Below are 72,089 nucleotides of genomic sequence, written 5' to 3'. Positions count from 1 at the left end.
AAAAGATTGGGGATGTATAGGGTTGCCCTTCTCACCAGGGAAATTTGACAATGGAAAGCATGTTCATCTTTCCTCCTATGACAAATTCAGACTTTGGTGTCTAAATAGCATTCCCCATACATGCCATCCTAACTCCTAGCTGATGAAATCTCAAATAAAGAATGTAACCTACTTGGAGTAGGCAACATCACCTATCATTTTCCTGGTTTCAAATGTTATATAGTTTATTGAAAGTGGAGGAGCCATGAGTCTTGTTCAATCAGGATATTGATCCAAGGAATTGATCCTTTCTGTTTGTTAATGTTGGCCCTTGTCCTGTTTTCTCTAATGAAACTAATGTGGCTCAAGCTGAAAGTACTGGTGAACAATTTGATAGAAGTAGAAAAGGTTTGCTCACTCTGCCACAAAAATATGAAACCCGCATAGGAGACAGAAGTCGATAGCTCTGTAGGATACCAAAAGCATCAAATATGAGACTGTCTCCAGACACAAAATTAGGTGAGGGTAGTGGTGGTGTATGCAATCTACCTTAGTCTACTCCTCTTGAGTTTACCAGAGTGCAAACAGGACAGCATAATGTAAACCAGCATCCTTTCTGAACTGGAAGCAGCTCAGATTAAAGGAAGAAGCAAAATTTGGCCTGCATCTACACAGGCTTGAGAGGCCAACTTGGGAAGATGGAAGCAATCCCACGAAGCAGGCGCTGCCATGATTAACTCAAACTCTCCTTGACATCACTTAAAAATGCAATATTACATAACCTAGCTTTAATGTTTACTCAACTGTTACAATTATTTGATGAGGCTTTGCAGAAAATACTTCCCTATTATTACATAAAGAAATGAGCCCATGGCAGAGTTGGGATAAAGTGCAGCTCAATTCTGAGTGCAATTATCAGAAATGTGTGATTATGATTCCAGTTTCCTTGGGAGGAACAGCAGCCCATCTTATGGGAAGTTGGAACAGTGACCTTAAACATTAAATCTCCGATTGCTCTAGGAGGTTCACAATGCACATATCTAAAAGACTCCCACAGAAAACCCTCTCATCCTAGAAGGGTGTACAGAATAATTTCCTCTGAGCTCCAAGTGGAAGGTAAATTAGAGAAAACACAGGGGAAGTGGCATATCAGAAATTATCTACTACAAGAACAGTGCAAATTTACAGTTAGAGGAACCAATAAATCACAAAGAGTTCACACCACAGGCTGTTTTTACTCTAACCAGGTAGCTCAACCTCTTTTAATTGTCCTGATCAAAATCCTACTATTGACACTCCTAGAGTGCACTGAAATGAAATGGAAACCAGGAAATTTGCCTTTCAGCCCCCTGGTAGTTAATGGCAAGGAAGTTTAATTTTAGAGGAGCTGTTACACAACCAACAATGCATTAGAGACACAGAAAAAAAACCCAACCTGTTTATATAAGAAGACAGTTACAGAAATGTTCACTGAAAAACTGTCTATAATAATTCAAGACTGGAAACGCACTAACTGTCTCTCAGCTGGCTAAATGCATTGTATGAATATTCAACAGAACATGATATAAGAGTTAAAATACATAAATTTGAGCCGTGTGTTTCAAAAATCTTAATATTGAGCCAAAACAAAAGGAGTTACAGAATAGCACTTCATAAAATGCCACTTAGGTAAAATGCTATATTTTATTTATGGACGTATGCATTTAATAACATTAAAAAGTATGCATGGGGATGATAATACATTTAAGATTGAGCTTATCCTGGAGGAGGCCAGGAGGTAAAATGGGAAGAAAGAAAAAAGGGTACACAGGTGACTTTAAATGTTTCTCCAGTGTTTTATTCCCTCAAAATAACTGAAGGAATTTTGAGGAAAATGTCAAGAAGCAGGTAGGTACTCACTACTATTTTCTGTACTGATCTGCATGTTTGAAATATGCTGCATTACAGACCTAAAGGAAAAAAATAGGCAGCAATACAATAATAGTAGGAAACCCTTAAATCCAATATAAGTCAATGGATAGATCATCCAAACAGAAAATCAATAGGGAAACAATAGCTTTGAATGACACATTAGACTAAATGCACTTAACAGATATTTACAGAACATTCCATCCAAAACTAAAAAAATACACATTGTTCTCAAGGGTACATGGAACGTATTTCAAGATCATATATCTTTATATGATCTTTATAAATTTTAAAGGATTGAAATTATATTAAGCATATTTTCAAACCACAATAGCATGAAACTAAAAATTAATTACACAAGAATAACAAAAAAAATTAACAAATATATGAAGATTAAACAACATGCTACTGAGCAATAATGGGTCAAAGAAGATACCAAAACAAAAATTAAAAAAATACCTTGAGACAAAGAAAATGCAAATGTAACATAACAAAACTTATGAGATGCAGCAAAAGCAGTTCTAAGAGGGAAGTTCATTGCAATACAGACCTTCCTCAAGAAACAAAAATATTCTCAAATAAACAAACTAACTTTACACTTCAAGCAACTAGAAAAAGAACAAAGCCCAAAGTTAGCAAAAGAAAGAAAATAACAAAAATTAAAGCAGAAATAAATAAAATAGAGACTAAAAAGATAGTAGAAAAGATCAATGAAACTAAGAGCTGGTTCTTTGAAAAGATAAACTAAGTTGACAAACCTTTAGCAAAACTCTCCAAGAAAAAAAAAAGAGAAAGAATAAATAAATCAGAATAAATAAAATCAGAAATGAAAGAGATGTTGTAACTGATATCACAGAAATACAAAGAATCATAAGAGACTACTATGAAAATTATATGCCAACAAATTGGACAACCTAGAAAAAATGGTTGAATTCCAGGGAACATACATCCTACCAAGACTGAATTATGGTGAAACAGAAAATCTGAACAGACTGATTACTAGTAAAGAAATTGAATCAGTAATCAAACACCTTCCAGCAAACAAAAGTCCAGGACTAGAGGGATTCACTAGTGAATTCTACCAAGCAGTCTAAAAAGAATACCAATCCTTCTCAAACTCTTCCAAAAAACAAAACAAGAGGGGAGTGCCTGGGTAGCTCAGTCAGTGAAGCACCCAACTCTTGATCGAAGTTCACGTAATAATTTCATGGTTCATGAGTCTAAACCCCACTTCAGGCTCTGTGCTGATGGTGTATATATCTCTCTCTGATGAACAAAGGTACAAAAATCCACAACAAAATATTAGCAAACTGAATTCAACAGCACATTAAAAGGATCACACACCATGATCAAGCAGGATATTGTAAGAATACAAAGGTGGCTCAACACCTGCAAATTAGTCAATGTGATATACCACATTAACAAAATGAAGAAAAAATGATATAATCATCTCAACACATACGTGGATCCTGAGAAACTTAACAGAAGACCATGGGGGAAGGGAAGGGGAAAAAATAGTTACAGAGAGGGAGGGAGGAAAACCATAAGAGACTTAAATACAGAGAACAAACTGAAGGTGGATGCGGGGTGGGGGAGAGGGGGAAATGGGTGATGGGCATTGAGGAGGGCACTCGTTGGGATGAGCACTGGGTGTCGTATGTAAGCCAATTTCACAATAAGTTATATTTTAAAAAAGAAAAGAAAAAGCATTTGGCAATATTCAACATCCATTTATAATTAAAACTCTCAATAAAGCAGGTATAGAGGGAACAGACCTCAACAAAATAAAGGCTATATATGACAAGACCACAGGTAACATCAGAATCAATAGTGAAAAGGTGAATGCATTTCCTCTAAGATCATCAACAAAACAAGGATACCCTCTCTTGTCACTTTAATTTCACATAGTATTGGAAGTCCTACCAATAAGGCAAGAAATTTAAAAGCATCCAAATTGGAAAGAAAGCAACAAAACTGTCACTATTTGCAAATGACATATATAAAACACTTTAAAGACTCTATCAAAAACTGTTCAAACTAGTTCAAAAAAAACTGTTCAAACAAATTCAGTAAAGTTGCAGGATTCAAAATCAATACACAAAAATCTGTTGTGTTCCATACACCAATAATGAACTATCAGAGAAATTAAGAAAACAATCTCTTTATAATTGCATCAAAAATACCTAGGAATAAATTTAACCAAGGAGGTGAAAGACCTGTATATTAAAAACTACAAGACATTAATTACAGAAATTGAAGACAATATGAGCAAATGAAAAGATATTCGATGTTCATGGATTGAAAGAATTAATGTTGCTAAAATGGCCATACTGCCCAAAGCAATATACAAATTCAATGCAATCCTTATCAAAATTCCAATGAGATTTTTCACAGAAATAGAACAAGCAATCCTTGAATTTGTATAGAGCCATCAAAGATTCTGAATAGTCAAAGCAATCTTAAGAAAGAAGAACAAAGCTGGAGGCATCACACTCCCTGATTTCAAACTATATTACAAAACTACAATAATTAAAACAGCATAGCACTGGCATAAAAATAAGCACATAGATCAAAGGAACAGAATAGAAAGACCAGAGATAAATCCATGCATACATAGTCAGTTAATTTACAACAAAGAAGACAAGAATATACAATGCAGAAGAGACAGTCTTTTCAATAAATGGGCCTGGAAAAATTAGACAGCTACACACAAAAGAATGAAACTAGATCACTATCTTATACCAGATACAAAAATTCACTCAAGGTGGATTAAAGACTTGAGCATAAAACCTGAAACCATAAAACTCCTAGAAGAAAACATAGGTAGTAAGCTCCTTGACATAGATCTTGGCAATGAGTTTTTTAATCTAAAACCAGAAACAAAAGCAACAAAAGCAAAAATGAGTAAGTGGGACTACATCAGAGTAAAAAGCTTTTGCACAACCATCAACAAAATGAAAAGGCAACCTACTGAATGGTAGAAGATATTTATGAATCATGTATCTGATAAGGAATTAATATCCAAAACATATAAAGAACTCATACAATTCAACACCAAAAAAAACCCAAACCGTTTTTTAAGTAAAAAAATGGGCAGAAGATATGAATAGATATTGTTCCAAAGAAGACATACAGATGGCCAAAGAGTATATGAAAAGATGCTCTACATCATTAATCATAAGGGGAATACAAATCAAAACCACAGTGAGATATCAGCTCATACCTGTTAGAAAGGCTATTATCAAAAAGACTAGAAATAACAAGTGTTAGCAAGAATATGGAGAAAAAAGAATGCTTGAGCACTGTTGGTGAGAATATAAAGTGGTGTAGTCACTACAAAAAACAGTATGGACTCTCCTCAAAAAAGTAAAAAATATAACTCCCATAAGATCCAGAAGTTTCACTTCTGGATATTTATCCAAAGAAAACAGAAAGACTAACTCAAAAATATATATGAACCCCATCTTCATTGCAGTAATGTTTATATAGCCAAGATATGGAAACATCTAAGTGCCCAATAAAGGATGAATGTATTTATACACACACATACACACACACACAGAATGGAGTATTGCTCAGTCATAAAAAAGAATGAGGTCCTGCCATTTGTGGCAACACTGATGGACTTCAAGGGCATTATGCAAAGTGAAACAAATAAGAGAAAGACAAATACTATATGATCTCTCTTTTATGCAGAATCATTAAACACAATAATTAAATCAATAAACCAAGCACACAGATCCACAGAACAGGTTTTGATGGTTGCCAGAGGTGGGGGTGGGGGTAGGGATGGGGGTAAGGAGTGAGAAAAATGAATGAACTATTCTTTTTGTTTGTTTAAATAAATTGATTTACTTTAAAAAAAACTGCACAATCTATTTCAGAAAATAGCAGAGGAAACAGCATTTCCAAACTTATTTCATGAACCCAGTACTATCCTGATTTCAAAACCAGACTGAAAAAGTACTTAAAAAAGAAAACTACAAATCAATGTGTCTCATGAATTTAGATGCAAAAATAAAAAAATATATATTAGCACTTGAATCTACCAGTGTGTGAAAAGAATTATACACCATTACCAAGTTGGAGTTATTCCAAGGATGCAAGGCTGGTTCAACATTTGAAATCAATCGATGTAATCCATCATGTCAACAAACTAAAGGTAAAAAGTCATATGATGTTATTGATTGATGCAGGAAATACGTTTGACAAAATTCAACGTAAATACACACACACACACACACACACACACACACACACACACCATATGCTGTAAAAAAAAAAAAAAAAATGCCAGGAAATAGTGTGTGTTAGGGGAAGAGAAGATTGCAGTGGAAGATAGCAACATATTTTTTTAATTGGGTTAAGAAACAGAACAAAGTTACCAGAGATGGTCCATGGACACTGCTTCTAGGTTTAGCAATTAGACCTGGTAAAGATGTCACTTTTTTTTTTTTAACATTTATTTATTTTTGAGACAGAGAGAGACAGAGCATGAACGGGGGAGGGGCAGAGAGAGAGGGAGACACAGAATGGGAAACAGGCTCCAGGCTCTGAGCCATCAGCCCAGAGCCCGACGCGGGGCTCGAACTCACGGACCGCGAGATCGTGACCTGGCTGAAATCGGACACTTAACCGACTGAGCCACCCAGGCACCCCAAGATGTCACTTTTAGAAAAATATAATGAAAGAATTGCACTGTCATGATAAAAAGACATTCTTTTTAGTATTATATTATAAAATGCATTGTAAAATAAGAAAACAAGGAACAACCAGAAAATATGTCATAAATGGCATCTTTTTTTAAAGGAAATCAAATCAGGAAGACATGTAAAATTTAGATGTTGCACAGGTAGATTGATCAGAGAGGAAATTCAGATTAGACAGAAATATATCAGCATTACTAGAATATAAATGTGTGAAGTTAGTGAACTCAGAGAAAAAATATATAGGCCACCAAGATCTTTAGGAAACAAAGACATGGAGAGAAAGCAAACAAGTGTGGACATTTTGCATTTTTCAACCAAAAAAATGAGCCGACACACAAAAGTAGGACAGAACTATAGGAGTCTAACCAAATCAAGTTCCAGCTTCCCCAAAGGCTGTATTGTGCCTACATCCCTCCTGCTTGCCTCAGCTGGGCTTCTCCCCTTTTCCATGGCATTTAACTAAGAAACCACCGGAAAGGCAGTGACTCATTATTCAAGGCACAGAAATACTTGTAGTTGGGCCCAGCTTAGAAGAAGTTTAGAGAAGCCACTAGTAGGGATATGCAGCAAAACAAAAGGTCATAGGGAGCTGAGAAGAGGGTCTTGGCTGTGGGTGTAGGTCACCCATTCCATGGCCAGCAATGATGCTGGAAGATCCTCACCCCAGTGAGCAGCTGCACATTGTAATCCAGAACAGAATGGGGGCTTAACATCAGCCTTTCCACAAGAACTCATGCTAGGGCACACAGGTACACTCACACACACATGGCTAGGAGGGGTGATCTGTAGAGAAATGTCAAAACCATTCTAATCCCAGAGGAAGGTCCCCACACCAGTCCTATCACCTTCTTTACCTACTTGGTCCCCATTGTTCTTTTCCCAAGCAGCAGAGGACAGAATGTGAGACAAGAATCACAGATGTTCATCTCAGTTCTGCCACTAACTATGTGACCTTGAGGCCAAGAAAGGCTGAATGGCTGAATGGGGGGCTGGGAGGTCTCTTGCTAGCATTTCTCTGGGTGTGGGGGTGTGGGGGTGCATGTAGGTGGGTGTGTATTTTTTTTCTGGCACAAACTGATGAATAACTAATTGTCTCCTTTTTTAGTCAACTAAACTAACTAAACAAGAACAGGTTTTAATGTTTTTGTTTATTTGCTTGTTTATTGAACTGGCAAAGAATCTTTGGGTGTATTTTGCATTTTTTGCTCTGGTGAACAAATTCCAGGATGCTGCAAAAAATAAGAGACTTTCCTAGAGCATAAATTTCATATTGAATATATTTGGAAAATTTAAAAAGCCTTCCTGAAGATGGCCAAAATATTTTAATTGCATTCATAAAATGTTATCACGTGGCAAGACCACAGTGATTGGAATTGAATGAAACAAAATGTTTGTTCTATTGTTTTAACAAAAGATACACCACTGAGAATTTTTTTAAAAATAGGATATTTGAATCAGGCATCCAGGTAACAAAAAGCTATTCTGTTTTAGCATTTATTTACTATGGTCCTCAAAGCTGACTATACATGCAAATCACCAAGGGAGCTTTCAGGATATTCTGATGCCAGGGCACTGCCCCTGAACAATTAAAGCAGTCCTCTCTAGGGATAGGGACTGGGCATGGGCAAATTTTAAAAACTCCCTAGGTGATTCTAATATGCGGTCAGGGTCGAGAACAACTCATTTAGACACTGCTGTCCCAATTAATATTTAAACAGTCACAGCCCATTGGCTTCACTAATCCAGCTGTATTACCACCGGCATATAAAAGATTATTTTTTAAATACCATATGAAAAGGAGGATCAATCGGCTCTTGAAGTACAAGTTACTCTGTAATCCTACTGATGCACTGTCCGTTCGGGTAGTCCTCTTGTGTTTTAATTCATCACCTGTGTTTCTGTAGAACTGAAAGTGTTAATCCTTTGTCACAGATGCTAGTGCAAACCTTGATATTGAATAATCCACTGAGTTGTGTGTTTAAGATCTTTGCTTCATTAAGTCACCAGATATTCCTGGCAGCAGAAGAGTGGCAAGATGTCAACCTGAGCTTTGCTGAGCCAAAAGAATTAGCTTTTACCGTATTTCTAAAGATGAATGTGCTCTTAGAGCATGTCCATTAGTCCCAATACTCTAATGAATGTGTGGCTTGACAGACACAATAATTGGCATAGTTCAGAGTGTAAGAGAATCACTTTGATAAATCAGAATAAGGTCAACTGAAAGAAGAAACAAGGATTTAGTTTTCACATATTTCTAACCATAGCAACAAGAAAGAATAAGTAGTAAAAAACAAGATTAGGTAGACTGATAATCCATCAATGTGGAACCTCCTCGTCTCATTAACACTAATCAATAGAAAGGTGGCTTTGCTGTAAAACAGTGGCACTTGAGTTCCATAGGACTCACTATGTATCCTAGCAATGTCTGTTTTTCTTTAGAAGTCTGGGAATCTTATCTACTGGAGCTAATCTCTGGAATTTCTGGCCTTATCTCCTGATTACTACCCAACGAGATAGGTCACTTAGAATAGTCTAAGATTTTATTTCCCCATGAGTTTACCATCAACATTTTCCTCTTAAAACATCAGCCCTGACCTTAAATGTAGCAGGGCTTTCTTGGTTGGCTCTGGAAACATTTATAGCACTCAGATATAATTCTTCTGATTAAAATATGTTTTGCTTCTACTCTTCAGTGAAACAATAAAGGGAGATTGCAGAGCAAGCCCTTCTATTCCTCCTAGAAGGACCTGCTGTGAACTATAAAAGAGAAATACAAAAGTAAATTGCTTCAAATGAACATGAGACCTGCTCGCTCATGCTGGGTCATACTAAAAGAGACTTCCCTCTGTCCAGGCAATAACGAAGGGGAGTCTAATTCTTAACCAAGCTTGACATGTGTCTGAGACAAGACGTTAGTCATGCTTGGCTTCATCTACTCAGGAATCTCTTGTTTAATTTAACTCAATGACTTTGGATTATGCAGGAGGAGCTGATTCTAAACCTGACTTAGAAAAAAAGAATCTAAATAGGAATCTGAAACCATTTCTATCTCTTCTGGATTCCAACCTTACTGTTAGGAAGAAAAACAAATCAAGCCAGGAGAATGTGATATCTTTCTTTGACAGAATTACAGATTTAAGGGTTTAAAAAAAGTGGAACCAAGAGGTGCCTAGATGGCTCAGTCTGGTTAAGTGTCCGACTTCGGCTCAGGTCATGATCTCACAATGTGTGAGTTCAGGCCCTGCATTGGGCTATCTGCTACCAGCACAAAGCCTGCTTCGGATCCTCTGTCCTCCTCTCTCTCTGCCCCTCCCCACCTCCCTCTCTCTCTCAAATAAATAAACACTTTTTTAAGTGGAACCAACTGTGATAAGTTATTTGGAATTTTTGAAAGGCATTTTGATATTTGATAACTATCACATGTCCTATTTTTAATAAATTTGAAACATTTGGCTTAAAAACATTTGCAGAGAGAAAATTGATATGTATGCTAATGACAGACAGGGATGGTAGGCAAAACCACTGGGTTATGATTCTGGGCCAGCTAAGATGATACAGGTTATATTTGATCTTCTTTAACTATTCACATTTTTATTTTTCAGTTGGGCAGTTAACATAAATGTTTTATGTGACTACTAAGTTCTCAGCATTACAAGACACACACAGAAGAATTATATGACCACCTCTACTTCAAGGAGCTTGACTTCAGTTTGGGAAGCTCAAAACCCGATTAAGCAAGTCATGAACCATCAGCAGGCAAAGCATATGAGGCCATGTTTGTGGGAATTAGGAATAATGGAGTCCGAAACATTCTCTTCTATATTTCAGCAATTTCCTACTTCACGGAGATCAATGACAACTTGACTTTGCCCTTATCTGAGGACTAGTCCTTATACCTTTGGGAAAATTCTCTCTGTAAATTATTCTTCATTTTATGTCATATGAACCCAATCCAAACCAATTCAATATTCTCTGGTGGCTTTCATAGATTTTTGACCCCAGAGTGAGAAATGTATTTTACATGATGACGCCATACCCACTACAATCATATAACTGATAGGGAATTTTAATGAAACCATTGTAAGTTTTACAACGTATGATGCCCTGTGATACTTTCTATTCTATTCAATTCTATTATATATCCTTTTTTTAAAAGGAAATTGCCAATCATGACCCACTGAATTGATTTTACAATCTACTAATGGGTCATCCTGCTACAGTTTGGATGATATCACTTGAGTCTAGATCTTTACTTTGAATGCATCTGGCGAAATGTATCATGGCTTTAAGGATCGCACATTCCCTAAATAAATTACAGCTGGATTTCCAACAAGGGCTTTAAAAACATGAGTTGGCTTCATAAGTGCCTGTAAGCATGGGTGATAGATAGTTGCCTGAATCAGTCCTGAATCCATATATACCCTCTACTTTTGGCATTAGTGGGTCATAAATTTGTTTTCCCAGCCTTTCCACCTTTTGGGTACTACCTCCAACTTCTAATATTAAAACTGAAGCTTTATTAGTCAAAATATATTTTGATATCTGACTTCCACCACAGTCCCAGTGTTTTTTAGGGTCATGTTTTAAAAATAAGTGCCCTTGGGCGTGAACAATCTCTGCTGGATTCCTTGTCAGGTACCACAAACTCAAGGACAGACCTCTTCAATGTACTTCTCCACAGTAGGAAGATCATTACAACATTTGGCATTTGGATCCTAAAATTACAACTATCTATGATTGAAACTAAAAGGAGCGATAGAAGGGAAAGATAAGATAATCTGTTTTGATGCTGAAGATTGAATACAATATTCAAATTAAACACACAAATTTCTTAATGAAAAAGATACGAAATTGCTTTCAGTTCAAGGGCAGTAGAAATTCATTGTTTTAAAAAACAGAAGCACATTAGAGATATTCCATGTTATAGGAAAGATACATTTATCACTATTTACATAAGGGACACAACCCACTAAATTTGCAGTAGGGCTAGATTTGTTATCATTTGTTTATAGTCTTGCATCCCAGGTGAAAAAATGTAAAGACAGTTATTATTCATTCAATAAATATTTGAGCACTCACCACATAGCTAACACTATCCTAGGCTCTGAGGAAACAGATGAACAAACCAGGCATGGTACAGACCTGTATTTTATTGGGTGAAGGTGGCGAAACCCCAACAATAGATAAAGGCAATGAACATCCAATACCGGTAAGTGTATGTAAAGAATTAGAAGTGATACCAAATACCACTACTGTGTGGGTACTTCAGGTAAACTGTTTGAGAGAGCCTGTCTGTCAACGACACAATGTGACCAATAGCTGAGTGGCCATAAGTGACAGTCCTGGAATGACTGAGGAAAGAACACAGCCCACCAAGGAACAAGCCTGCAGGAGGAATGGAAAGAAAGCTAGTGATTCCGGGATATGGTAGGCAAGAGGGGGAGCATCATGACATGAGGCTAAGGAGGAGGCAGGGACAAAATCATGTTTGAATTTTACTTTAAATATTATGGGAAGTCTTTGTTGTATTTGGGGCAAATTGAACTCAGGCTTCCAAAAGACCATTCTGATTATCATGTGGATAGTGAACTGCAGGGAAACAAGTGGAGGGAGGGAAACCAGTGAGAAAGCTACTTTTGTAGCCAGGAGAGAGATGACATTAGTGTAGACTAGGGTGACAGTGGTGATGGCTTTACTACTTGACGATAATGAATGATATAGCTGGTCTGAGGGTGAAGGTAAAATGGTGCCACATAAAAAGTGATGTCCGCAGCATATCCTCATGTAAATGCATTAGGAATAAAGCAAAAAACAAATATGGGTACAGGAGATACCCCTCTCACTCCTGTGTATATTTTTAAGATACGAATAATTGAAATTCAGGCAGTGTCTTCACATTGAAAGTCTCAGAAACCACCATTGTTCTCAGGACCCTTGTTAAAACTGGGCATCATACATGCTATGACTCAGGATAAGACTCTTTCATGAAAGAAACTTAGTTCCATAAGGAACTCTCTTACCACAATAGAACAAGAGATTAAAATGCCATAAAGTGGGAAAACTGGAAGAAAAATTATGGGGGAAAAAAAGTGAGAGATAGCAAGAAATCAAAAAATGTATCCAAATGCTCTAGTCAAACCTCTCCTCAACCAAGTAGCAAATCAGTCTTATGGCTCCTACAACTCAGGATGTTACTGTGAAAGGACCCCAGAGATGATCCGGCCCTCAAAAATATTTGAGGAATTGAAATGAATTTTACAAAGAAAGAATCTCTGCCTTTATCCTCACTAAGAGCTTTATTAGAGATTTCAATTCCATGCTAATCACAAAATTTGAAGCATTCAAATAATTATCTAATTTCAAAAGTGGTTTGGAATATGTATCTACTATCCATTTCTCTTTATGGATTTATGCTCTGGAAATTTCTGTTTGTGAACTTCCTTTGTTAGTCAATATGTGAAGATATACCTCCTTATTAGGAAGTAAAATACATTCAAAGTTAAATTTTCACAGTTGGAGGGTTTTGCACCTTAGGTTACTTTAGAAACCATTACTTAGATTATGTTTAAGTTTCATTACTGAGTTAAATAAATCATCCCAATTCCCTCCTCTTCTAGACTCATAATTTTATAGTCTAAAACTGTTCTTCCTTAAGGCATATACTTCATTTTGCCCTGATTTTGGCTGGCTGCCTTTTACCTTCATAGTAACAGGAATTAATTTTAATCAGACTTTCTCCTCTACAGGTTTCCATAACATCAACATTGTAGTAATGTAGAGTTTTATTCCAAAAAGAATTGTAGTTAAGTTTCCTTAGGCCATGATGTACATAATTTCCTTAAAATAAGCTTTTATAAAAGGCAAAATATTCTTCTTTTTTTTTCTTTCAGAACTCACTTGATCAAATTGTATAAATACTTTCAGGTCTACCACTGTTGACATACCTATGTATTTCTTGCCAACTTCAGCCTGATTCATTGCTCTTGGCTTGTTCCTAGGAATAATACCAAAACTGTTGAAAAAAGGCTTGTTGTAATACCAAGAGCCAACCTCTGGTTCTTCTCAGTTATGCTGTGATTATCTCAATCAGTATCTCAGGAATTAAACATGTTAGTTTCAGTTCTCTAGTTATGTAATTAGTCTCAGGAAAAAAATTTCCTTACCTGTTCTTTATGATTGGGTCTTCTAAAGGTAAAATTAAATAGGACAAGGATTATCTTATATGTATCATTTGAGACCCAAATTATCCAATTAAGTGCTTAATTATTCACTTTCAACTGAGAAGGTGACAAAAGAAGAGGGAGAAGGGAAAAGTCCTATAAATAAAATACATTTTTTTTAAAGCCTAACAGAGTAATTTCAAAAATAAATCCAAATTTTTTAATTGTCTCTATATCTTGCCAGAAGCATAACCCCAAAGAAAAATTTGGGAGAAAGATTTCCTAGCTAACCCATGGCCATTCTCTCCCATTTCATATTCAGTAGGACCTTATCATCTTTGCATAGTTGACTAGTGGCAGGCAAACTCCAACCCTTTGGACCAAAAAATAGTAATATTGTACTACAGTCAACTCATTTATTCATTTGCCCTACAGAGTTGAGTAGTTGCAGTAGAGACGGTATGGCACATACAGACTGAAATATTTGCTACCTGACCCTTTACAAAAGAAGTCTGCCCACATCTACTATAGCCCTTTTAAATTAACTAAATAAGGAGGCCACTGGACTGAGATGGCTCTAATGCCACAAGGGCTTATGCAAGCAAACCAAAATCTAAGCCTATAAATACCTCAGGGTTACAAAATCAAAATGCTAAGGACAATCAATCACAAACAGCCAACTAGGCTTTAAGCTATAGCCAATCAATAATTTCCTTTCTTTGCTTCCACACTTTCTCTAAGGCAGTCCTTCCCCTGGGTCCTGATAGTGGAGTCCTCTTTACCATTTCTGGTTTGACATTGCCCCATTCAAATGGATACACACTCAAATTCAAAAATTTTAATATGCTTCAGTTTATCTTTTCACAACACATTATTGCTAGTAGTTATTGTCATGGTCTGTGTAGGTGCTCAAATCCATTTAATAAATTATCCTAATTATATAAAGAGTTATGAAGGTTACAGTAACCCAGAATTTTTCCCTCTGCCCCTCTAGATTCACTCTCCAATCCTGACTTAGCTCTGAGCCCTAGGAAATTATCTCTATGGATGCAACAGTAACAAGTATCTTTGCCCCATTGCTTCCTGTTGGATCCAGAAGTCACCAGTGAGAGATCAAAGGATAGGTGGTATGATGTGCTTTAACATATTTTCTCCCCCAAGTGCCTTCCTGCCTGGCAGCTGTTGAACTGGCTATACCCCTCCGTGCTCTTGCCTGCAGTCATCTCTAAAACTACAGCCATTCTTTCTGGCTTATGGTAACTACTCCCTCCTCTGGCTCCCTCAGACCTACCACAAGATGCGGAAGTTCTTACTTACACAGGGGAGTTTTGTCATTTGAGAATAATACTAACCACAAACAGGTGCTAAGAGAATCCAATGGCATGCTGACAAACTGCTTAGCACAATATTTGGCACTCTGAGGAAGTCCTCAGTAAATGGTAGCTGTTATTATTTTCAGTTTTAAGCATCTAACATATTCACATATCAAGAAACAAGTGTTTCAAGAATTAAGAACGCATAGGAATGTTCGTATTACCTTAATAAGTTTATGGCCAATTCTACCAATACTATTTTATCTAAATTTTTTGTTTCAAATTAGTACACTGTGTGATGTTAGATCAGTGATTCCCAATGTGGTGAAATTTTGCCTCCCCTGCCCTTGGCAATGTTGGAAGACATTCTTTATTGTACCCTCTTAAAGGGGAGGGAAGGTGTGCTACAGGGATCCAGTAGGTAGAATCAGGGAAGCCCCTAAACACAGTACAGTGCACAGGATAGTCCCCCCAACACAGAGAACTTTCCAGTCCAAAGTGTCAATAATCTCAAGACTAAGAAACCCTGAATTAGATGTTTTTGGACTTTTTTTGGGGGGGGGGGACTCAGGAGAGTGAGAAGTGTAGACAACTTTATACTCCTCACACTTTCCAGTTTAGAGTTAGATATTCATGAGAAAAAAAATAGATATGCATGCCATGTAAACGGTGAAAAAGTGTTTTCCTAACATTTCAACAGTAACAAAAAAAGATTTTTCATAAATAGGCAAATCTGTAAAATATTTGTTTTTTATTTTTAAGTAAACAAGAGTCTTTTAAGAGTTTCATCACCCATTAAGTATGAAAGTGAACAAGCGGTAACAACACCCATTTTAATAATGTAAAAATGGTGGAGAGTAAGTATGTTGTTCATCATCACAAAAATTAATCACAGTACAAGTGGCCTCAGTGATTCATTTTATCTCCCTCCCCATCTCCCACGCCACTCCCGAGGGCCTCTCCCCTAAATCCCGTAACACACTGTTGCATTTCTACGGAGCTACATCACTTCCCCCTTCGCTGCACGATTTCGCACACTACAGAGGAACAGGTCCTTTAGCAGTCATTCAAAACAGCATTTTGGGTTTGGGGTTTGTTTTTTGGTTTTCGTTTTTGGGTTTGGGTTTGTTTTTGTTTTGGGGGGATTTTTTGCAAAGCAGGCGGATATTCCTCTTCCTTCTTTTGTGTTACATCTATTGGTGTTAGTACCAGAACAGGGTCTGAGAGAGTCCCTAGTCATTCAATTCTTTCAGCTTTTATTCAAAATCGTCCTTCCTCACACGCCCACCCAGGCTTCTTACACACACACTTCACAGGACTCAGAACCCACAGGAAGGAGTCCACGGGGGTCTAGACTGGAAAACAAATCAGCTGCAAACAAGACGCCCATTCTAAATTCAAAATCCCTGCTTCCTTCTGAAGATTAAGTCTTTGTTGTTGGGTCAAGCTTGACTGCTTCCCTCCTTCTTTCCTCAGAAGGCACTCTCTCCCAGGAAACTTCCTCTGTCCTTCATGCAATGAGTGGGCAGTACCCTGCAGGGTTTCAGACATGCCCAGATGTATCTGCACCTAAGGTGATCAGCTCAAGCAAGAACCTAGCTGTAACAGCATTTGTAGTACTTTCACCTGACTGTAATCAAATCCATTAGCATTGACCCTTCCTGACTTGGAAAAATTGGTTAACAGACCAACTCTTTGCTTACTGAATTCCTTATTAACTCTAATTCTTTCCAAATAATCGATATCCAAATATTCTATAAAAGTTAATACTAGGACTAGAAATCTCCCAAGTGAACATATTCAATGGAAACTACAGAATATACTCAGAGTTAACAACTATTCAGATGATTTTGCAGGTAAGTGCCTTTATGGAAGCTGATACTTACTATGCAACTTTGGGGGAAAATACAATAAAACCCTATTATGAGATACCTTCCTATATCACTAATCCAATTATACTGCAGGACAAAATTGTATTTCTGTGTTAAAATGAAATATACTTTATTCCTTCTCCTATGCTATAGAGTATATCGAGTTATTCTCCTTGGTAAAAGTGACTTAATGGTGATGAATCACACTTGACTACCTTAAAATTAATTCCTGATATATTGCATTATTTTTAAATATGTGAAATAAGAGCAAAAACCTACTTTTTGTATTGAAAAACTTCTATTTTCTATTACCGTGTTAATGTGCAGTGTGAGAACGGTTCGTGTATTACAATTACATCTTTTTCTCTCTAGATTCAGCAGAGGATATGCTAAATTTCAGAAGCTCAAACAGAAAGACCTTTGAATAGGTTTGGAACTGCACAGATGGAATGCGGAAGTGAATATACAAAAAGGTAACACTCAGGGTCGTTCTTGGGCTTTGTCTCCCGAGAATCACTTCCAATGGCACCAGAAAGATTTGTATAAAGCCGTATATCGCACACAACAGCAGGGTGACTGTCTATGATCGTGGAATCTTGGAGATAGTGTGCTGCCAAGGTTCAAAGAACACAGAAAGAGGACTGTACAATGGCTTATGTTCTAAGAAAGAATGCTCTGTTATATATAGAGGTAGATTGAAGAGAAAAGTGGCATTTTAGCAATTTTATGAAAATGGAAAGTATTTAGAAAAACTGAGCCTGTGTTCCTATCAGGGTCAGCTAATGTGACTCCAAAAACCATTCTGCTCAGTTAAACATGCATGAAGAAGTTATATTTTGTGTAAATGTACTTCACAGCATGATTAGAGTTCTTTCAAGGAGATACCTTATTGAATAGGTTTTTCAACTTCACATGTTCACATTCTTGAAAGACTAATGGATCCTTCATTAAAGAGATCACAGCTTTTCAGGTGTCATGCTTGAAGACACACAATGAATTGGTCATTAAGAAAATTCAGCCACGCAGAAAGGACAGGAGAACAACTGGCCGACTCCTCTAATGACTCAAACAATGTTGGGAGAGCTGCTGTCATGTACAGGCTGGTTTATAGTTGCAGAACAAGCATTAATTTTTCAGACATAACAACTAGGTGAAAGAATCAACCACCTCAGGAGAAAGTGTCCACCTTCTGAAAAAACAGTTTGTATACTGGTGCTTTTCATCAGAACAGATCTACTCACAGTGAATGTTACCACTGTCCCACTGTATTTATTTCGACCATAAAGTGTTATGCACCATGGACATAAGTCAAAGTAATCATATTTAGGTAACTCATTATTTTCTCTTTGGATCACATACATTCAAGAGACCACGGCTTTAAGATTACAATATTGTGAAATAAAAATACATTTTTCACTTTCTGAATTGCCTCATGTGGATTTCCTTAATTTAGGCTGTCTTACTAGTAATGAAAAAACCACTTGACTTGCCCATTGTGTCCAGTTAATCAAGACTTACCCTAAAACTCTAAAGAATGAGCAGATCTGTATTCCTTCCTCTAAGTTTATCTAAATATTTGAACTCAAGATTTTTCTGCACCTGGCTGAAAGGTAGACAAGAATTACAGAGGAAACCCAGTCTCCGGCCGCAATTTCACAACCCTCTCTCTGCCCCTTTGCCACTGTCATAGGGAAAAAGATTCTGGTAGAGGCTGTTCCTTCAAGGATAAACTGACAATTTGCTAAGCATATGTAAAAGCACTCTGGTAACTTTTCGATTAATTTTGAGATTTTTTTTTTTCACCTTGTGGTGCTTCAAGGCCAAACGAGCCCTCAAGGAGGTCACAGGAATGTAAGAACATAAGAAATGCCATAATAGGTCAAATTAATGAGCCAGTTAGTCTGATGCACTTTCTCGGAGAATCGCAACAAGGTACATTTTGTGCATGTTGTCAATTTCAAAATATTTGAGGCTATCATTGGGAGCGTTTTTTAGATCAGGTATCTATTTCAAATGTGCATGGTTCCCTTTATTCATTTTTAATGCATCTTCACCCATAAATTCATTTAAACCCATCTGATGATACTTGAACCACGTACTACTTTTTGTGTAATGAGCTCTATAAATCTGTTGCCTTTAATTTGGCCTAAACTACCTGCTTCACAATTCCAAGGGTTCCCAGATTGAAGTTTGCTGGAAGTTGGTAGACCAGTAACTACACTTCTATACACTCTAACTGTGGTCTCTATATTGAGTTGATTAAATATTTAAATCCTCCCGACCAGGTGGTTACCGATTGTCCATCTACAACTCGTAGCACTTCTTGCTAGCTTTTTATTACCCATGGTCAATAAGTTCCTTCGTAAAGTCTACTTAAGTATTTTCTGTTGTTTAGCCTATTTTCTTCTTTTATTAGCACAAATGATCTGGATTCTCCTCACAAAAAAAGTAAATAAATAAATAAATAAATAAGCATTGTTTCTCAGGGCTGAATAGTAGGCACATGACCGCCAAAGAGGCAGGGTGTGCAGCTGTCAGATCCATGAACATCTGGGCCTGTAGAGATGTATTTTTAATTGACAACAAACTATTAGTTTTCCAAAAACTCACCGAAAAAGCGAAAATAAGAAACAAATATCTGTATTGTACTCTTTTATCCACAAGAGTAAAACAACTTTAGTACAACAAGACCTGTGCCATGTTTCCCATAAAGGAAAACACAATGAAACAAAATGACGTTTTTTTCCAGCTTGGAAGGAAGTAAATGTTTGATATAAATAGGAAGGGAGGGGCCATCCATGTCTTGAGTTGCAGTAAGGTCCACATTATGGTCTTTCAGCCCTGGCTAAACTGCCGTGTGGTTGCCTCACTCCTATAATTTTTGACTGGTCTAGGAGAGAATGGCTCAATCTCAGACCTGGTAGAGACCTGAGAGATTTTCTTTCTTACTTTATAGATAAAGAAACTGGAGTTTAAGCAGAGAGTTTAAATGGCTTTCTTGCAGCCACACAGCTGTTTATGGCAAAGCTAGGTATTAGATCCAAGTGTGGCTTCCACACCACCATGGATAGCAGGGCTGTCCCTGCTCCATGGGACCTGTTCTTTCTTGGGACCACCCAAGGTCACTACCGGGATAATATCTTCTTCCAGTAAGACTTTGTTTTCTTCTAAACTCACACAACACACGCAGTTATTTAGTGAGTAATTAAAACAAAAAAGAAAAACCAAATACACCCAAATCCTACCTTCATTTCTCAACCCACCAAGTAATCCAATAAATTATTTACTTAGGGATTACTTGGGTTAAACAGCATTCCCTGCATACTGTATGAGATGGCTTTGATTTCAAGCTTGTTTTAAATAAATAGTTCTATCAAAATAGAATGGCTTTAACTTTCAGCCCTGGGAATAAACAAATAGTCTCAATCAATGATGCTGAGACAACCATTTAACATTTTTCAAGAGGCTAAAAAAAGAAATATTTTCATGCCTACAACATTAAGTCAGAAATAGCCTTTGGCACATCTTTAGCTTGGTCTTTTCAAAGGTTGTGGGAAAATATGGGGGGGAAATATAAGCAAAATTAGCAAGCTACCATGACAACAGCAAATACTCAGAAGCAGAGTTGAAACTCTGTAAATCTCACAGGGAAGCAGAGGAGGGTCCCTAGGACAGTTCATCAGGAAAGAGGCATCGAGCATAAAAAGAATTATTGCTAAATGGACAGATATTGGAACAGATATTTATTGTAATGGATTTCCTGTGGAGTAAAATTTTATCAAAAGGGCACTATTACCGAGGAGAGACCATTTGCTTAAAATTATAAGTGTTTTTTGCTGTATTGAACTCAATGTGGAAATGCATGTCCTACATTTTCATTTCTGTGGGCTGTCATTTGTTTTAATGGACACAAGAAGCTGCATGTTTAGGGGTAAAGAAAAAATACATGGAGAAGTTTTTAGCATTCTGTTTGCCAAAGTGGCTGAGTCAGGACTCAGGAGTAGACACAGATCTCCCAGTCTTTTTCTATCACAGCATGATAGTTTTTCCTAGTTATATTGTAAGTCTTAAATACTTACATTCTTTCATTCACTCAAAAAATATTGGCATGCAATTACCATATACTGGTCTTCTATAGCTTTAGGAATACAGAGCTGAACAGAAAAGAAAGTGTACATTACATCCTAGTTGAAGAGAGTAGGAAAACAGAAGTAAGTAAATCAGTATATAACAAGAAAATGTCTAGACAGGAGGACCAACGAGTGTAAAGGCCTTGAGTCAGGAAAGAGTTTGGCATGTGTCAAGAACAAGAGGAGGCAAGTCTACCTGGGGCACAGTCAGCTAAAGGGAGTGTACTTTGTAACTATGTTTGCAATAGAGTTCAGACCATTACAGGAGTGCAGCGGGCATTTTTCATTCTTGTCCCCAACCATCTATTTCTCAGACATCTGTCAGAATAAGCTAAAAACATAATCCCTCGCCTGGATTGTTGCAGTAGGGGTAGATTCTCTCCTGAAAATGAAAGTTGAAAATAGAATTGAGAAGTCATGATGATGGCATGGATGTGGGAAAAGAAAAGGGGACAGTAACAAGTCCTAGGTTTTTGGTCCAGGACAGTGAGTGAATGGTTGTGCCATTTACTAAGATGGGCAAGGCATAGAGAACACATTTGAGGGAAAACCTCCTGATGAACAAGTTTGGAACGTCTATTAGACATCCAAATAATAACAATATACATTCCATGGTTCAAGGTAAAGGGTTAGGGTGATACTCGAAGGTCATCAGCCTACAAATGACACAAAGCAATGGGCCCAAACGCAACCATCCAGAGAAGAGACAGAACCCATAAGCTAGCCCTGGGCTACTTCAACATAGAAGTGGGGGATGGAGGAGTCAACAAGAAGCCTGAAAGAAATATATCACAAGGGAAGAATAGAAATAAGTTTAATGTGTGTCACAGAAAACAACTCTTATCTATTTCCAAAAATAGAATAGTATTCAAAAATAGTATCAGAGGTGGCTCTGATACTGCTGAAAGGTTCAGTAAGGAGGGGCACCCAGGTGGCTCAGTCAGTTAAGCATAGGTCATGATCTCACAGTTCATGAGTTCAAGCCCCACACCGGGCTCTGCACTAACAGTGTGGAGCCTGCTTGGGATTCTCTCTCTCTCTCTCTCTCTCTCTCTCTCTCTCTCTCTCTCTCTCTCTCCCCCTCCTGCACTCTTTCTCTTTCTCTCAGAATAAATAAACTTTAAAAATTGTTAAAAAAAAAAAAAGAATAAAAGGAGAAGTGTATGTTGGATTTGACAACAGGTAGGTCATTGGTGATAATTTAAGATTAGTTTCCCTGGAGTGACAGAAATGACCACAGTTTTGAGGGGAATGAATCATGAATGAGAGAAGTATGGAGAAAAAGGAGTGAGTCTAGGAAATGTTTCTTCAACAAGGAAGCTGAGTTTTGTTCTACAAGAGGTAGACAAAACTGTACACTTACTAGAAGGAAATAGAGAAGGAGCTGATAAATTTTCAACCATTAAATTGACCAAAAAAGACTCAGAGGAAGTAATTAGGATCAAATTTGTTTTTACCTCCTTCTTTTAAAATCTATTCAGGGATTACTTTTTTTCTTCTTTCCCTGGATGAAAATTTAGGTAATCCCATGACTTTTCTAATAATTCTTGGTAATTCCCAACTCCTACCTTAAGTCATTAAACATAATGTCAACTTTGTAGTTAAAATGTCCAATAACACGGAAGAGTCAAAGCCTCCAAATCCATCCAAAGGAAAGATATATGTGAATTATGGTTTTGTGGAAAATTTATAGATGGAGGTCTAATCTCAAATCCAATAATGCTCATAGAAATAACACCTTGTAAATTCCTTGGGTGACAAAGAAGCATTGGGGTATTAAGTTCATTCTCTCTTACTCACCTCCCCTCCTATGGCTGGCTGTTTTTTCTCATCCTTTCTGGGCTTGGAAGGAAAAGGAAGGAGGTGGAAACGAAGGTGGATGCGAAGCACAGGAAAGCGTCTATGTAACAGTGCTGTTGTCAGCTGGCTTTGTGCTCTTTGGCTCAATGAAGGTTTAGAGGTGTGTCCTCTGTGGAACTTTTTCATGGGTTCCTTGGTGACCCACAACACTTATGGCCTCTCACCTCGATTTCCCTAGACCAGATGAATGTGCTCTGTTCTTGCAATTCCTTTATCTTGCCTCACTCAGACCATCTCCAAGCTTCTCCTCTGTTGAAACTTTTTCCATCCTCAAAAGATGATCCTATTAGGTCAAAGCAGCAGTGGTTCCAGAGCAACCTCTTCTCATTTATGACCCTAATAAACCCGTAAGAAACTCTCCTCTGCATTCTTTGCCCAAATAAACCCTGAGGTTATACTTAGAATTTAGGCATCATCAATTTTTCTTCACCTTATTTTTCTAAACCATTCCATCTCTGCCTAAGTTTTTTTGTTTTCTTTGTTTTTTTATCCCCCTCCCCCCACCCAGTCTGGAGTCACACACTGGGTTCATTAAAACATCATCATGTTCTCCAAGTGGACTCTTTGAATGTCCTCTCACATCTGAGATGAAGGGCTGTGAAAGGAGGAAAAAGACTTCTTACAGGGCTGCTTTTCAAAGAAATCTCCAAATCCTGCTTTTTAATCTGACCTTTCTATACTCAAATGCAAGGACTCAAATTCAAGGACCACATAACCACTTTCCTAAAACTCCTTTGGAAATTCTGAATACGATTTAGCACCTACTCCAGAATGCAGCATCTATTTCATTATGGTATTCAACTGAAAATACAAATTTAAATCTAATTGCAGATTTTTTTTAACACAGAATAATCTAAAGTAGGCTCACAAGTTGATGTGAATGATCAGGGGGAAATGACCCAAAATGATACAAGAAAGAAAGGGAATAACTACAGAAGGGAAATTGCTGGAGTGGGAAAGTAGGAACGTGATCAAGAGAGCTGGAGGAGGAACGTGATTATGTGTATCACAAGTATACCAGTATTCAATGTTTCTAATGAAAATTTAGCAAAATTTAAAAATATAATTTGATCTCATCTTTATAACTGAAGCAAATATTGATCTTGTGTCTGTTTAACCTAGTATCAGTAATACTTTACTGTCTTTTTTTTTTTTACAGTCTTGAGGTTTTTTTTGTTTTGTTTTTTGTTTTTTGTTTTACAATTATCATGCCATGAATTCATAGGGAATGGGTTCCAGCAGCTCAGCCTCCTTTCCATTGGTCCTCACAAAGTGTGTGCTTTGCTGGGTGGGGCAGGCTGGCGCTTCAGTTGAACCCAAGTACCTTTCTCCTTGGCTTCCTTCTTTTTCTGATCATTTTCCTTCACATGCTTAAGAAGCTATCTCAGCTCTTTGAGTGCTTAATATGCTCAATTGTACATTAATTCTCTTGGCAAGAATCTTGCCCTTAACTTGTTTACAACAATGCCAACAGCATGCTGGGTACCACTATAGACTCTTACAGTTTTGCCACAACATTTGTGGGGTGTTCCTTTTTGAACAGTGCCCATTCCCTTGATGTCCACAATATCACCTTTCTTGTAGATTCGCCTGTATGTTGCCAAAGGAACAACTCCATGTTTTCTAAAAGACCTAGAGGAGAGTACCTCTCCTCTTTCCCTTTGTGTTGGTCATTTTGGCGAATTACTGGAAGATGGCGGTTCCGGCTGCAAAGAAGGGCAATACTTTACCGTCTTTATATCAACAACACTAAAATAACAAAAGCTTCCAAATATTTTATTTTCGTAATATTTTTTAATGTTTATTTATTTTTGAGAGAAAGAGACAGAGTGCGAGCCAGAGAGGAACAGAGAGAAAAGGAGACACAGAATCGGAAGCAGACTCCAGGCTCTGAGCTGTCAGCAAATACCCCAATGTGGAGTTTGAACCCACGAGCAGTGAGATCAGCTGAGCTGAAGTCAGATGTTTAACCGACTGAGCCACCCAGGCACCCCAAGTTTCCAAATATTTTAAAGACATTATAAGCATTTAAGGTTTTAAAACAATTTTATAATGCTTCCTTTTATTGATAAATATTTAAAAGCTTCACAAACTCTTACCAAGTTATAGCAGAAAAACAAAATTGTACAGACCTAAAATCTTTTCTCTGAAATCCCCAAAATCCAAAAAGCTCTGAAAAGGGTCTTTCATAAATTTTGGTGAAAAATATTTGACCTGAAGACAGATTATAGTATCTATCTCACTGTGGACGTTGATATTTTGCTGGGAAAATATGAATCTATTTGATCATGGGGTTTTGGCCCAGACCTTGCTGGAAGTATTACATAGCATATAGTATGTGCACAATATTACCCTTCCCAAATTGAGAGGCAGGTGGAAATCTGAATTCTTAAGCATTTTTGGCCCCAAGAACTTTGGGTGGCAGATTGTAAACCTTTAGTATAAACTAAAATATAGTATCTTTGTGAATTTAAGACAACTTAAGCATTTAATGAACTCCAAATTTATGGAATTCAGTATAAAGCAGAAACCCTGCCTTGGAGAAATACTAGAAAGACCTTTTTGTAACCTTGTCTTACCTATATCACCAATAGCATGCAAAGACTCCAAGGAGCAAATTAAAGCAAGATATAGTGCACTGTCTCTAAAGAAAGCTGGGCTTTTCTGCTAGCTTCCTTATTTCATCTGGCTTACAACATTAAGCATGTTAATAACCAGAGCACTCTTGGAAGTCATTTGACCAAGCCAGCCCTCAGATCCCTGGAGTTCAAGCAAAACTGCACAGTAAATCTACTGTAGTAATTTGGAATATGCATTACAAATACAAAGGGAATGTACATTTAATCCATCTCTAAAAATCATATCTTAAAATCATCAGAAAGGAGGATAAAGTTTATGGTGCATAATCCTATCCTCATGGAATTTTAGCTGACCAGCAAAATACCTTTTGATACTACATTATCTGTTTTAATCTTTAAAAAGTTCTACCCTTGACCAAAATGGTTTTCAAGAGCAATGGTGCTGAAACCTGTTGTGCGATCAACCATTGTATTTGGAGCCAAATCCTGCATCACTCACTGGGTTATCACCTAAGGAGAATAACACATTCTACTGCCTGAGAGTCATGACCACACAAATGTCTCATATCTCATGTGTTAAAACTGACTCACAATTAAAGAGAGTAAACATAGACATGTGTAAATATTAGATAATACTTTTCAACTTGAGATATGGAAACAAAAAACTTTTAAACCTTTTAAGGACAAACAACCTATTATAGGAGCTGAAGAATGTACACATTACAATTCAGCACTGTTTTATTCATTCCTTTGGAAGCCTGACTGTGGTAGAAACAGAATTTTTTTTTTTAAATAATGTTCAATAATGAAAATGTGGTAATTTTGCTTAGACATTAATTTTAAACACCCAATTTTGTTAGAACTCATGTCAAGACACCAAATGTATAGGTGGTCAGTCTACCTTCTAAAATATAAATACTGAGAATAAAATATAAGCTTAATGGAAGGCTATGACACCAGTGCTAATTATATTCTCCCAAAAAACAAGGTCATTGAGAGCACTCCCCAGGAGAATGTTCTCTGGATTCTACTGTGTCCAAAAATAATATTATCTATTAAGGTGATTAATATTCATTTAGGCTTTGTTTATCAACTTCCTTTTCTGCATGAATTACTAGCAATTATCATTATGGAGAAGGAGGAGAAGAGGGAAGAGAAGGAGGAGAAGAAATGAAGATGAAGGAACTAAATGGCCCATAAAACTCTCCTACTTACAGGCCATAATCAACCGAGTTAAAAACTAACGGCTGCTCTATCCTGGGGTGGGGGGGGAGGGGGTTGTTTCCCTCATTCTGGTTTTTTCTTGGTTGTATCGTTCTTTAGTCTACATTTTATTTTTTCATAGACTCCACACCTTCCTGAGAGTAAGCATTTCATCCTGTTTTTTGAATTTCTGGTAGTCAGAATCAATAAAAGTAAATATCCAAACAGGCTGAGGAAGTAATTTCCTAAACATCCTCACCAAATATGGTTAAAAATAAACACAAATTAAGAGTTCAGCTGGCACTGAGTTTTAGACTTTCAAACTCTAATTCATTACAACACACACACACACACATACACACACACACACACGCACACATACAAATAAAATAAAATAAAATAAAATAAAATAAAATAAAATAAAATAAAATAACCAAAATTACTGGAGTAACATGAAGACCTGCAGAAGCTATTGTTCAGAGATTTACTTTTTTTCTGGGAGATAAAATTTGCTTTTCCAGCTTCCCTCCCAATGTCTTGACAAAATAATGACAGGAATTAAGAACATAAAGCTTGCAACTGAATTGTAGCAATTTCTGTTTTGTAGACCTGACGTTAGATGGGACTGCTCTGCATATTATAAAGGCTAGTGTCTCTGAGGTCAGAGCTATTGGTAGTTTTATTTCCCAAATTTTTAAAGGTAATATGCTTGTTTCAGCAAAGCTCACTAATTTTGATTTCTAGTATACTGGCCTTGTCTCATAACTAAAAATATTTTTAAAAATTTAAAAACAGAACCCACCAAAATAATAAAAACGACTATTCAATGGTGATGCCCCTTTCTGGTTAACATGACTGAAAAGAAAGCTGGCATTGTCAAAAGGTACTAAACAGCCATAAATGTTTTATCAGTTTCCAGGTGGGAATGATAAGCAACCTTTCACATACCCTTTCTCCTTTTCCTTTTCTTTTTTTTAATGTTTATTCATCTTTTGACAGTGGGGATGGGGAGCAGAGAAAAAGAAAGAGACCTAGAATCTGAAGCACTCTCCAGGCTCTGAGCTGTCAGCACTGAGTCCCACTCAGGGCTCCAACTCAGCAACTGCAAGATTGTGACCTGAGCCAAAGTCAGATGCCTAACCAACTGAGCCACCCAGGCGCCCTCTTTCTCCTTTTTCTGATTATAATGCTTTTAGATTCCATTTAGGAGTGTGTCTAATTAATTTTTCCAGCTTAGCAAGACTGGCCCCAAGTCATTTCCTATTTCCTCTCTTGCTGTGAGCAGAGGCACATCTCTGTAGAAGCTTTTTGGTCCCAGTGATTATCTCCTCGGACTGAGCATGTACAGGTCCAGCTTTGTACAGCTAGGAGGAAGTCTGCTAGGACTTCCTTAATAGAGGAACAAGCATTAATAGAGTGGTAATAAACCAACAGGAGAGGTAACTTAGTAACAAAAGAGAACACCTCTGAAGCTTCAAAGTTCCTGAAAAACAAATGCAGCATGTATAAGATAGTCCTATTAAAAATGTAAGACTTTTTGATGACATTTTATAAAACAGAAGCCCAGTCTAGTGCCCTTTGTCTACTGTTTTAAAATCTTTATTGTTGAAATTAAAAGAAATTAGAGACAAAGGTCTGTTCTTTATTAAGAAAATAATTTAGACTACATCCATTTCTTGACCTCATTACTCATTATACTTCCATTAAGGGCATTACTTTCCAATTGGCATATTGGTCAATTTAATGCTAAACTTTTGCTCAAAAAAGCATATGCCCACTTTTTTTTTTAATTCATGCTAAATTAAAATTATCTTATTTTGTCTTATATTTCTCTAAGCCAGTTTTGAAAATAGACTTTTTGGTATGTAACCAGGCCAATAAAACCTACCTACTACCCAAGGTCATTCTAATCCCTCCCCCCTTCCCCGCACCCAAAAAAAAAAAAAAAAAAAAAAAAAAAAAAAACTCTTACTTGTAGCCATGACACTATTGTGGTTTCCATTTTTCTTTTTTCTTTTTTTTTTAATTTTTGAAATCTTCAATAAATTGACACCAGTATAAAAATAATACATCAAGTGATTATTAAACACACTTAAAATGATGTGATTTTTGTGTTTTTATTACGATATTTTATAGTAATCAGCTCAAAAGAAGTCAAGAGGGGGGCTGTATCTCATTTTTTATAAATAGGCTGAGGATTTGACTGCATCATTCCATTACAGGTACTGATGTCAAAAAATCACCATTTGATCACTTTAAACTTCACATATATAAGTAAAACAAGCTATTAACTTAATATGCACAGATATCTCACTGCCTTGCATGCAATAATTCATGTATTGCCCTAAAACAGAGTTCAGCACTACTTACACTTCCTGAAGAAACACACAGGTGGGACAAAGAGGTAGCTTGTAACACCTAAAGCTTCTCTCTTAATACCCTCCTATTAACCCCCCCCCAATTAAAAAACACCAACCCAAAAAACATAAAAGTGATTTGTGTGCTTTGCAAACACCACTTCAGGAAATGGCCCCAAACTCCTCTTTCCACTGGCATTTCCAGTATTAAAATGCTGATGGGCTTAGAGCTATTCAGAGATCCCAATTCTCCTTCCAGCCTGTAGGAGGGGGGTGGTACTTCCTGCCCACCTGGCTGATGTCTGTCATAGGACTTGCTTTGGCCAATGAAAGATGAGTACAAAGGATAAATGTCACTTCTCAGAAGAAATTTAAATTTTTTTTTTAATTTTATTTTTGTGACACAGAGAGAGACACAGCATGAGCAGGGGAGGGGCAGAGAGAGAGGGAGACACAGAATCCGAAGCAGGCTCCAGGCACTGAGCTGTCAGCACAGAGCCCAAAGCAGTGCCTGAACTCACCAACGGCGGGATCATGACCTGAGCCCAAGTCAAACACTTAACCAACTGAGCCACCCAGGTGCCCCTGTCAGGAGAAGTTTTCAGTCTGCATTCTCTTTTATGTCCAGATGGAGCCTCCATTAGTTTGACACCTGAGTGACCACACTGAACAGTGCCTCCCCTCTGTCAATCCCCAATGAACATGTGGCCTGAAGGAGAAATAAATTTCTGTGGTATTATCCCACTGAGATTTCAGAACTTTTTTTTTAACTTCCACCTAACTTAGTGTATCCTAACACACCATCTCATAGAGAACCATGAGCATCTTACCAGAGACAGCCAAGTTAGCCATCATCACTACATGTTTATTCAAAATAACATAAATCAACTACTCCTACAAATCTCTAAAAGGCCATTATTCTTTCATTGTAAAATCTAATCCATGAGTATTTTAAAAGATGCATTGCTTTCCATTAAAAATAGCTATTTTTTTATTACAGTGAGGTTTTCAGTGGTCATAAAAATTTGAAATAGTAATTAACGGTAATAACATTTACATAGCACCCTAAAACAGTTTAAATTCATGTTTTATGTTAATTTCATTGTAATTGAGGGAGGTCTGATTAGAAGTTTCTCAGTTTTATTGTGCATGTTGTATAGGGAATAACATGGCAATCCCTATGTAAACATGATTGCAATGGCAGAGTCAGTGAGAATATTAGCCTGAAATGTTTAAAAGAAAATTAAATACTATATCAAAAAGAGAAAATTATTTTATTTTAGACGCTCAAATGCATTTTCTGTAAGAAAAAAAAAATAACCGCATATTTGACTACTTGTCAGAATCCTAGGAATATCGCAGAGAAATCATTTGGAAATTAAAGAACATCAGCTCGAGGTCTCAGTATACACTCACAAGAGATGACAGCAGTGCAAATCCCTGCTCAATGGTGTGGCTTCATCCGGCTGCTCAGCAAAGGGAAATCATAAAGAAAGTCACCAAATGCTCTCACCTATGAACCATTAGTGACGACAGTATCATGAAGTGACCGAGCATTCCATGAAGCTGGACAAATGACACTTCTCAGGTGGTTTGGGGCATGTAATTAATGGAGAAATGTGTGAACTTGAAGAAATACTAGGATGCAGAGTCATCAATATTATTTACAAATTCAGTAGAGGAAGGATCATAGTTTTTTGGCAAATAGTAGTCCTATATAAGTGTATGTGTATGTGTGAGAGAGAGACAGAGAGAGCACACAAGCACACATGTTCTATGTAACAACAGACCATTACCGGACAAGTATCTACTGAGGACTTATTGTGGTAAAGTTTCTAGACTTGGCAGCATGGACAATACAAAGATGTTTGAAAAGCACCCCATGGTCTCCAAAACTTTACAGCCTAGGCCATACCAAACATTCTAAGCCTTAGAAGCATAATGCATATCTGCTAGAGCACTTTGCAACCAAGCCCATGCTCTGATTATTGTAGAATTAATAAATACTTGCCATTCTTCATTTGGGATATTGACAAAGCCCCCTGCAATATAGGGTTTCTCTAATTTATAACATGATTAATTTGTTACAGAAATATTGTGACAATTTTATAATAATCATGATAGTGCAATTTAAAGTATTAACTGAGGTGCCTGGCAGGCTTAGGCAGTGGAACATGTGACTCTTGATCTCAGGATTGTGAGTTCAAGCCCCATGTTGGGTGTACAGATCACTTAAAAATAAAATAAGTTATTAACCAATCTGGTATAATAGAAAAGTGAATAGTTGAGTTACAAATATCCAAGAGGGCAAAAGGAGCTAAGGGAATCATAATTCTAAGCAAAAACACTGAAATAAAATATCTTACAAGGTTTCGAGTCAGCTCATTTTACTATTAATTTGAAACAGTGACAACAAATATTTGATAGCTTAGTCTTTAACTCATAGAGTATTTCTACATCTAAAAATACAATAAGGAAGTCCACATTTATCAAGTCTCAACCATATAACAGATGGCATGTATATATATACATACATGTATATTTATTTATATATTATCCCATTTACTCCTTACCCTAGCCTTGTGAAAACTAACACACACTATGAGGATGTTTTAGGTTGCAGATAATTAACGCACCAAACCAAATCATAGAGGTTTTGGCATAAAGTTTTATTATCTCATGTATCAAGAAGGCTTCACTGGGTAATTCTGGTTTTCATCAATGTCCTCAAAAACCTAGATTTTGTTCAAATTTTCTCTGAGCCATACTTAGTATATCAACTTTGTCTTCATGGTTTCAGATGCCATCCCTGTTATCTGCTGTTCCAGGAAGGCACAAAAACTTCTAATAGAGGGGCACCTGGGTGGCTTAGTTAAGTGTCCAACCAGCTCGGGTCATGATCTCACCCTTGTGGGTTCGAGCCCTGAGTTGGACTGTGTACAGACAGCCCAGAGCCTAGAGTCTGCTTCGGATTCTGTGTCTCCCTCTCTCTCTGCTCCTCCCCTCCTCACACTCTGTCTCTCTTTTTCTCTCAAAAATAAATAAACATAAATTAAAAAAAAAAAAACTTCCAACAGAAAAGGAGGAGAGGTGACTCTTTCTGTGTTCTTTTGTCAGCAGGAAAATCCCTCTGAGAAGCCTTGCAGCTCACTGAGCCTCCTTCTCCCCCATATCTCACTAGCTACTGGACCACATGCCCATCCCTATACCTTTCAATGGCAAAGTGACTGGTTCAGATGGTTATGAATTAGCAGATGTCCAGGGCCTCCTCTCTGAGCACATGGCCACAGAGGAAACAGTGAACACAACTCATTCGAAATTAGAAATCAGCCAACTAACCACAAGTTGGACATGGGAGGTAGGAAACTAAGAATGTCTGTAATAGAATATTCTTATTCATGCATAGCTAACCCTATTACTCACAGATTCCTTATTTGCAAATTTCCTTACTCACTAAAATTTATTTGTAACCCCTAAATCAATACTTATATACTTCTGTGGCCATTCACAGACATGCGTGGAGCAGTGAAAATTTTGAGTCACCCGACATGACCCCATCCCCAGCTGAGGTCAAACAAAGTGATGTTCTACCTTCTCATTTCAGCTCTCACACTGAAAACAGGTTTTCTTTTCACAGTCTATTTAGTGCCATGATTTTTGCATTTTGTGCTATGTTGGTTATTTCACTACTTTAAATGGCCTCCAAGAATAGTGCTGAAATGCTGTCTAGTGTCTAGTGCAAGAAGGCTGTGATGTGCCACATAGAGAAAATTTGTGTGTTAAATAAGCTTCATTTAAGCATGAGTTATAATGCTGCTGGCCAAGAGTTCAATGTTAGTCAATCAATAATATGTATTAAGTAAGCTGCCTTTTTTCTTTTTTTTTTTTTTTAATTTGAAAGAGAGAGAGAGAGAGAGAGCATGCAAATGGGAGACAGCAGCAGAGGGGGAGAGGGAGGGAGAGAGAGAGAACCTTAAGCAGGCTCCACACTCAGCATGGAGCCCAACATGGAGTTCTATCCCATGACCCTGAGATTATGACCTGAGCAGAAATCAAAAGTCAGACTCTCAACCACCTAAGCCACCCCGGCGTCCTTTTAAGTAAGCTGTCTTTAAGCAGAAACACACATAAAATGAGGTTATATATTGATCTGTTGATGAAAATATATGACCAGAGGTTCACATGAACCTAATCCTGTATTTCTCCTGTAAGCAATGGTTCAGTATTCACGAATTCAGTGTTTGTGACAACTTCCAGAATAGAACTACTGCAAATGATAAGAATTGACCAGGTAATGAAACTAAGATATAACTGGGTCATAGTAGCCACAGTCAGCCATAAGTAGCAGGCCAGACCTCCAATCCAAATCCTATCAACACTGTTAAGGACTTTGGAATTTATCATGAGAACAATGACAAGACATTGAAAGGTTATAAGTAGGAAGAACCATAAATAGAGGTGTATTTCTAGAGCACCATTCTAGATACAATCTAGAGAATAAACTTGAAGAAGATTGAATTCAGGGAGACCAGGTCAGTGGGCTATTGCAATAATCCAGGCAAGAAGTGATGATGAGGGATGAGTGGAGTAGGAAGCCATGATAAGGGTTCTGTGCCAACAGATGTGGTTCTGAGCCTCACATGATGTAAAGACTGGTCACCAAGAAAGGATGTAAGAGTAATAGAGTAAAAACAAGAACAATGAAGTTTAAGAGGGAAAATGGTGCAGAATAGAAATAAAAAGAGAAGGATCCAACTTCAAAATATTGCTGGGTACAAGCTAAGCTTGGCCCAATTTCAGATTCTCATCTGAAAATCTTAGCAAAAACCTAGTTCACAGCCTCTATTAATATTAGGGCATTAAATTTTAATAAGTGGAAAATGGAATTCATAAGGCTTCAGTTTCATCCAATAGGGAGTTGACCAGTTGTCTGTGATTTTACACATCTCCTGGTAGAAACAGAGTTACAAATGCAGACCTGAGCATTGAGATACATCATGTAAATGTGTGACTCTCCCTGGAGGACTTTCTGTCCCCAAAGTGATGATTGAATTACAATTGCGTTATAAATATGATAGTCCCATCTGTGATCAACATTAAATTTTTCTGACGTAGTATTTAAAGTAAAATTTATCCCAAACCCCCAGAAGCCCTCAAAACTATCACACATTTGAATGCAGGTAAGTAAAATAAGAATTATGCTTCTTAATTTTTACTATCGTGTCACATTTCAGTTGGAATATTTTGGAATTTGAAATTTTTTCTAGTCTCTATGGAATTATAGGAGAGAAGAGAAGGGAGAGAGAGAAAAATGGCCATGCTAGAAAACAGTGAACTTTAGAATGTTAGAGCATATTAAGTTCTTTTGTCTATCACACATGGATGTCCAGTGCATTGGCATTCCTAGTTCTCTTTTTTTTTAAGTTTATTTATTTATTTTTGAGAGAGAGAAGATGCAGGAGAAGCAGCGAGAGAAAGAGAGAGAATCCCAAGCAGACTCTGCACTGTCAGCACAGAGCCTGACACGGGGCTCGAACTCACGAACTGTGAGATCATGACCTGAGCTGAAACCAAGAGTTGGACACTTAACCAACTGAGCCACCCAGACCTCCCTGCATTCCTAGTTTTTATGAGATGTGACTAATCTTAATTATCTCCTAATAAGAATACTGTACTAGGCTTTACAATATCCAAATAATTAATGCTAATATACAGCCACAGGCAAAACTTTCCATGCTGTGCATTTGGACCATGTGCTAGATGTTTTACATAAATGACAAGCACACACTTGAATAACCCACCGTACTATAATCCTTTAAAGTAAGAGGCCTTCAAAGAGGCTATGAGGCCTCATCTTTCAACAAGTGCATTAAAACCTTTCAGATATACTCCGTTTAAAAGATGATCAATAAAATTAGAAATAAAGGAATTATTTTAGAATATTTTCCAGTGTTGAAATTAAAAAGAGACATACAGCAAACATTATTCAATTTGATTCCTCTTACCATTGACTATTCTGCAAATGACTTGCGTCAAGTGTCCCAAAACTAGAATGATATTTTTCATATTATATTTGTCAACATAAACACTAGCTGTTATAATAGATAAGCCCCGACTTCTCTGTGGCTTAACACAGGAAGTTAATTTTTCACAGCGGAATTAGTGAGGGTGTTCTTGGTTGGGCAGTCTTCCACATGGCCTCACTTCCCATCCTTCTTCCACCTTTCCTGGACACCGCCTCTTCCAGGAACCAGGAGTTCTCTTCATTCAGCGGATGGATACTGAGACTATGGCCATGACTCACCTGTCTCTTAATCACACTGGTCTGGAATTCACTTCTCTTACATTTCATTGTTGAAAACTAGTCACACAGCCCCACCTACGAGGGCAAAGGAACTGGAAAACACAGTTGCTGGCTGGGCAGCCACACTGCCCAGCACCATTCTACACTGAACAGGGTCCACAAACTGTTCAATTAGGTGTCTCTGTCACATGTACCATTTGCATTTCTTGTCAATATCTTTTGCCTTTAAAGATCTAAACTTGGTGGGGCACCTGGGTGGCTCAGTCAGTTAAGCATCCAACTCTTGATTTCAGCTCAGGTCATGATCTCACAGTCTATGAGTTTGAGCCCTGCATCTGCACTGTCAGTGCAGAGAGTACTTGGGATTCTCTCTCCTCCCCCGCCCCCTTCCCCTACTCTATTTATGCACACATGCTCTCTCTTTTTCTTTTTCTCTCTTTCTCAAAATAAAGAAATAAACTTGAAAAAATCTAAAATTGGTTATAGTGGGAGTCAAATCATCATACACAATTCCATATGCAAAGAATCTTTTTTGTTACAGAACAGAAATATTTGTTATGCCTCTTATGTAATACTAAAGTAGACTTCAATTGCAACTAGATGTTTATACCAAATAGAGCTAATACAAAGAATAATTTAAAATTGGGATGAGAATAATTTCAGGATATACAAAGAGTATTCACCCTTTGCCACTCCATTCTTTACTACCCTTGTAAGTTTTAGGTTTATGATGAAGCCTGTTTCCGCATTTTCTAAAACAAAAAGCATAGAAATGTTGGGTACTGCTGGAAGAGTCTTTGATCCATCACAGCCTCTGCATCTTTTAGGCTGAGGTACAGAAGGATAATGGCCTTGTTTACTTACATTTTTTCAGATCTTAACCAAATTGCTAACTGAGATTCATACTGACATACCCAGGCTCCACTGTTCAAAACAACACCATTTGCTCTAAATACAACTTGAAGCAGTTGTGAAATCTAAATCTTAGCTTTTTTGTACACCTTAAACACAAGGTTCTATATGAATTATATATCCATCAAATGGGAAAAATTTAAATAAATCTTATTTTTTCCCCACTGCTACAGAAATTACTCATGAGTCAAGGAAAGTAAGTGATTTTACTTTGATTTCAAATAAATGGAACAGTAATATGACAAGATTTTGTGTGAACTATAAACTTAAGAATTACCTTGATATAATCCTAAAGATGTTTTAAGAAAATAAAGGGAAAAAAGTCCCATTTATGATGAGACAAAGAACTTGTAGAGGCATAGGAGAAAGGAAATAACATGACTTTGGGCTCAAAAGAAATTATGCTGAACTTTAGCGAAGGGATCAGAATAGAAGAAATGATACAAAAATACTGGTGACCAGACTGCCATGATTAATAATGTTCTTACTCCTGAAGGCCAATTAATTGACACAATAATTCTTTTAAAAGCATGGTAATGATGCAGTGAAGTAAAGAGGACGTTTCTTATGAGTACTTTTATAGACAGCTGGTAGGTGACATCAGGTAAGGATTAATGAGCAACTCAATACCGATGGACAGACAGCATAAAGTGAACAGAATATGAGACAAAACATCTTCATCCTTGTGTGGAGGTTTATCTATAGTTCAAACGGAACTCAGATTTACCAGAAAACAGGGGTCAACCTTAAACTATAATTTTGCCACTTTCACATTGTCCTGAAATTATCTCAAGCCTTAATCAGAAAATCTGGAAGAAGAAATTTCTATAGAATAACGAAATTCTTCCTCCCTATATGCTCTTTTCAGTGGGACCACACCACGCCTCCTTATAGTCCCCATCTAGTACATAGCGTGCACTGAATGGAATACATTCAGGTTAGAAATTGCATTTATCAGATATCAAGATAATATTTCTTTAACAGCACCATTTGGCATGCATTTGTTTTTAATTTAGAATGAGTTTAAATTAATTTTGTCTTAAAATTTTCATGCCACTTTCTGGGATGTTTGAAGCTACCCTGGAGGGCAGTAAAACCAGAGCTGGGAATCACAGTTTCCATCTTTAGAGAGAAAGAAGCAATTTCCATAATTCCAGAATCATTTCATTAGTGGGTACGTATGGTCTGAATTTTCAAATCTATGGAACTGACCATATGTTCCCTCTCCTCTGAAAAAAACAAAAAAAAATGTGGCAAATTGCCACCATCCAACATGGGAAGAATTGAAGGTATATAATAACAAGGAATTATAAATATAAATATAAGGGCACTTCATTATGCATATTACTTAACATAAATGTATGGTCTCTGTGTTAATTACAAAGCTTTCTTCCTCCTAAAGTTATAGAGTAATGGATCCCATCTTAGAGTTACCAACAGGTCAGCCAAAAGGAAGTGACTGAGAAAGAAAAATGCGTTGCAAAATAGTTACTATGATCTACTGAAAAGAGTTCCTCCACAGTATAGCCACATTACCTGTGATTTTTATTTTGTGGATTGTTTATAGGACATCAGATTCCAGTGGTGGCAATATTCACTGGGGACCGGATTCACTCTTAGGTTCAAATTAACAGCACAGTCTTACAGATTTCTAGAGAAAGATGTATAATGCTGTCAAAAGCACAGCATATTGTTAAATCATGTGTTAAAATAAGATCCAGCAGTCACAGTAAAAAAAAAAATTAACTGTAATTGTGCAATGGAAATATTATTTGTAAAAAAAAAAAATGCACATTGTTTTCCAAAACAAAATATGCTCTCTATTCACCATTTTTGTATTAAGCTGCTTTAAAAGCATTCTTGCATGGAATTCATGGAATTCAAAGCAACTTTCACACCTGATCTGAAAGCACACGACATCCCTGGAAGTTCAGGAAGGTAAAATGATATATTTTTTACTATTTTATAAAAAGAAAGGCAGTTAGCAGATAGATTATGTGGGTTATCCAAAGTCACAACATAGAAAAGTGGCAGACCCAAGAATCAAACTTCTAACAACCAATTCTGTCACAGAAAGGGGCTATCAGGCGTACATGTGGTCTGATGTACACTTTCACCTTTCAACATGTCTAAAACATGCTTGGCCCAGGCAAACAGAACCCTAATTCATTCTTACATTTGCAAGGTAATAAGCCTAAAATGAATTAAAAGGCATATCATGCCATGGCCTTGGGAAAAAACATCCTCTCTCATTGCCATTACAGAGAGAGATGAAATCATATCAAAGTAAGCTAGACAGTTAAAAGGGAATAGGAAATAAAAAGGAAGTGGCCAAGCAGTGCTGGTGGCAGCTGTCTGAAAGGGAACATCAGCAGGATCAAATAACAGAACTTTCTTAGTTGATTCTTGAAAGCACAAACTCAAAAAAAAAAAAAAGAAGAAGAAGAAGAAGAAGAAAGAAAAAAGGAAAAGAAAGAAATTTAAATTTAAAAAATCATACACATGCCATTATGCTGAGTTTAAATACACATCCACATATACTCAGTTTAGTTTTAGAAAGTGTAATGGTGAGCTTCTCACAGGCACACCAGATTAAGCACCAAAATTAAATGTCTTTGAAGTCAATGTAGACAGACACTTGCATGGCCTCGCTTGAGATGAGCTGAGAGCTCACATCCCTTCATGCCTGGCATGGGGCCTGAAATCTCCAGGAAAGCCATTTCTGAGGATTCCCAGCTCAAATGCAAATATGTGACAAGGGAGGAATAACTTTAATCTAGATTTACCCATTAATACAATAGTTTGTATCTGGGAAAGAATCTGGTATGGTAAAAACTCTGGAGGGAAAAAGGAAAGAAGAGGTCCTAAGGAATTTATTGCACCTGGAAAGGGAAAGCCCTGCCACTGGGAAGCTCAGCAAATTGCTCTGTTCAGTTGAAAGACTATGAAGTTATGAAGCCTAGAGAACAGCCTGCTAGGTGGCACAATGACAAATTTTAAAGTTCTCAAAGGGCTCCAATGTTAAGTAATTGTCTAACTGTACACAATTGATTACATTTTTTTTAAATCTTTTGAGTTCCTCCTTCCTTTCCACAGACCCTGTTGAGGCCATTATACATCTGGATCCTGCCTACCTTCCAGACTTCATGTTCTATCTTTTTCCTCTGCGTTAATCTCCCTTCCCTGTACACATACACCCCACATTACAGTCGCACCAAGTTTCATAAATTCACCATACTTTATCTCTGGAAATTCACCCACAGTTCCTTCTGCCTAGAATTCATGTGCAAAAAAGCAGAAAACAAAAAACAAAAAAAAAAAGAAACATGCATTTGGCAGTTTATACTGATTGTTCAAGACTCAACTAACAAGACTCAACTGACATTCCTCCAGGAAGCCATCTTCCAGGACACATAATGTGTTTCTTTTACATGTTCCAAGTGCACCATATACAGATGGGTCCCAGTTAGAACTTTATCGTACAGAGTACTTCAGAAAACTGGACAAAAACAACTGTAGACCAGTTACACTCTAATCACTGCACCAACTGACTTACATAGTTCAAAATACACAAAAAGAACTGAAGAAGGTTCCCAATAAAAAGCAACGCAGCATCCCATAATTCAGGTAATCAAAGTAAAAGAGCTCAACCTTAAAAACGGAATCAAAATGCTCGCAAAAGACCCCACGTACAAGAGAGATCCTATGAAAGTTCTTAGTCTGTTTCCAGAACCCAGTCTTAATCAGTTGAAATAATTAGCCAGGGGTAAAGGTAAGGGTGCTTTTTAATTCACCATACATGGACCCTGGTGACAAGAGAAAGAAAATTACAACACATAGCTTAAAGCTGAGCAAAACATAAGGTTTTTCCACCTGTTGTACAAAACTTTTCTTCCCTAGAAGAGCATATTTAGCCCACTAGTTGCTCAAAAAGGAGGAAGAGGATTATTTTGACCTTTGAATTAAAAATATCGGCTTGATGGGGCACCTGGGTGGCTCAGTCGGTTAAGCATCCACCTTCAGCTCAGGTCATGACCTTGCAGTTCATGAATTCGAGCCCCTGTGTGAGGTTCTATGCTGACAGCTCAAAGCCTGGAGCCTGCTTCGGATTCTGTGCTGCCACACCCCCATTCATGCTGTTTCTCTCTCTCTCTCTCTCTCTCTCTCTCTCTCTCTCTCTCTCTCTCTCAAAAAATAACCATTTAAAAAAAATTTTTTTTTATATCAGCTTGAAGCTGTACCTCTAACTTGAAAGTAAATAAACCAATAGAAGCAAGAGCAAATAGCAGTTCACTTTGAAAATAATTAGCTGGAACAGCTGGACTATCAAAGTGACCCTTTTTTCAGGAACAAATCTGAGAAACTATAAAATATTCTAAATTGTTTAATTAGGCCTTTGGTTCTCTAAACAGTTAAGTGTGGGTTTTACTTTATTATGCTTCCATGATGGCAGCCTTTTTTCTCCTATACTTGGTAGCATATCCTGTGTACCTAGGAAGAAATAATTGGAAATTAGTGAATACATTAGAATATATTCTAATTATAGAGAATGACGTAGAAAAGGAAAGATACAATGACCTTTTATTTCTGATTCTGAATTTGACTGTATACAGTCATTTAACTTAACTGGAATTCTAGTCAGCCTGTTTTAGTTAGCATAGAATATTCTGGTTAGCATAGAATGGATAGATCATGACTTGTAACCAACCACTGAAATAAAACTAAGTCAGGTGAAGGCATTAGAACACTCATTACTACTGGTGGTTGCAATATTTGAAATGCACACGTAAATACTATGTCTATTATTGGGTCTATTTTTTTAAGTATCAATAGACTCTTCTACAAAATATTTCATTTCCTCTTCACAGGAAGTAAACAGAACTGCCAATATGTGTGAGAAGTAAAAGCTTCTTGAAATTTTGTTATGAAGGCCACCGAGAAGAGTTAGCTATTGGATGACCTTCACCCATTGAAGACTCTGAATATCTCTGCTTTTCAAGTAGTTTTCTGTATCTACGGACACCATCCGAGCTGGAATTAATAGCCTGAACATAGGCATGATTTAATCAAAATGTCCTTGGTGCCTAGTCCAGCATTTCAATTTAAGAATTGAAATCCAGTTTCTGCATTTTAAAAATCAAATCCATTCTCCACGGAGAATTTTTACAAAACATCTTGGCACCTGCAATGCTGAAAATAGATCCAGCTCTATTTAAGAGAAAGTAACAGCAAATCGGGGATTTGTGTGATGGCAGTAAAATGCAGTTAAGTGTGGTCGTGCCAGGTTTTAGTCTAGAGACAGGGGGTTTTTATAGCACATTATAAACTCCTGAAACGGGAGGTTATTAGAGGATCAGTTCCCTAACTGTGTGGTTCTAGCAGGCTCTGCTCTGTTGCACTCTTTATTCTCCTGCTGGGAGCTCTGTCTTCTGAGGTGCGGAGCACATCCATCAGCCTTTTTCAGCTGTTAAGGCACTTCATTTTTTCCGGTGTTCCCTTCAACTTATTCCCTTGCCTCTGCCCCCGTGGACCTGAGAGATCTACAGTTCTCTTTGGCCTCTTAACAGGCATAATGGATCACCAGCTGAACCATCACCACATAGCCCTTCTTGCTAGGAAATTATTTCTCTCTTGCTTCAAATGTTCTTTCCTTTCACTTGGCAAATCCCTTTGCTGCTGTTCTTGCTGTGTGTTGCCTATATGCAAAGAGAGAAAACTTGGTCAAAAATGCTGACTTGCCTCTTGAAGTTGTCTCTTGAGTATTGGTCCTTTAATCTTTTCCAACAGAAAACGTGAAAATACTTGCTTAAGAAAAATAAGTGTTATTATCATCAGGTCTCTATTATTTGTGACCCTCATAGAGTATTATTCAACTATTTGGAAAATTAGCTCTGTTTGTCTTTTTAGAACCCTCTCATTGAAAGATACTTTCCTAAATACAACATTCTGTTTTAGGAAAAAAAAAGAAAACACTAAATTTTATAAAATTAGCAATAAAAAGTAGCAAAAAGTAGCAAAATCCACAAAAAGAAGCAATCTCAAACTCCTGAGATTATCAGTCATCTTTCTGTACTAATGCCCACATCCGTTCCACACTAATGTCATTAATTAATGATGATCTTGCTGATCTAATACCTCCTGAAAGAACTACGTGCTAGTAGAAACATCACTGGGTTGGGGGATAGAAGACCTAAATTCCAGTCTCAGATCTGGGTGGACTAATCAAATGGCTTTGAGCAAGCCACCTAAATTCTTGGGGCCTCAGCTTCCTCAACTGTACTAAGAACAGGTTAGAGTAGATCACTGTGATCCATTCTAAGATTGGTACTCTATGAGGAAACTTAAACTAGCTTCTCCTTTTTTTAATTGTCTGACTGTGTCCTTTATTTTCCTTATGGGCTCCATTTCCTGTTCCTCTCTATACATGTTATTTCCTTTCCATTTTTCTCTTTTATTTCTTCCTTGTAAGCTATTCTCCTCCTTCTCTCTATCCACAGCCCATCCTTATAAAAGCCACTTAGGTTTCAGAAGAGCCCTGAATACAGAAGTCTCTTCATTCTCAGATATGAGGCCCTATTGGCTCTCTACAGGACCAAAGTGAAGGTCCCTTGATAATGAAACCTAATCTCACCTATAAAGTAGTCCTTTAGAATTAAGAAAGGTCTTGTGATCAAAGCAGGATTTAGGTGCAGGTTACAGTGATCAATTCTCTCCTCCACATCATCCGAGGATTGAAAATTAGGACAAATCATTATATTCTCCATGTTTCTTTCCCACTTGCTTCTTTCTACCCTTTTCTTACTCTCTGTCAATCTCTCTCTCTCTCCCTCATACACACACGCACACACACACCCAATTACACTAAAAAAAATCATGTAAAATGAGACCATGAAAACTAGTCTTTATATGTTGCTTAATGTATGTATGTAATATATGTATCTTTTACTTGTTTTTCAAAACATAAACAGGTTTTTTTTTTATGTTTATCAATGTTTAATCATAAAATAATTGGAAAATGTCAAAATGGATAAAGGAAAACCAACGTGATAACTAACATGATGATAACATTATTTCAGATGCTGCTAGTGAGACAAAATCACTGTTTACAATTTAGAGCATAATCTTCTCAGTTTTTCTATACATAAAGTTCTTTTCTTACAAACATTACATATGCTATTCATAGTATTTTATACCCTATTTTTTCCAACTGAAAATATATCATGGGTCTCTTTTGATATCCATAGATATGTGCCTTCTCATGACTAAGTACTATTTCACTTTATAAATGTGTATGAATTATTTAGCATCCCCAGTTTATGAATAATTAGTAGCTTTTTTCCTAATTTTTTCTATTAAGAAAATACATTCTAATAAATAAAATTTTTTCTATTACAAATTTCATCTCTACATAATTTATGTTTCTAGAACTATTTCAAGATGAAAAATTCCTGGAAGTGAAACTTTTTCAACAAAGGGTATTTGTGTTTTAAAGAGTTTTAGTCTATAATGTCAAATAACTCTCCAAAGAAACTTATCCAATTTTGATCCCAGTAAGAAAGTATAAAATAAAAAGCACATACACACACATTCTTGCCTACCTTGGATATTGTTAATTGCTTTAATTTCTAATTTTGTTGAAATATGAATTCATTTGATTACAAATGAGATTAATATCCTTCCATATGTTAATTGGCCACATCATGTCTTCTTCTGTGAATGTTTCTCTATTCGTACCAAGAATATTAGCTCTTTTATTTTATATATTTTGCAGGTGTTTTTCCAGGTGGCTGTTTGTCATATTGTGATTGCCAGGGAGTAATGTTTACTTTTCACATACTCCAGTCTAGCAATAGTTTTTTCTGTCTTCTTCACTTTGGTGCCATACTTAAAAACACTTCACACAGAACAAGATTACATAACTATCTGCCTACATTTTCTTTTGTTCTTTTTCATACTAAAACATTTAATGCATTTGGAATTCAATTAGTATATGATGTAATTTTTTAATCAAATGGTCAGCAGGGTGTCCCAACAAACTGATGATAGCATCTACCCTTCCCTCCACTGTATTAAAATTCCACTTTTATCACACACTTCAGTATTATACTTCTGGGCCTCTATTTTTGGCACTTCCAATCGAGTGTTAATCTGTATATCTCTACCTATACCACGCCATTCCTATCACTACAGCATTCTATTATATGTTAATACTCAGAAAACATGTCTCCTCTCACTATTCCTTTTTTTATGTATTTCTCATATATTTCTTCATCCAAGTTAACTTGAGAATCATTTGCACTTTCAAAAAACTATCCAGTGCTGTCTTTAAAAGAAAACGAATAAAACGAATTCACTAAAGTGGAAATCAGATTGAATTATCTGAAAGAGTTGAGAGAAATTTTGACATAGTAGAAAGAGCCAAAACTTGCTCTTACGGTTTGACTCTCAACTAAAGCTATAAATTTGGCAAGTTTTTTAGCCTTTCTGAACCTGATCTTCATCTACAGAATGGAGCTAATAAAACCCACATGTAGTGACATCTGACATGCTTTTTGGACACCCATCACTGGAACCTAGTTCCTAAATTTGGAGCATTCCTCACCTAAAAATTCTTGTGAGAAGTACTGAACCTCTATAGAAAGCTAATGATGCCAAGTACTCACTCCTCCACCTCAGTCAAGAGTCTGCCAGTCTTAGGCACCCACCCCAGTTTTAAATCAGCAGCTGGTGAAACAAGAAAAATGGTCCATGAGGAAGAATCTCTGGCTGTGAAGGCAAAATTAGCACTTGCTGTAGTAGCAGCAGCAATAGTGTCTCTGATGCAAACCCAGGTAAGCAGCAGTGGTGTTCTCCCAGAACCTGGTTTAACAGGTGTCCCAGGGATTCCAGAAGGCTCTCTAAATCCTTTCCTGCTTAAGCCAGCTATAGTTGGTTTCTGTTGTTTGCAACTAAAACCCATGCCCAAGGTGCCTGGGTGGCTCAGTCAGTTAAGAATCCAACTCTTGATCTCAGCTCAGGTCTTGATCTCAGGGTCATGAGTTGAAATCCCATGCTGAGCTTCACACTGGGTATGGAGCCTCCTTAAAATACATACATACAGGGGCGCCTGGGTGGCGCAGTCGGTTAAGCGTCCGACTTCAGCCAGGTCACGATCTCGCGGTCCGTGAGTTCGAGCCCCGCGTCGGGCTCTGGGCTGATGGCTCAGAGCCTGGAGCCTGTTTCCGATTCTGTGTCTCCCTCTCTCTCTGCCCCTCCCCCGTTCATGCTCTGTCTCTCTCTGTCCCAAAAATAAATAAATGTTGAAAAAAAAAAATTAAAAAAAAAAAAAAAAAAAAAAAATACATACATACATACATACATACACACACACACACACACACACACACACACACACACACACACACACACACCCTGGGCTGTTTGAGCAATGAAATAAGAGAAAGCATGCATCCTCAACATTCTCAGGACATTCTCTTTCTATTGACCTCCCTCTATACGCTGACCTCTCCACTAAGATGTTGACCCACAACAGACTGCATCAACGAGCTCCCTTTCTCTCCCTTTTCTAATTGAGTTCAGCTAATAGAAAGTCCCAGCATAAGGTGTGATGGAGGAAGGAGAGTTGGGGGTAGGTACTTAACTCCCCCAGCTCTTTCTCTAAAGGCCTACTATTCAGTATCCCTCCTGTGAGCTAGAACCCCTGACACTCAGTCCTCTCTCTGAGTTCCAACTGCCACTCAGGCCTAAGGGTAATAAAGACATTCCAATTCTATTCTTACTAGCCCTGAGATGATTCACAAGCTCTTATGGTTCTTTTACATAAAACCCACACATTTTTTTAATTATCCTATTATTATATCCTTCCCAAATTTCCTATTTTTAGTGTGTTTTCTGTTGCTTGGGCCCCAATACGCAAGCATAAGCTCCTGGGACAGTGCTCAGCTTATAAGAGAGCTCCAGAAATTTTCCATGAGTCAAAATATCAAATATATTCTTTTTTTTTCCTATCTTGTAATGCAAGGGGGCCATAATGCAAGGGGGCCAGAATGAGATGAGGTAATTTTATGGACATCTGCAGCCCTCTGGTGTTTCAAAGATTAGTGGGGTCTTCTGCTTTCTAAGAACAGAAAATCTAGAAGTATGCCCCTCAAATAGAAATTTGCCTAATTCATCATTCTCAGGGGACACTCACACCAAAGTGTCTCAAACTTTTGTCTACGCTCATTTAGGCCCATCGCAGGTGTGAGACCACACATACATACATACATACAAGTGCCACATCACCCCCTTCACCTCACGGCCACTCCTTTCCTACTCCTCAAATGCAATGGTATCCATCCTACCAATCAAGAACCTTCCTCTGCCCATTCCACTCACTGGTGTCAGGTCAGGTTTTCAATGAATCACAGCACTCTATCAAACTATGTGCAAATTTTTGCAGATTTTTTGGAGCAGCAAAAACTTCCTTTTAACCATTCTCTCCATATCCATATAATAAATGATACTAAATGCTACTTGACTGTCCAGTTTTTTGTATCAATATATGGGTATGAAGGGCAATTAGCCATTGAAATAAAATTGGTAATGAATGCTAATTACTTCTTTCTATGGGTTTTGGGGTAATGTATTCCAACGATTTCCTCATTACTTTGAGAAATTGAGAGATGGTTCTATAGAGATCTACAAAAATTCTGAAAAGTACTTAAAGCATCAGACATTAGCTAGAGCTCTGTATAATTGGATCTGTTCTGCACCCCTTGCATGTAAGTTTTCTTGATGCAGATCCCTGAATGCATAAAGAAAGGAGAATGTAGAGGGAAGAGCGGCTTCAATCTGCTTTGCTGTCATTTGGATCTTTCGAGTTCTGAATTCTTTTGGCAGCTCTAATATAACAGAAGAGCTTTTCCTTCAGTGACTATAAAATCCCCATTTGGAATGTTTTTCTCACACATTTATGTGAACGTTGCCAATGGCTACTTTTCTTAAAATTAATTCTCACCCTCAATAATGATTTACAGAAGTTTACTAAAGTGCTGATAGTAAATACCAGAGACTATAAAATAGATATCTTTGCCACAGAAGATAAGTACTTCCTCTGTGTACTCAAATGTTAAAGAATCAAACTCAAATTTCACCAGATTCTGAAATCAACACTGAAAAATGTAATTCCTTATAATTAATTATATTCCATATTATCATCAACAATTCCTGTATATCATGGCAACAAAAACAAAATGGTATCACTCTACAGGGACAGAAAATTCCTGACATAAGGAGGATGCTGGTTTGGGAGAATACAGAGAAAACAGAAAACTTTTTTTTTTTTTTTTTTTATCACCTGAAGTAAAGCTGGATTCTGGTTGCAGCTGTACCACTTTTGACCTTGACTTCTTTTGATCTCTATCATCTGGAAGGTAAATTAGCCTAACTTATTTCAAGGAGCCATCCCAGCACCATTATTTAAATAATTTCCCACAGATATCCAGTAAATTTCACCAATGGGGAATTAAACTGGATCAAATCTAACCCCTCCCATTCTTTAGCAACAGGATTTGTTTTTAGAACCTACTTTTATTTGAAAGTTTACTTCAGTTCTTAAGATAATAATGACAACACTCTTTAAATCTGAAAGTCTTACACAGAAATCAAAGTGGACATCAAATAATGCATGTTCTGCTTTTGTACCGCAAGTATCTGTTGTTTCACAGATAAGAAGACATATCTTATTAGGTGATGTGTAGTCTTCAGAAGGGATGGCCCAGGAAAAAACACTGTCCACATATTCCTAAGTCTCATTCAGATCATGAGATATCACACTCATGTGTGCTGCAAAGTTCACGCAGATCCTCACAGAAGGTGCTGCAAAGTGCTGCAAAGTTCACGCAGATCCTCACAGAAGGGCTGAGGCAGGAGGCACAATGCCAGGACCCTGGCCAGAGTCCCACCTCCCATTACTGGACTCTGGAATGCCCCAGGCTGTGAATGAGAGAGTGTGGAGAATGTAATGTGTGCCCCGTCCGTAGCCCAGGACATCAGCACAACTAGCCAGTTACTCAGGTCTTCAGGATCACCAGACGATGAATAGCTCGATGTGGAGCCATATTCTGTTCTATTCTAGTCCATTTATTTCTGATGAGCTCAGGAGCAAGTGGATTGAATACATGAAGGTCAGCCAGCACCGTGGCAGGGTGAGAGAGATGAGAGCACTGAACTTCCTGCTCTCAGCACTAGTTAATGGAAATAATAGAACCAGGGAGGATTGGTAACAGTTTGCAACGAGTGACCTCCCACTATAAACCAATACACATGTTTCCATTTTTTTTCCTTTTTAACCACTGCTATTGATAGAATACCTTGAATGAATCTATCAATCCACTAATCTGCTTTTTTTAGAACCAAAACATGCCCAGGAGAAGGTTAATTTGCGTGCACACGCTTTCTCTCACTCTCTCTCTTCTCTCTCCCTGAAAACAGAAAACAGCACTGGCAGGAGCAGCAGCGGAAAGGCAAGGAAAATCTGCTCCAGAATAAATTGGCTGTGCTGAAACATTTGTAATTAAGCATGATAACCAATTACAGAAATACCTGGGGTAGTTCAGTGATTCGCTCTCCCACATCAGAGGTCTCCTAATCAATTTGAAATAACCAGACGCTGCTATACAAAATAAGCAAGATCACAGCGTTTGCTAATGAGTCTCAAAAATGGATTTCACCGCATGAAAATGTTCATTGTCAGGAGAAAGAGTGTTTTCAGAATCTTGCGGGTCATTTTCATTTGCATTTGATTGGAGAAAAGTCCTTTGTTCTTTTTTCCCTTCTCACATCCTTTACAATACTACTTTTTTTTCCTGGTGATTTAGTATTTTTGTATCAGTGTGTTGTACCAAGCCCTAAAAACACACCAAAATAAATCCTTTTGTGCTGAAGTATATCCGCTTAAATTATTACTGAATTTCACTGTGGTGAATGGGTTTCCTTGAATTTGACTTTGCAGATGTATGACATGGAGTGAAACTGCCTGACAGAAGTTGCAGAGGTGGAACTCCGAAAGCAACAGGAAAGCCCCATGGTCTACCATGTACAACAGCTCTTCAACGATTCTCAACTGCAGCCTGAGAGACTGGAACAGTCATGGGCAAACATTTTGAAGGCCACCAACCAAAATCTTGGATAGACCTTTAAACAGGTATAATAGCACATCATAAGCCTGATGAGTATCTGCCTTTTCACAGAAAAAGAACATGGGGAGAAGACACATAAACTTGAAAGAGGAGAGAACATGACACTTTTGACTTCTTACAGGCGACATTACTTAAGACAACTGCACGTTTGCACTGGTCATTACCAGATCATGGGTGACCCAGTCATAAATCTTTTGATAAGTTCATGGCTTAAATATTCTCTCCCAGATCACATTACAGGGAGTCGTGTGTCTCTCTCCTCTCTCTCTCTCCTTTCTCTTCTGTCCTAGGCTGTTCTACTATCATGCTCTCCATCACCCCTACGTCTCTCCTGCTACTCCCTGTTCTCACTTCGTTCTTCTCTCATAGCTGTTCTAGACCTATGTACATTCGCAAAGCCTGTATGCATGACTGAATGTGTTTCATCTCTTCACATCTCCCCCAGGACCATAAGAAGCAAAAGACATGTGCCCCAGTGTGTGCACAGTTTGGTCATTTCACAGTGCTTCTAACCATACCCTTTTCCTGTCACCTCTTTTACCAGAAAAAAAAAAAAAAAGGCCATGCTCACAAATAAATGTTTTACTCTGAGAGATACATAGTTTGTGGTAGATAATTCATCCAAAAAAGGTTTTTTACTTTTAAAAATTTTTGTCCCAAACTATTATCACAATTCTTGCTTATGTTTTTTTAACTTGAGAAAGTAATCAAATTTTCCCAGGCTAGGTAGGAAGCTATTCTTCAGATCCATTACGAGAAAAATGATCTATTGTCATTCTTGGTAAGTACTAGAGTCCCACATTTTTTGTTTTTGTTTTTGTTTTTGATTTTGTTTTTGTTTTTGTTTTTGTTTTTTGAGAATGAGTGCAACTGGGGAGGGGAGCGGTAGAGGGAAAGGGACAGAGAGAATCTTTTAAGCAGGCTCCACACCCAGCGCGGAACCCAACACAGGGCTCAATCTCAAGACCATGAGGTCATGACCTGAGCTGAAATCAAGAGTTGGATGCTTAACCAACTGAGCCAACCCAGGTGCCCCTAGAGTGCTATGTTTTTCTAAACACCTTTTGTAAAATTCTTGAGTTCAATCCTTGAAATAGCTTGGTTTCTATTTTTGTCTTTTCTTCCTTTGCTTTCTAAATACTTTCCCTTCTCCCTTACTAACAGCAGAACACACACATACACACACACATAACACACACATGTACACACACACACACTCCAAAGGAAACTAATAGAATATTAACAATTAAATGTAAAAATATGTAGTTTTGCTTCAGTGTTATTTTTTCAGCCCTTATCATATCTGCTTTCTTTGCATCTTTCAGGTATCAGCTCCAATGTCTACCTACTCCATAAAGGACCTCGCCTGACTATCCCTGATAAAGCTCATCTCCCTCCACCCTGCCAGTGTTATTTCCATCACATAGATCTATTTTATATTCTTAATAGTGTTTCTCAGTATCTAAAATTATCCTTATTTATTTATGTGTATATGCATTTACATATAAATATATCTGTGTATATATGGTGTACACGTGTCTGTATACAATTATGTATGCATACATGTGGGTACGTATATGCATATGTGTGTATATATACATATTTGTGTGTGTCTGTGTCTATGTGTGTGTAGCATTTCCAGAAAGTAGTTCCTCCAGAGACAGGAAGTTCAAGGTCAGCCACTCTTTATGCCTTTGAACCAGCTGTCCTACACCAGACTCCAGAAGCCATGAGAACTCGCTAATGTCTTTGTTTTCCATCTTAGAGTCTTACTCTCCTGTTGCCTGACACTCTACCTTGGAGTCTTACTCTCCTGTTGCCTGAAACTCCTCTTTATTTTGCAGTTCCCCTCTATGCTTTCTGAGTGTCCTTTACACCCGACACTGGAAACTGCTCCTCTGCTACTGAGGTCAGTTCTCTTCCTCACTGTAATCTCTACAGACCCTTATTAGATGCCACAGGAAAAGCCTCAGGCCAGTGGATCCCAGTCACTATGCCCTACCTCATCACTAACTCATGTATCCTTTTTTTTTAAAGAGCAGTTCTAGGAGAGAGAGCCAAAGCATAAGAGACTGTTAAAAACTGAGAACAAACTGAGGGTTGATGGGGGGTGGGAGGGAGGGGAGGGTGGGTGATGGGTATTGAGGAGGGCACCTTTTGGGATGAGCACTGGGTGTTGTATGGAAACCAATTTGTCAATAAATTTCATATATATATAAAAAAAAAAAAAGAAAGTATATAGAGGGGTGCCTGGGTGGTTCGGTTGGTTGAGCGTCCGACTTCGGCTCGGGTCATGGTCTCGCAGTCTGTGGGTTCAGGCCCCGTGTCGGGCTCTGTGCCCGACAGCTCAGAGCCTGGAGCCTGCTTTGGATTCTGTGTCTCCCTCTCTCTCTGCCCCTCCCCTGCTCATGCTCTGTCTCTCTGTCAAAAATAAATAAACATTAAAAAAAAAAGAAAGTATATAGAGTTCCCATATACCCCCATCACCCCCCATCTCCCACAGTTTTCCTATCGTTAATATCTTGCATTAGTGTGGTACATTTGTTACAATTCATGAACCTACACTGACACATCATTGTCACCCAAACTGCATTACATTAGGGTTCACTCTTGGTGTTATACATTCTGTGGGTTTTGACAAATATATAATTCCATGTATCCACCATTATAATATCATACAGAGTAAGCAAAATAATAATATGGAAACCACTGTTCTAAAAATCCCCTGTATCCCACCTTCCATTCAACCTCTGCCAACCATTGATCTTTTCAGTGTTTCATGGTTTTATCTTTTCCAAAATGTGATATACTGGTGGCCCTTTCAGATTGACTTTTTTTCACTTAGCAAAATGCATTTAAGGTACTTCTGTGTCTTTTAATGGCTTGATAACTCATTTCTTTTTAATACTTTTTATTATTATTATTTTATTTATAAATGAAAACTGGATGTACCACAGTTTGTTTATCCATTCACCTTGAGAAGTACATCTTGGTTGCATCTGAGTTTTGGCAATTACGAATAGAGCTGTTATAAACATTTGAGTGCATGTTTTTGTGTGGACATAAGTTTTCCACTCATTTGGGTAAACAGCAAAGAACATGGTGTCTGGGTGGTATGATAACAGTATATATTTAGTTTTGCAAGAAACTGCCAAGCTGTCTTCCAAAGTGGTTAAACCATTTTGCATTCCCACCGGAACTGAGTAGGAGTTCTCGTTGTTCTACATCCTTGCCAGCATTTGGTGTTGTCAGTGTTTTGGATTTTAGCCATTCTAATAAGTATGTAGTGGTATCTGTTGTTTTCATGCAGCCTCCTCCTTATTGGATTTTTCCCTCTCTTGGAAAGAAATTGGACAACTCAATGCTTTCCTGGGCAATTCGTGACTTAATTAAAAGCTGGCTATTAAAAAGTTTTTCCCTAGAGTTAGCCAAAGTTGTTTTCCCTGTAACTTCCAGATAGCGAATGCTAGTCAAAACTTTGACAACATGCAATACCAGACAAATCTCTTTTCCTCATGATAGTACTTCCACTGTTAAAAAAAAAAAATACCAGCATATTTCCTATGAATTTTCTCTGATCATAGAAAAATATTCATTTCACAGCATAAATTTAAGACCCTTTGGGGCACCTGGGTGGCTCAGTCGGTTAGACATCTGACTTCGGCTCAGGTCAAGATCTCACTGCTCATGGGTTCAAACCCCATGTGGGTCTCTTTGCTAACAGCTCAGAGACTGGAGCCTGCTTCACATTCTGTCTCCATCTCTCTGCCCCTCCCTTGCTCATGCTCGGTCTCTCTCTCTCTCTAATATAATAATTAAATTAAATTAATAAAAAGAAAAGACCCTTTGACATCCTCTAACCACATTCTAATTCACCTGTATCTCTCTGAAAATGTGGAACCCAGAATTGCACACAAGACTTCAGATATGGTCTAACCAATGCCAGTGGGCCAACCTTCACCTCCTTCCTTCTACTCCATTGGCCTGTGTGGCTGCTGTACCACTAATGGTCCTTTCTTAGAGTCTTCCACATTTCTACTTGCAGTTGTTCAGCAGGAAAAGTTTTTTGTTTTTTGTTTTTTGTTTTAAGGTAAGCTTTTACCTTTATCCATATTAAATTTCATCCTGTTAAAGGAAGCTTGTCAAAATGTTTTCAGATTCTGATTCTGTCATCTAATATATTTGCCATCCATCTCAGCCTCAGGTCATTTGCAAATCTGATAAGCATACATTCTATGTATTCATACACATCATTGATACATGAATTTAATAAGATGTGGCTAAACGCAGAACTCAGCAGCCCAGTGTCAGAACCACCTTCAGGCTGATATCTCCCAGTTAATCAGCATCCATTGAATAACTACACAAAGTACCGTGTCAGCCACTGTAAGGGATGCAAAGTAGTCCAGTTTACCCCTTCCTAATGGGGATGTTTCCAAGGATTTTGAGCAAAGATATACTAGAAGCATTTCTGAGAGATAAGTCTGACTATGGAGTCCAGTAAGAGCTGAAGTACCTGAAGTGGTAACTTAGAACATTATTATAATATTATAAAACAAGAAAAAGAAAAGCCTGTACTACAATCTTTATTTAAGAAGAGAAATTCTTGTTCATGAAAGAGAGCACTATAACAATTCATCTTCATGTTCCTGTTAAAATTAAGCAACCATACTAAGTTTTTAGATGAGACTAGGATTTACTTCAACTTAACAGGCAATGGACAATGTGTTTTCTGTCTACCAAGTACAAGGCTAGAAAATGGATAAACTGAGGTACAAATTGAACTTTCTTCTTTCCCTCTCAAGTCACTAATAAGCCAGACATATACACAAGATATACACAATCAACTGTAACATGTGTGATATGTTATTCTAATAATATGCCACAAGTCAGGGAATACTTCCCAGAAAAAAAAAGTGACACTGATATTCTGTTGAATCAAACACTGGAAGGTTAACATTTTGCTTAATGAAATTAAGATTTTTCACAAGGTAAGATATAGTGATTGAGCATAATTCAACAATCTATAACATCTATAGTGTTACCTCAAATTCCAGATAGTAAAAACCTCAAGCATACATGTTGATCAAGTTGTTCCCTCATTAAATGTGAGGATTTCTTGCCCCTTAAATTGACGATTGCTTAAAAAGTGTAAGAGACAAAAAAATTTTATGCTCACAACAAAGTAAAACTATGAATTACTAACATTAGTAGGAAGAATTAAAGATGAAAATGATAAATGTTTGGCTAAAAATAGGGACATAAATGGAAATAAATGACTACTCCCTTTTCCTGTGTTTTGTGTCTTTCTTGGAATCAACTCTTTATAACGCCTTGCCCTAGGCTAATTTGTCTGGAGCAAAGTTCACTTAGGATATGCACAAAAGAACAAAGAGTGTGATAGCTGAGCAGGAAGCTTCTGAATACATTCTCTATGTCCATCAAGTCTATAGGCTTTGGAATGTCTATCAAGACAAGTTGTAACTTTCACTTCCTGGGGAGTGCATTCAGAAGAAATTGGAGGAAAAACAAGGGAAGGTGAGCCTCATAGGCCAGCAGTAAAGCAGTAACTCAGACTTGAAAGCCAAGCAAAGCATGCCATTGAGTCAGCAATACCTCAGAGACAAGCTTGTTATTCCCCCACACCATTCATAGACATTCACTGCTTATCTGCAGCAATTTCTCTTCTCATGTTGCCTTTATAAAACAGGCTGGCTGAAATTCTCCAAGTAAAAGCACATCAGCACTTGAACCAGAGACCCAGAGCCCGTTGCCCACTGTTGCCCAAACTCAGCACAAGATATTTGAACAAAACTAGAGAAAATCTGTTCTTTTTTTTTTTTTTTTTTTTAAGTGCTTGACTCTTTAGTTTCATGAAATTGTCATTCATCTCAGGCAGGCACTTTGAAATTTAGTCTGATTTTTTTTCACTTTAATGAACTAATTTGATAAGCATCATTAAGACCAAAAAATTAATATAATCCAATCAAATAATTCTATAGATAGCTATTAAATGCCAAAACATTACTAAATAGTTTAATGCAATGGGGAAAAAAAAACACAAGAAACACACACTAATCTCCTAGACTTTTATTGACTTTTTCCTGAAGTAATATGAAATTATAGAATTTTTTTAAAAATATGTAATATTTATCCCCAAACATATTGTTTCCTCCACATATAACTAATCAATAATCATTTCCTTTTTAATCAGATTCTGTGTATTTTACAAAATTCACATTTATTTGAAAAATATTACCCTAGTCCATCTTTCACCACTGAATCTAGTTAAAAAACACTTTTAAAAGCCTTCTACATTAATGGGTACCCTCGTAGGCCCTAGGAATACAAAGGTAAAGGTCACAATTTCTTGCCTTAAAGAACTTACTCTTTTGTAGGAAAAACAGACACGTAGAGAGATAGTAACTATCCAGTGTGACTTATGAAAAAAATATAAGTAATACTGGAATAATACAAAACAAGAAATAATTACCCTTTAGATAATGATCAGGACAAAGTGATAGTGGGATTTGTATACACCTAATTTTGAAAATTCAGAATCTTACCTTGACCTGTCGTGGGCATGATATATCACCTTTCCCCTGTAGTGATCCCAGGACAATCTGGTTCAAACATTCCCTGGGTGACGGCCCAACCAAAAGGGATTCTAGGGGATTCAACCTTGATTCTGGTTCAACTGCCTAGATTCTTTTATTAGAATGCCATGGTCTTAGGCCATAAGAATAATGACCACTAGGGTCTAATGACCTTAGACCATAATGATAATGACCCCCATAAGTATCCCTACAAGGGCTCTGTTGGCTGAGGTTGACACATTCGGGGCCTCTGTAAGTTTTATAATTATGTTCTACCTCTTTTACACCTCATGTTTCCAGAAGTAAAGTTTGAGAGTAAGCAGGAGATGACTGGAAAAAAGTAAAGTTACCTAAAGAAGACGAAATATTACGAGAGTGTAGAGAGAGCACACAACAACGCAAGTACCTGGGATAGGGAGCATCTTAGACCCTGGAAGGTTCAAAGAAAGGAGGAGCTTCACACATAGAACTTTCCTTATGAAAGGGAAATGCAGTAAAACTCTTCCCAACAATTGCAAGCACCTTAAATTCAGCTGACTGGCAGTGTTCCATCCTCTACTAGATGATTCTGACTACAGTTTTGTCACTACTCCCTTTACTGATAAATCCAATAGGAAACAGCAGGACGACCCCAGCTCACAAACTCCCTACACAAAATATCTATTATATATCTTGATGTTTTCACCTCCCTGCTTCCCCAGTCTAAGTCATTCCATAAGGCAGAAAAAATGCCACTGGCTAATGGTATAGACAAACAGGAAAGACTGAACTGACTGTCCTCAGTTATTTCTTCTGAAATCAACATCTAGACTCAATTAGTCAAACTAAACTGGGAACCGTAGGCTTAATAGCCAGCCACAAGACCACATTGGAGGCTCTGTCATCCTGTTCTTTGTGACCAATTTTTAAGTCTCACTTGGAGGGTAGTAAACAACAAGTAGAAATATACTTTCTTTCCAAAGACACTACATGTGCCCCCCAGAACTGTACTGCTTGTGGGAAAGCCAAACATTTACTTGCCTCTATCCCAAAAATACCTTGACTTGCACCTTAGGAGTAAGTATGAAAGACATGCAAATGTCAGGAAAACACAATCATCGGACTTAGGTAGCCAAATATGACTGTGAAGATCTTTCCAAAATGATCAGGGTCTTGGTTAGTCAGAGGAGTTTCCTGGAAGAATAACCAAGTTGTCATTTATGTACCCTATGGGCAGTTATCCCTACAATGGGAGCCATCTAATCAGACAATGTTGCACAAAATCTGTCTTTGACTTAAGTGATCAAAGTCACCGTCCCAACCCTAGATTGCATTCAGGTCAACCCCAACTCACTGGTAACATTTCTGTTTACTCTAATTTTGAAGAGAGAATTTTTTTTTAATTAATAGACCTTATTTGTTAGAGCAGCTTTAGGTTTACAGAAAAACTGAACAGAAGAATAGGAGTTCCCACATACTTACCTCTCTGACCACCACCCATCCCATACACACACAGTTTCCCTTATTATTAACATCCTGTATTAGTTTGGTACATTTTTTACAATCGATGAAACTACACAGACAAGTCATTATCACCCAAAGTCGAAAGTTTACATTAGGGTTCACACATTCTATGGATTTTGCCAAATAAATAATGTCACGTATCCACCATTATGGTATCATACAGAATAGTGTCACTGCCCTAAAAATCTGCTCTGCTCCATCTATGAAATCCCCGCCTCTAACTCACCCCCATCACTGCCCTAGTCCCTGGAAACCACTGATCTTTTTCGGTCTCTATAGTTATGCCTTCCTCGAATGTCAAATATTTAGAATCATACAGTGTGCAACCTTCTCAGACTGACTTCTTTTACTTAGCAACACGCATTTACGTGTACTCCATGTCTTTTCAGGGCTTAGTAACTCATTTCTCCTTATCACCAAATAACATTTCATTGCATGGATGTACCAGTCTGTTTATCCCTTCACCTACTGAAGGACATCTTGGCTGCTTATGGCCATTATGGATAAAACTTCATACGAGAGATTTTTAAAAGGCTATCTCTATCTCTCCCTATCTAAGGATCCTAACTTTCTAGAAAAGTCAACCTCTTGGAAAGACCTCTGGAGTTGTGCTTTTGTTCTGTTAGTTTAAAACCATAGCAAAGAGAAAACAGGAACTTTTAACAGTGACCTTACTTTCACAGAATACAAAAATTTATTTTAATTTTGAACTGATACTGAGGAACTTAGATATCTTGAACTCAATTATTTCTATCTGAATTTTATTAGATTGCCTGAGCAACTCATATTTCCTTTCTACTTAGGAAATTTATAATGCTGTCCCATAAACTGAAAAAAAAAATCTGTCTCATATGCACATGTGTTTTTATGTCATATATACATCTGCAATAGGTGCTTGCAAAGAGGAAAGGTATTTTTCTCTAAAAGTGTACCTATTTATAAAAATAACTTAATAAAACATGTACTTGAATTCTCACACTCAAACTGCCACTTTTCCATAAATTAATTACATTAATGTCTCAGACTAGAATTCAAACTAACTGTTCTACATAATTAGAATTTCATTTATAACCTGTTAACAGCCTCAAGTCCTTGTTTGTTCAAGGAGGTTCAAGCTAAGGCCTCATTATCCATTATGGATAGCTGTCAATAAGATAACATTATTTTATCTTGTAAGTCTTATATTGATTTTTTTAACCCAATGTCAGCTCTATTGAAAATACACATTCTAAATTAAGCTGACAGATCATTTCCTGCCCAATAAACATGCAAACCATACAAGAGAAGCCTGATTCCTGAGCACATGCAGGAATGTGGATACTGTGTGCGTTTTTTCATCTAACTAAACCAGGTACACAGCAGCTTCTTTGCTCGTGGCTGTGTTACTCCTCTGAATACCTGAGTTATTTAAGCTCCCGTAGTGCTGTACAAACCCTGGTAAGCAGGCACAGAGCTGTCCCTTTGCATTAGTTGCTGTCACCCTCAGTCCCTCCATAATGAGTGATTTAGCTATACCTCCATTTGTCACTGCACATATATCCCCTTAGCCTGGATCTAAATGTTTCCAATAAACTTTATTATACTGTGTTGCTTTTCACTTAAAATAATGTCTGCATCATTTCATTACTGAACCACATATAAATTATTTTTATCTCAAGTTCATTTGGTGGTATCACTTTAATGTTATTCCAACAATTTTGTGTCTTTTTCCCCACCTCTGGATTTCTAGCCAAAAAAAACTGTCCTACTTCCAAAGCTGACATCAAGGAACTTCCTGCCTAGAATCTGAATTACCACTACTAAATCTGATCCCCAAAGTGCTTTTAAAATGGCTAATTTTTACTGTCATGTATAAAATTTGTATACAAATATCCATTTATGGGTCAATGACTTCTGAAATTTGCCTTTTTTTTTTTTTTTACTTCTGTTAGCTTTTTAATGTCTGTTTTTGTCTTTCCCCCCCTTTTTTTTTTTACAGGAAATATCAAGAATATTACTGATGTTAGGATCCTTTTTCCTTGTAATTTCTCCTTGAACAATAAGTTAGCTCTTTCAAGGCCTGTCCTGCACCAGATTGAACCTACTCTTCATCATTCTCTGCCCCTTTCAGGTATTAAGGGGGCGATAACAGATTGCAAAGAAGGTCAGGGCAAATGTTTTGTTTTACTTTATAAAAGCCAAAAGATGGTACAGAATTAAAATACTAAAAAATTGGGAATAACAGATTGGCAAGTCAAAAGCAGCATTTCAGGAAAATTGATCTCCACAACTTTGCCTCTCTAGGTTTTATTTCTAGCTTAGTACTGGGCAAATGCCATAATCACTCCCCAACACTCATTGCTTAAATTAGGATTTTACTTATTATTTCTCTATACAAGAATATTTCTTAGGAAAGATGACAACAATAAAGCTGTGATATAAACAGAAGGAAAGTTCACATCCAATCTAGCAATAAAATCTCCCACCTGGAGGATATCACCTTGACATTATAACTACAAATTAGAATATTAGTCATGGTAAAAAAAATTACTTAAATATGAAAATATAAATGTCTATTTTGATGTCTGCTGCATAAAAGAACAAACCTGCTCCAAAAGCCAAAAGCTGAGAACTGTTATATAAAAGAAAAAGGAGTGTAAATAAGAAACAAGTGACTTTAAAAACAATTTGGTACTTCTTTTTAAGTTTATTTGTTTGAGAGAGAGCGCACGCACACGTGTGTGCGTGTACACAGGGGTGGGGCAGAGAGAGAGGGAGATAGAGAATCCCAAGCAGGCTCTGCAGAGCTCGATGCAAGGCTCAATGTGGAGTTCAATGCAGGGCTCTAACGCACCAACCGTGATACCATGACCTGGGCCAAAATCAACAGTCAGATGCTCAACTAAGCTACCTAGGCGCCCTAACAATTTGGTACTTTAAGAAATGAGAAGACATATTTCCATAATGTGTTATAAACACATGAGTAGGAAGAACAAGTTTTGCATTTAGTAATTGAAAATTTTGTCATACTCTGAGGGGGCCACTGATTCTCTTTTTGATTCAAATACCAAGTTGACAACTTGAACTACTAGAACTATTTAGAAAGAGAGAGAGAGAGAGAAAGAAAAAGATGGAAGGAGGGAGGAAGAAAGAGAGAGAGGAAGAAAGGAAGGAAGAAAGAGAGAGGGAAGGGAGGGTGGGGGAAGGAGGGAGAAAGAAGGAGACAGAAAGAAAGAGAAGGAGGGAGGGAAGAAGAGAGAAACATGCTCTCATTTAAAAACTATTCACAGGGGCGCCTGGGTGGCGCAGTCGGTTAAGCGTCCGACTTCAGCCAGGTCACGATCTCGCGGTCCGTGAGTTCGAGCCCCGCGTCGGGCTCTGGGCTGATGGCTCAGAGCCTGGAGCCTGTTTCCGATTCTGTGTCTCCCTCTCTCTCTGCCCCTCGCCCGTTCATGCTCTGTCTCTCTCTGTCCCAAAAATAAATAAACGTTGAAAAAAAAAATAAATAAAAAAATAAAAAATAAAAATAAAAACTATTCACATTATTAAAACACTGAACTAAAAGCCCAAATGTTTTAAAAATAATTTTTTCCACTTGTTGGGATGAGCACTGGGTGTTGTATGTAAGCCAATTTGACAATAAATTATATCAAAAAATTAAAAATTTAATTTTTAAAAAATAAAATAATAATTTTTCCAACTGCCAAATTTTGTGGAAATTTGTGCCAAATTTCACAAAGTTCATAATTACTAAGACTTATTTTATGATCAGTGTTATATGTTAACAACAACAACAACAAAAAGAAACCATAGGCAAATAACTCTGAAATTAAGCATCAGTGACAGGAAGTCAAACATTCTCCCCACAGGCAGGGAAGAGTCACTTTCTTTTTACCTACATCCCAGTATGGGGCATGTTGGTGCTTTGTACACTCACAATGGCCTTCTTAGCCACATCTGAATTGCTTCTTTGATGAGCAGGCTAATGATCATTCTTGCATTCTTGCATTCTTGCCTTACTGGAGCAACGGAAGTTGACAAGGTACACATGGCAAATGGCCATGCAGGCACAAACCTATCTCACTAAAAAGCCCAAAATTTCAGGTCCAGACAATTACCCATGTTCCCATCTTTTGAAAGTTACTTAAGGAAGTAAAAGTCCCACCTTGCCTTCAATCCCACTCACTCTTCCAACTGCTTTAAAATTTTAGTACTTCCAACAACTAGGGACACATACTTCTCAATATTTTCCTAAGATTATACAGAAATACACACAAAGACACACACACAGACACACACATACAAGAACTGACATACTGCACATTTTTTCACTTGACAATATAGCACATTTTTTTCATGTTAGCATGTGTAACTGGACTCCATTCTTTTCAATGGTTACATAGAATCCGATGTAAAGATGATGTAATTTATTTTGTCATTTTCTTATTAATGGACATTTATGTTTGTGATAGGCATAAATGCATGCTTTTGAACCCACAGCTATAGGTGACAGTCCTCAGAATACGTATAGCTATAGGTATTTCTAGGTTATAGGAAATGTGCATTTGAATTTTTAATAGCTATTACCAAACTAATCTCCAAAACTTGCAAATTCCCTTTAACACAATAGTGTAAGAAAAGGTCATTTTCATACCACAGCTTTGCCTAACATAGCACAGCACAAAATGTTTTCAATTTTCTATATTGTCCAAATATAATAGCCAAAAGGGCATCCTGTTTTAATTTTCATTCCTTTAATTAGTACTTAAGTTGAACGACTTTTTATATGTTTATCAGTCCTTTCCAGCTCTTCATCTCTGAATTGCCTGTTCATATTCTTAGTTCATTTTTCTACTAAGAGGTTAACATTTTTTCTCCACTTATTGGAAGAACTCTGAAAGTATTTATTAGACATACCTGTTATGTAAGTTACAATATTTTCACATTAGCTGTTTGTATTTTAACTTTGGATTTGTTATCCTTTACAGAAATTAGAATTTTAATGTACTCAAATCTAACCATGGTGTTTTCTTTATGGGTCCTGCTTTCCAAATCTTACTTAAGAACACTACTCCAAACTTACATTTTCTTTGAATACTTTTATAAGTTTTACATTTAGATTTCTGATCCATCTGTAGTTTATCTTTTGTGTATAGTATGAGGAGGGAATCCAATTTTGTGTTTTGCTTTTGAATACTTAATTGTCTAAACGTCTCATGGATTTGAAACACCATGCCTAACAAATACCAAGTTTCCATATGTGGGGATGTGTGTATGTGTCCACAGTCCCACTGGGTTCCATTGATCTGCTTGTCTATTTAACTTCCAGGCTCATATTATTTTACTACAGTACCTCTTTTGTCTCTTTCAATATTATTGTGTGTACCTCATTATTATTAATTCTCTTGGAATTTTTCCCTCTGGATTTTAATACCAACTTTTTGGACGCTGATTGGGGTTGAATTTTATTTTTATATTCATTTAGTAAAGACTGACATCTTCACATTATTAATTCTTCCCATCCAGGGAAAATTCTTCTGGACTTCATTTTATGTAGAACAAAAATGTTAAAAAATACTCTAATGGGTCCTGAAGGACAAGCACTGATGAGAGTAAATTTTAAATCAACTCTCCAACACAGTAGGATATAATTATAAAGAAACTATGAAGCTAATTCCATGACTCTTTCAAATCTGGACTTTGCTCTAAATGATCAAAAGCATTTGTCATTTTAGAGACTATTTTTCTTTTCTAACACTGCTTTTGCTCTTGTCCCCCCACCAGGAGTGAAGGTGTTGGACTAAATTTGGCATATATAAAGATTTTGTCACAGAGATAATCAAGAGAATTGAAGACATGTCATTTAAGATAGGCTCAGTTTAACTCAGCTTGCAACAATGAATGGTTTCCTCCTCTCTGCCTGGCCAATGGGATGACCTGGTGCAATGAGCTCAATAAATGAGCGATGGTGTGAAAAAATAGAGCATTTTGTCACTCTTCCTTCTGACCTCTTGAACCCTGTTTCTGAAAGCATCAACCGGGGAGACAATTAGTACCGGTTACATTCTAGTCTTGTGACATGGACAGCTATTCGCTAGGAAAGAGACCAATTCATTTCATTCAGGTCGCTGAACAATCACTGGATCATAAAGACTTTTAGTCACTGCCAAAGTGAACTACATTTGAACCACTGGACCCAGTCGTGTGAGTCCATCTATCATTGCCAAGCCAACTGGTCACCCATACAGGCTTTGCATTAAATGCAATATCCTCCAAGATGATTTATAAGTTATCCTCTAAATATAAGTCTATGTCTTGGATATGGAAAAAAAATGCAGAGAATGGATATATAGATTTTTTTTTTTAATGTCTCCTGCCTTCTTATTCTAATCTCTCTTATAATCCTTAACTTCTGTCTTAGTTTTCCTTGGACCTTGCTTTGCTAACTTCACATAAATAAGACATAGGGGGAAAAAAAAGGATTCAGAGTTTAAAAGCCTACCATGACTGTCTTATAAAAGACAGAGGGTTATAATAACCAAAGGTCCAAGTTACAAAAGTTTTTATAACTGGCCTTTTTTCTCTTTCTCAGACCTAGATAAAAGTTCAGTGAAGTGGTTAATTGTCTATCCAGACTGGACAGCAAAAAATGGTGGTTGTATAAAATAATAGAAGCTCGAAGAGTCTCAGACAACATGCGGTGCTGAAAGATTATGTATTTGGGACACTGGCTATACTTCTAAATAAGATACGAAGTCTGAATAGGATAAATTTTCTGAACCATTCCTGAGGAATATCTACCAGTGTTTCATCTTGCTGGGCATTGGGTTTTACTGCCAACCAACACAAATGAAGATAAACCAGTCCTCTTGGTAAAAGAAAAGAACAAAATCTTCTGGGTGTTTGGTTTGTGTGTTTGTTGATAGCCAGAGTTAATCTTTAATCTTGAATAGAGAGCAAGTTTTGAGGTGGGTAGAAAATATTTATGATCTCTTTTCATCATTTCTTCTTCAGATTAATTATATTTTTAAAATCTGAATTAATTTCATTTTCTGGTGAAATTAAAAGATACTGTTCCATTTAGTACAAGTTCAAAGTGAAACCATAAGTAGTAGTAATGGTAGTTATCTGGTCTCCCCAGCCAAATGGATGCACCAAGAGAATTAAAACCGGCAAAGGCTATGGTAGAGAGGGGAGGTGGCTCTCAGCCTCCACGCCATGAGCACCTTGATGAATTCTGTGTATAGAACTGAATTAGAAACCTTCAAGGAATGGTTGGCATTTGCTCCATTACGGTCATAGTCTTATACAACAAATCACCCACTTAAAAATGTAGAACCATGTTTATTGTTTCCTTAGCTCATCTCAAAGGAGCCCTCTGAGATTACAGATACAATGCAATTAATCTTCGAAGAGAAAAAAAAAATCTGCCAGTGACAAGAAAGCCCAAATTTGAGAAAGAATCATGAAAAGCCAAACTCAGCCAGGCTGTATTTATATAAAATTAAGTTCAAAGAAATAACCATAAGTTACTCTGTGCAGGAAGAATATTTTTAAAGACTATACAAATAAATGACACCATGTATAAACCTGAGGTTTTCAATGTTTTAAAATACTGCTCCATACTGCTATGAAAGGAGCAAGCAGGTTAACTGAAAGAAAGCTTTTGGTTGTGTATCAGGAGCACATTACATGGGGGTGAAAAATAGTCTTTAGTAACCATTGCTCAGTACGAGAAGTAGCATCTACTGAAAAGAGCATAGAATTTACACTATAAATAAAATACAAAGCTTCACATACAAAGCTATGAAAATAGGAAAATAATTTTACCTGCTTAATGGGAAGTCTATGCAGGACATTTATTGTTTTTACTCTTGCTCCACAGAATATATTATTTGAGCCCATGTTCCTATCCCAGTAGAGAGATGAATCCTCCTCCTTGTGCTTTACATTTTTGTTTTCATCTTCCATAATGTAAAAATAAATGCACAAAATGGAAATGGACTCGACTATGTTACGTGATGGAAAAGGATGATTTGGAAATGCAGAACAAAAGTGTATTAACAGGTTGAATTAACTTTCATTGACCACTTTCGATGCCCTGCATACTACAATAGGCACCTTACATAGATGACCTCAATTTAATTTTTTTATAAAGGCTTTAAAAATTACAACTAAATCAAGAGGATGAAAAGAATCCTTAAGCAACAATTTCAGGTACCAGAATGGTATGTAAGGGCAGGACAAATCACACATGCACATAGAAAATGAGGTCTGTTTTCCAGGCAACACTAGGCTAGGGAGTGATTAGTTTGTTTATTGGTAACCTACTGCACTGTGAACAGAGTTGAAGCACGGTGTTAGTGTTGTGTTACTGCAATGGTGAATTAACACAAGTAAGAAAAGAAGGGTTGCGCTGCCAGAACACATGTGAAGAACAGATTGAGAGGCTTTTTTTTTTTTTTTTTTAGCAAACTGTAGTTTTATTTCTCAACTAGATCATAGGTTCTTTGAAGGCAAGACCATGTCTTATAAGCCCATTATCCCCAGCACAGTCATACATATACTCAATAAAGGCCAGTTTATTGAGGATTCATATTAGAAAGTAGGAGGGTCTGGTACATCTGGATAACCAATATTCAAGATGTTTTAAATGTAAGAAGATAATCCAATGGGGTTTTTAGATATCTCAGTTATAGGGCATGATTTATGCCTGACTAAAAAGAGGAAATAACACTTTCTCCAGTGCTAAACACCATCTTAAGGGCACAGTCATAAGAAAACAAGAAGAGATGAGGTGCTTTGTGTTTTTCTAGCACTTATCATCAAAGGGAGATTTTTGTTTTAGGACCAACTGATACTCCCCAATGGACATCTAGATCTTTGGCTATATTTGTCCCATTTTATGTGGTAATCACTCAGCATTCTTGTCTTCTTTGGCCCAGAGGGGAATTGTGAGTTCAAGCCAGTTTGTTGAGAATCCACACTGCTACAGAGAAATGTTGCCAGTGTTACATGGCTAGGTCGCTCTTGATCCTGTTAAGTCCTTCTTGCTCAGCAATGTTTGGTCACACTGTACACAGCTATAGGGGTCTTTCTAGGGAACTAACATTTCCTAACATTATGAATGCTCATAATGTGCCTGTGACTTTTCTAAGCTCTTTACGTAGATTCACACAATCCTTCAGTGAACTCTGTTAAATAGTATATTTCTCTCCAGTTTAAGATGAAGACACTGAAGCAAAGAGACATTAAGAAACTTGCTTAAAGTCACACAGCTATTAGGGAGACATGCTAATAAGATTTAGATACAGGCCTCTATACTATATTGGTTTTCAGATTCCAGCCACCATATCAGTTCTTCTGAGGCTTATGCTCCCCTCCTGCTTATTAGAATATCCCACTAACCCACTGTTCTCTTCATGCCTACTTCCCAGTACTGGGGCTCTAAGGACTGCATTTCTTCATTCCACTGTATTATCTTAAGTTCTTCCTTTTCATTTCACCCCCTACTGCATGTGCCCCCCTCACACCTGCCATACTTTCCTAGCTGTTTGTACTACCGCCTGTGGAATGCTGTTTGTACTACCGCCTGTGGAATCCTGTTTGACCTTCAAACTTTTCCTCAAGAGTATCTTCATGGTAGGGACAAAAAATAAGGCACAGAGAAAGAAGGTAATGATCAGACACCAAAAATGCAAGAAGACCTGGTCCAATTAGGCGAGCACAATACTCAGAAATTTCTCAATGGCCTTCACCAAGGAGAAGGCATACAACCAACATATTCCAAGAGTGAATGGTAAAGGAATACTAATATTACACAAGAAAGTGAAAATAAAATTAGTAAGTAGGGATTTTTAACACAGAAACACCCTAAAAGCAATTCTGTGACTACCGAGAGACAGACCTTCATGTTCTTCTTATTCGTAAGCATATGTCCCTGGTATAATGAATATTTCCCCCAAAAGTCACTTTGAAAAATTCTGAAACTGCTTTCCAGACCCACTCATAAAGAGTGTAAAAAATTTACAGTCCACTGCAGTCAGTGTTAACGACTACCAGAGGATGATAAACTCATTCTAATAACCTCCCCAGCTAGCGGTATGGGGTGGGCTGCCGGGGGAAGAGCGCTACAGAGGCAGAAGCAGCAGGCTGATGGTTTGGGAGTAGTAACATTCCTCTGGACAGATTCCTAGGACTTCACTCTTTCCCCTCCCACTCCTGGCTGATACACTCTGGAAAAAAAAACTCAGAAGTGCAGCATTGTTTATTTCTACATTTCTCATCCGAAATGTTCGTCTTTGCCTAGTTATTCTCAACTTCACAGTGAACATAGGTGGCTCCATAAAACATAAAGGCAGTAGGGGAGAAGGTTGAAGTTGCTGTAGAGTTTGATGTCATTTCTTTACTAGGTAGGAAACGAGACTTATGACTGTCAGGTGCGTTTTTATTACTTTGCTTGTAAGGAAGAGATTGTGAATAAGGTTATCTGTAAATGATCAGTTCCAAAATAGGCTTCTTATTTTCTCTCCTGTTTTACTCAAAATTAAGCAGAGTAACCATGTAATTATTTAATGTCCCATCCAGAACACTGACAGTAAAATAAGGCCCTATCAATAATTAAACCAGTATAACAGGCACACACTGGAACTATCCAAGGCAAAGTAGGATGGATGATTGCCCTAAAGCTAAGCAATCTTCCTACAAAATGTTTTCCCACTTGGAAGAGAAGTTGGTAGTGCCTATCGTTGGTGCTGTCTCCAACCAAGGTGGGCCACCTGGCCACTAGCTTGATTTCCACACTTGCTACAGCCACAGCTTCTCCTTCACCCCTTCTGCTGCCTCCAGCTCTTCTCTCTTGTTATTACTAACCAGAAGCATCGTGGCCCATATAAGTGTAGGTTAGCTGGAGTTGCATGTGTTTATTATTTCCCCACCTAATTTCTGCAACATTGCTGATCTTCCTTGAGCCGTCCTTCCTTACATGTAACTCAATGCCATTGAATTGCGAAGTTTATTTTTGCAATTGTAGTTACCATTAGCTCAGCAAGCTTGTCATATCGTCAGAAAGACTGACCAAGTATTTCGCCAGCTACGCCTAGCCCCATAGATGGAGTTTCCAGTGCAGCAAGCTTAGAAGATGTCTATTCCCTAGGAAGGTGAAAATGAAAGTTGAGCAGCTATGTTACAGAACTGAAATAAGCTGAGTCTGCTTTCAAAGTCTTTTCCTCAGTATCCAAAATATGGAGATAGTTTTAGCTCAGGAAATGAATAAGTGCCCATCCTGTGTGAAATTCTCACAGTATCTAGCTGTCAGAGTAATCTAATAAATGTAATACCCATGGATTACCAGGGTACAGGTATTTGACCTATAGGCATTTTAATTTAAATGGGAGGTTTGTGGAAATGAAAATGCCCTCAAGGCCCAAAGGAATGAATCACCAAGTGAATAATTTCAGATATTTGGCCCACACCAGTGTTCCTTGAATCATTACTACCCAGAGAGGGATAGAGTATTTGATTTGATATGACCCAACTCAAATGCAAAGACACCTAATGAACTGCATCACTGGGAATCCACTATTCCACAGAAATAAAGTTTCCAAATTATTGAAGCAAACCTATTCATATGCCAAATGTCATCATTAACTCATTCATCAGCTTCTAAAAGAAACCATTCCTAGCTTTCTAAGGGAAAGTGACTATCATGTAACTTTTCTTGAATTGCAGAATCATCTTCCTGAAGATACGTCAGAGTATTTCTGCTATAATACCCTCAATGTCTGCTTTTTTGCAGTGGTGGTTATCTTTCCATTCAAGGTCAGCTGTCATTTGCACTGTCATTAAACTTCCATCTAACATCATGTCACCCTCTGTCCTTTTAATTTATTGCTGCAAAACTGCTAAGTGATCAAAAACTAGATGTCTAGTATAATTAAGGATGGTTTGTTAAGAAACAGTCACTTGGATACTGCGGAAGCCTTTACTTTCCCTATTTTGGATTTGGAACTAAATTAGCAAGAGTTCAAAGTAGACCTTCTAAGTGGAACATGATTCTCATCCCTCACTATGTCTCACTCCCAACCCTTTCCTCAAAAAGATGTGATTTTCTTCTCTTACTCATTAGCCATTTCCTATCTTTTTATCATTTTATATCCTTCTTATTAGGCTACAAGATCCAAAAAGTGGGTTTTTTCTCCTTCCTTTTTTACATTATGTTTTAAGAACTTCACAAGAATAAGAAAGTCAAAAAACCAAACAGGTACAAAGCCATTTCCAAACACTTGGTGTATTTAAAAAAAAAAAAAAACAAAAAACAAAAAACCGCACACACAGTGAATCGTGTCTGCTATGCTGGGCTTCACGACTGTGAGAGATGAACAGGAAACTGGTGCACACCACTGCCAAGTGTCCCATTTCACTCTTGTGTTCCAAATTTTAAAATTCTTGTGCTGGAGGCAAAGTCATGCTAAATTCCCTAATGCCCTAATATTAGGCATTCCTGAGTTACCTTTGTCTGTGAGATCTCCTGAAAATAGCATTACAGAAGGTCCAGAACACTGATCAAAATAAAATCATGACTGGCACCCCATGGCTGAATACACAGGTCACACAGGACAGCCATTCCATCAACATGAACTTGACTGTACTGTCACGTCTCCCAACACGTACAAACCAGAATGTCATCAGCAAAGCAAAGCACAGCACAGAAGTAATTACCTGACTAATTCAAACAGAAATAAATTTCTTTTGTTTTGGCTACGTTACTGGGGGAATCCAGCAGAAGTGTCTCTGCTACCTGGATTATCTAAGCAATTACCTCAAGCCCAGACTTCATTCTGAATCCTGTCAAAGGATATCCACTCTTCAAATTTATAAACAATAGTATCTCTAAGCAAATTACGGAGGTAACATTTAAATCCAGCTGTTGATCCCTCCAAGGTAAAATTCACAGCATTTTATTCTACAGCTAGCTATGCAGAGAAAGGAAATGGCTCACAGAAATGCTAAAATCCCAAGCACAAATTTGCTATAGAATTAATATCACAATTTGTCACTGATAATGAAAGCATATAAAACAGGTCCTGACAGCATGTTATTTCTGTTGCAGATCATTCTTTATAAAATCCAAACGAGGTTTTCCTTTGCAACTGTGGAAATGATTTTTTTCTAAATGTACAAAGCAAAATAATATTAATATTGTGGTTAGTAGCCATCTGCTTCATGAGAATTCTGTACAATCATTAGTCTCAACTGATGGCATCATGGCAAGCTGCCACATCCCAAGAGGCCAGCCTCTAAAACCCATCAGCATCTTTACATCAGTCTCAACTCTGAGAGGGCAAACCACAAAACAGGAAATCTGTTCTATGGGAAGATCCAGACCACTAAGCTCTGTTTTTAGATATTGAACCCCAAAATATTATCCCACCCAAGTATATGCTCAGAGGCACGCATCAGAAGGGCAATCAGATGGAGACACAAGGCAGCAAGGAATAAACATGAGGCATTTGGGTCGAATGCCAGGTCCAGCAGGGCAACCAGCAACCTGTGTTCCACTCAACAACAGTGGTTTCCACTACAAAGTCAGAAAAGGTTCAAGCTGTGAGGAGTTCAGCTTATCACAGAATCTCACTGAAGTCACTGTAACTTTTTAGTAAAACGCTGCAGAGGCAGCAACATGCAGAGGGATTCAAAGGAGGTGTGAACTAAGTCATATTTCTCACACGGTTTCCACCATAAAAACTTGCACCAGAAAAATCTGAATTTAAATGTTTCACCCGATAGGCTATGTACTTTCCTGCCATTTTTAATAGCCTGTTCTAACGATTTTCATTTAGAAATGCAAAAGGATGCTGTATTTTTAACGTCTAATCAATCTTCAAGAACTCTGTATGTTTGTAATCACGAGCCATACGAAAGCTAGGGGAATAAGATATGTGCCCAAAAATGTTCTAGTAAGGTACACCATAACCACTTGGCTATGGTATCATAATCACATAATCATTTTTCTTTTTGGGTAGCTTAGATTCTCCAAGCAGGAAGAAAAGGAGGGAAGAGATAGCAAGGACTCATACTAGAATATCACAGTTAAACACAGTCTTACAATACTTATGCAAATAATTCAAGCTCCCTCAATCATTCTGCCATATTTAGAATTTTATGGGAAAGTCCTAAGTACAGGAGCAGGGGCAGGGGTCTGACTACACATGTGCATGAAACAAGTCACACTTCAAGAATCTACTAGTCTTCATTGCAAAGATGTTATTTCAAGTAAGTTTCAATAAAACTTACATGAAAGCTACATGCATTTGTAAAGAAATGCACAAATAAAAATAACAAATGTAACTACAATCTTAAGCTCACAATATAACTTGCATGTACTTATCCAAAATGCTCACGACAAATTGTCACAGATAAAAAATACCAGCAAAGAAAAAACAAAGAATAGTAAAGGGGCATTATAACATGGTACTATTTCTTGTTCTAACTTTATGAGTGTCATCAGTTATTTAAAATGAAACCTTCTGGGGCGCCTGGGTGG

General features: G+C 37.4%; 1 long non-coding RNA gene across 1 annotated transcript; it reads left to right on the top strand.

Moving 5' to 3' along the window:
• The first annotated feature begins 24,473 nt into the window (after positions 1-24,473).
• On the top strand, positions 24,474-47,946 carry LOC115508346. Its single transcript, XR_003966983.1, has 3 exons — positions 24,474-24,572; positions 42,046-42,050; positions 47,937-47,946. It is a non-coding gene; the product is annotated as an uncharacterized LOC115508346 (long non-coding RNA).
• Positions 47,947-72,089: the final 24,143 nt, after the last annotated feature.

Source organism: Lynx canadensis, chromosome A1 (assembly GCF_007474595.2).
Source record: "Lynx canadensis isolate LIC74 chromosome A1, mLynCan4.pri.v2, whole genome shotgun sequence".
NCBI classification, from domain to species: Eukaryota; Metazoa; Chordata; class Mammalia; order Carnivora; family Felidae; genus Lynx; species Lynx canadensis.
The sequence above is the reverse complement of the archived record's forward strand: the minus strand, read 5'-3'. Positions and strand labels throughout refer to the sequence as shown.